Raw genomic sequence first — 72089 nt, 5'->3', positions numbered from 1 at the left:
TGCATTCATCACTGCTCAGCATCATCGCTGGATGGTAAGGAACTCCCCGTCTGACATTACAGCGCTATGGACTCTACTGTCAGGAGGGGCGTTCCTCACAAACTGTCAAACTCTGACCCTGTGTAGTGATGCATTCAGTCATACATTTCCCAGAGGAATGTTCTTAACAGATGTGCAGTCTATGTCCAAAGGTAATATTTCTAGGCATGAGACATGACAGCTCCAACTACAGATTGTGCCTTCCATTGTCATTTGTGATTATATCAAAGCATATAAATTGAAGGTGTACAAACACCTGTCTGAATTGAGCATACACGTCTATGGGGGAGTAGAGAGGAATAGCTATGCATTTCCTTCTCATGCTTTAAGTAGCTGATAGTTATTAAGAAATTTTGGAGGGTTGAAGAAATTTGCACCAATGAATAGCCCATGCTCGATAACGTATGTAGCAGCCATCAATTCTATAAATCCGACCTTTCTTTCTGAGCTATTAGCCTGGATCTCTTTTTAGGAGACACCCTGTAGATCATCAAGTATTAGTAACAAGTATTAGCAAATATGTATCTAAACTAATCTAAATGTTAATTAATAATACATCACCCCCTATGGCCAGACGTTACATGTCCTTGGCGTCTTCTATGAAGTTACTATAAAGGGTTAACCGAGGCAGCAAATTTTCTGTTTTTATTCGGTTGACGGGGCTGTCAAATATCTGATTATTAAAAAGCTGCAAATCATCAATTAATGTCAGACATGCAAATAAGAAGCTGTGAAATCGGCGGCACTAGTTACCATGTCAACTGACACATGAAATGCATTTTTCCTTGTAATATTTTCAATATCCATAGCAGAAAACCTGCATTGGAAAATATTCATTTCAATTCATCTTGATTGATTCTCACTTTGCAATATGAAAATGATTTCTGTTGTTCTGAGTCTCACAAAAAGGGTTAATTAAAACTATAGCAGGGGTGTAGTAATATTTTGTAATGTTTGGCTCTGTCCTCATAGCCATATTTGTATATGTTAAATTGCATAGTCATGTATGGAGTCTGTAAGGAAGTCTATTGCATGTTCAGTATGCCTGTGTTTCCACTGAGAATGCAGCAGAAGCTGTACTGTATCCTAATGGGCATGCACATCTATAAGAGATACATTAGAATGCGGTGCAGAGAACTATACATTTTGGACCCCAGGGGGTGCTGTTACAAAAAGCAGATAGTCACCACATTTCTGCAAGAATTCCGAGTGTACATATTGCTCTTCATATTGATGCCATAGCCCCTATAGATGTAGTTATATCATATTGTAGAATTTATTATTTGTTGATCATGGCGAAAATGATCAACAAAATGGCATGGCAAAATGGCACCTCAGTAGGCTTTGACCGAGGCGCCAGAGGAGTTAATGCCCGTGATTGGTGCGTGCACCGACTCAGGCATTAAAGGTGGGTGTCTGCTGTATAAAACAGCAGACACCTGGTGTCTATGGCGGCTGCCCAGCTCCCAAGTGGCCGCCACCTTTAAACACCCGGCACCCGCCAGGAAAGGGTTAAGAAAGGGACTGCTCCTGCCCTGAAGCCTGTCCTAATCCTGTTCATCAAATGACCTGTAAATAAAATAAATCAAATCTTCTGGTATTGAGAGGGACGTACATCTATAGCAGCACTTGTAAAAAAAACAAAACAAAAAAAAACAAACATTACTTTCCTCTGAATCTTGCAATTTTCTCTAGGCCATGGATTTACCTGGGCCCTATTGGGTGGAATGGATGCAGCCTCTGTATGAAAAGCCCTAACAGGTGCTGCGCCCTGATTATTTAAGTATAAGGTCAGAAACTTCTTTGCTTGGGTTGACACCTTATCAGCTACAGTTTACACTTTTAAAATATCCAATTTTTTTGTAACCCCTTTGTGACTACTGACCTCAGGGGTGACCCCGGACATGTGATGTTGCCCAGCAATGTACTGTACAAGAGGTTCCCGAGGAAGTGCCAGATGCTACAAGAATGCTCAGGAGAGGTGTGGGAAGGTGAGTATAACTGTTATGTTCCCGGACCTCCCCTGAGCCTCCACTCATTATAGACCCCTCCTCAGACCCCACTGTACAATAGTGGTTCATGGCTGATAAACCCCCAAAGTTTCAGGTTGAATCCAAAGCTTTTGGAAAATTTGGGTCAAATCCAGTTTGATACAAAGCTGTTTGCTCATCTCTTGTACTTATAGATACAAAGGCATGGCCATGGTTTAAAAAGATTATAAAAAAAACCCACAATGAGGTGATATACAAAAAGTTATATTTCCCATGATACTGGCAATTTGTTGCATGGAAACGACTGCCGCAGTTACCGCAAACCACCGAGAACATTTGTGAAGCAGGAACACTCATTGTTACATCTCTGGCCGGCTTCACACAAACATAGTCATTTACCGGGATCCTGCTGCTAAAATCTGCAGAGATGTTTTCTTTGTGCATTTTAAGAAAATTAAAGTAAATCTCCGCACAATGCCACTTTCAGACTTGCCTGGTCTTGGCATTTTCGGAAAGTTACTCTTCTGGTCGCATTTGTTTCCTTTAGCCCTGTACTTTTATAGTGATACATGAAGCTTGTGGCGCTATTATCACATATGTCACAATATAAAGAAGAGAGAGTCAATTTAATGGATTTTTTTCAGTGCTTGAAATCAACCTACCAGCTTGACAGCCACCAAATGACATCTTTTGTGTCCCGACCACCTGTCTTTTCCTCTCCGAATAGCTAATGGTCTGTTTGATTTCAGTCAATAAAGGTCTAAATGCCTGTTTGCTGAATGTAAATAACTACCGAGTGCCGATTTCCATTGAAATGTACGTTTTTCCATCTGTAGATCTTCTCATGATGGGTAATATTGTGTATCCGGTTTTCAGCCTTCTATCTGCGGTATGGCACAATGAAAGGGATCCATAGGGGTTCACCAGAATGGCTGGAGCACACATCTGAAGATGTTGTAAATAGAGATGAGCGAACACTGTTCGGATCAGCCGTTCCGAACAGCACGCTCCCATAGAAATGAATGGAAGCACCTGGCACGGCGACCGGCCACCGGCAAAATGTACGTGCCAGGTGCTTCCATTCATTTCTATGGGAGCGCGCTGTTCGGAACGGCTGATCCGAACAGTGTTCGCTCATCTCTAGTTGAAAATTGTTAAGGAATCTTACTTATCTACTCCTTCTACTGTTGTTATAATGGGGTTTAAGGCCGCCCATGTCGTGAAAAATAATATTCCACACAGGTTGTTATAGAGCTAGCTTTACGGTTTCTAAAATATTACACACACTGGTTCATGTTACAATGGTGGCAAGAAATACCCTCTCTAAGTATTTGTATGTATTATGGTATATCTGATCTAAAGGGGTTGGGGGTTGTCCAAAACAGGGTGTGGCACATTTAGTGTCCATGTCACAATAAAGAGGGCATGACTGTCCATATGGGGCATGGCTTGGCTGGAAAATTTCCATTCTCCCAGACAAGGCTAGCAAACAGTTGGCAAATATACCTCTCAACAGTACTTAGACCTGGTTCACATCTGTGCTTGGTATTCCATTCAGTGAGTCCGCATGGGGACCCCCTGAACGGAATACTGATTGCATTGACAAGTGGTGAGCTTATGGAGCACACGGACCCCAGCGCTATAATGGGTTCCATGTGGTTTCCGTGTGGTGTCCCCCAGCGCTATAATGGGTTCCATGTGTTTTCCGTGTGGTGTCTGCACAGAACATGCGAGGGAAAAGTACTTCATGAACTTCTTTCCTCTCCACATGATTTATGCAGACACTGCACGGAAAACACACGGACCCCATTATAGTCTATGGGGTCCATGTGCTTTCATTGCTCACCACTTGTCAATGCGTTCAGTATTCCGTTCAGGGGGTCCCCATGTGGACTCCCCGAACGGAATACCAAATGCAGATGTGAACGAGGCCTTAGCTGGCATTATTTGCCACATAAAGCATGGCATATATTACGTGGCATAACATGTACATAGTAACAACCCAATAATAGTAACCAGACAGTTATTCTGTAGCGCCCCACAGATGTTATACCCAGCCCTGGTTGGGGAGGGTATAACATCTGGCACTGCATCACCACCTATTCCCAGAGGCCCTGTCTACAGTGCCTGACTTCACTCCAAGCCGAAACCCCAACTGGCGTCACGACAAACTTTTATTTTTCTTTATTTTTCTTTAATCCATTTTTGCTTAAAACTTCCCTTTTTCAAGGCGCTGCTGCCCCCGATGTCGAGCCTGCTCGCACCATGAATCCCCAGAGGCCGAGCCAAGGCGACTCATTTCCATCACAACAGGAGTAATAGTGACCCATAGCAACAATAAATGATGCAACAGGAACCAACAGTGAGTTCCATGAAATCTAGTATCCTTTTTGTAAAAAGGTTTTGGTTCTATTTTAACCATTTTCCTCTTGGCTTAATGTATTTTCAATAGAGAAAGGGGAGTAAAGCGCTAGAAGACACCTCTGGATTCAGTGTATCTTCATTAAAGGGATTCTATCATTAGAATCCTGTTTTTAACTAAGCCCACGCTGGAATAGCCTTAAGAAAGACTATTCTTCCCCTACCTTTAGAATTCTTCTCCGCGCCACCGTTTGGTAGATATGCCGGTTTTTGTCATTATGCTAATGAGTCTCCAGACAGCACTGGGAGCGTCCCCTGTGCTGCTTGAAAACTCTCCAGCACCGCCCTCATCATCTTCTCCGCCTCTTCTCCCACGTCACTATCACATCTTCATCCAAAGTGTTGACTGCACGTTTTCCTGTGACTGAACAGAAGCCACAGAAAAATGGCCGATGGACATGCATAGTTGGCGCTTTTGGTGAGGTGGGAGCGCTGGAGAGTTTTCAAGCAGCACAGAGGACAATCCCAGTGCTGTTTGAGCATGGGGGAACGCCCCCAGTGCTGTCTGGAGACTCATTAGTATAACAACAAAAACCGACATATCTACCGAATGGTGGCGCAGAGAAGAATTCGAAAGGTAGGGGAAGAATAGTCTTTCTTAAGGCTATTATGACGTGGGCTTAGTTAAAAACTGGATTCTAATGATAGAATCTCTTTAAGAACTATAGGATAAGACATGATGAAATCCAACATACATGAACTTAACATGGTATTTAATCTTCTGTCAGTGGAGAATTGGGACGCAATACATATTATGGTAAGCTGATCCTACCAAACACTGATCTAATGTGTGCTGCCACTTCTTAGCCAAGGCAGAGAGCCAGTACATTCAGTGCATTACACATACAGCCAAGGATTACAAGAACTACATAATTCTTCACATTTCCCCTACAAATCACTGCTGGGCCTCAGGTAGAAGTGAAACGTAAAGCTTCTGGGCCCTAATGCAGAATATGTAACGGGGCCCCTGCTTACCATTTGTTTTAAAATAGAGGTATATTTTATATGGCAGAGGGACCTTTGACACCCCCCCCCCCTCCCCAGGGAAAGGTGATAGTGACTGCAGCTGCTGCACCCCTAGACCCGGGGGCAGACACCCTATGATCAGCTTATTGCATTATGTATGGATTTTCCAAAGCCTACAACCCTTCTAACCCCACATTTGCACTGAGAATACAATTTGTTAAATCCTGTTTTTCATTCTAAATCAAAGCAAAAAAAATAAGCACAAAATATAAAAACATAAAAACCTTCATAAAATGAACACCTACCGTAATAAACCCATTTCTGTACAATCCCCAGATTTTGTTGGCCATTTCCTGGTAAATGTGTAGCCTGAGAACATCAGGTCTGTAACAGAAAGAACAAATAAATTGTGGAAGAGACGTCTGACAAGTTGACGGGAAGATACAAGGTACAAAAGCTTTGACAATTTATTCTCTTTCCAATCTTTCCCAGAACTCTGGAGAATATCCCCTTATACAAGATAATCCTAATTTAATGACTAGGTTGACATCTTATTTTGTGTCTTTCACTTCGCTTATTAAAGAAAAGTAGTGATTCATCTTCGAGCTGATCAGAAGATACATGATAAATATGTATAGGGAAAAGATGGTTTTATGATGAGACTTGCTGTCATTGTATTACTACAGGATTTACGGGAATTTATATACTGTGGTTTAGGGTATGCCACATAGATAATGCTGCATTACCTAGGAGTATTGATGCACAGTTTTTGAGTTTTTTTTAATATTATTTTTGTGAATAAAGCATATGTTTTTGTTTATATGGCCAAGGCAGAGAGCTGGGTATGGATGCAATGGATGGGTCGATACTAAAGATTCTCTCCTAAAATCTAGAACAAGGAGGCTTTTTGGTGGTCCTTGCACATGACATGGACAAAGCAGCTTCTCTAGGAGAGATCTTGGTGGTGGAATTCCCTATAATTTCGGCATGCTCTGTTTTTCACTCTTAACCCAACAATGTATTGTAGTAACAGATCGCAGCCATTTCCAGAAAACATAATATAAGACCTAAATGATAAGTGTTTAGAAGTACTTGATCAACCAGCAGCATCTTTATGTGAATGAATATAAGGACTTTGAAAAGAATCAATAAGATGATAGGTGAGGACAATGTCTATCTGCACCCAGCTGAGAAATTGATTTTGAGGGCCCACCACTCACTTGTTAGGAACAAGTGGACGTCTATCTATAATTGCTTCAAAGACATTTGTGTAATAATTGCATATACAGGACATGACATCAATAAGGTGTATGAGATCATTTGTGCGTCAACTTATTAGAAATACACCCCAGTGAACCCAACCCAACTGGAATGTCTTCTGCTGGACCCTTGGGGCCTATTATGAATCGGAGCTTGTGCCCACTGGGGGAACCTTTGGTGCTCTGATAAGCCAGTTTGACCCTAGGTGAGTGCAAATAGGGTCTGGGTTTTTTTTTTTTTTTTTTTTTTTTGTATCTACAGGGTACATAAGCTAGTACTGGTACTGTCAACTCCTTATGTATGTTCAACTGAACTAAAGAATAATTTGCCTTGAAGGTCAAGCCGTTCGTTAAGGAAGCAGCTTTCATAAGGTCAATGCAATATCTTTCATGGACTCGTGCTATTCCTGGTAAGGTAAAAAAAAAAATGTCATAAAAATAAAGTACTATGAATCAGTGACAAAAAAAAAGATATTTTTATTTGAAAAACCAGAACGATAAAAAAAAAAAAAAAGTTATAGCCTTTAAAACCATATGTAGCAAAAAGCCCGAAAATGTGTCCAGACAAGAACCCGGGAAAATGGCCTGGTTATAAAGTGGCTATATATGACATGAGTATATACTCGAGTATAAGCCGACCCAAATATAAGCCGAGGCCCCTAATTTTACCACAAAAAACTGGGAAAACCTATTGACTTGAGTATAAGTCGAGGGGGGCTTTTTCAGCACAAACTATTCTGAAAAATTCGGCTTATACTCGAGTATACATGGTAATTCCAGTAATATGTTTGCTTTACAACTGATCCACCACACAAACCCCAAATGGCGACCTGCAGCCCTCAGCACCCGCTAAACACAAATGAGTGGCCCCGGACTGGGGGTGCCATCTGAAAAAAAAATGAAAAGAAAACAATACAAATAAAAAGCACCTTATCCACCTAACCCTTATCCAACCCATCAATTAGATCACACATTACCCAATCCCCATTGAGCAACCTCTGTTATCATTCGTAACCATAGGCGAAACTGCCAGGGTAGCAGCGGTAGCAACTGCTACAGGGCCCCGGGCACAACAGCCGCTACTAATGCAGGTTTTTGGGTTTTTTAATAGGCTGTTACCTGCTGCAGTAACTCCAGTAGGTAAAGGGCTCTATTTACTTACCGATCCTGCTGCGGAGGCCGCTATGAGCAGGAGCCGGTATCAGTAAGTCAGGCCTTGGGCCCCAAAAACACTATTACCATGTCAAAAGTTCTCAATGGGGCCCCGCCATTCCTAATTGCGCCACTGCTCATGACTAATATCCACCCGGACTGCACTAAGCAATGTCACCATAAACTGATAAAAATGTCTGTCGTTTCATTTGCCTCTCCGCTGCAGTACGTGCAGCATCTATCGAGCTCATATACCTGTCTGCAGCTAACTACATGTCACTACAACTGAGTTAATTTTCCTGTCCCATTACATGCCAAGACTACTGGACTGGGGTCCTGCCAATAACTCCCCACTAAGGCGCTAGGCCGCAATTAGGGAACCAGGTGTTCCCACAACTGGATTCCTACTTTGTAAAAACTACAGAAAGGGGTCCTCTGTGCCTCATGATGTTACGGTGTAGATGAACCACTAACCCTGTCCTGTTCGCCAACGCAGGGTGTTCCAAGTTCCATAAATAGCCCTTAATCCTTTATTTCCCAGCAGGACTGTGCTATCCACTGCCAAAGCCAAAAGAAAAAATGTGTTGATGTCATTATATTTCTATTATATCTTCCTTTATACTGGATTATATGAGCATATCTATATGTCTGTACAGAGGATCTGCACGTACTAATAAAGCCTTTACAAACGATATCATATACATAAAACTTCTGATGGAACGTGAAATAACATTGAATGAAGTAAGCATTCATCTGCGGCTGCTGTTTAGTCATTACTATGTGGTTATCTTGGTCGGCCTCAGCTTTTCAGGGACATATTAAAGAGTTTTGGGAAAAGTGAATAAAAGCAAAACTAGCCAAGTAATATAAAATTTCATCTCCGGAGCTCTATGAAGTATGTGTTAAATGTAATACCATTTCCAGTTTTAGGGAAAACGTGATCAATGCTAGTGTATGAAGAAGCCAACTTGGCATCCATCATAGATGTAAAATGTTCCACGGCCCAATTCTGATTTGGCTTCCAACCATCTCTGTAAGTCAAAAACATCCTAACTGCTCAAGTATGTCCATACACATGACACTTGGGAAGGTCTTCTGGTATTGGGGCTTTGCCAGAAGAACTCAAGAAACCCATGTCTGAAATTATCTTTAAGTCAGTTTATGGTCAGACATTGTGAAACCCCAAATCCTCCTTGGGTCACTTTCAGATAATAATAAAATGGATGCATTGTAGTAACTTTGCTATGCTGCAATGCCCAGACCTTCCACTGTTGTTGGGCCAAAATGTGGTCCGAAAGTAGCCCAACTGGGATATCAGGTGGTCAACAAGTCAAAAAGTTCCTTCAGGTTCTTTCAGATGGTTGTAAGGGGCGTTCACACTTGCACCTGGTGTCTGGTGTGTGAATTCTGCCGGGTTTCTGTATTCAGTCCCAGCAAAACTGGACGAGGACGGAAACCCACTTGAATGGGTTTGTAAAGGTGACCGCCGGTGTTCACGGGGAAACCGTTTTTTTTGTTTTTTTTAGCCGGACACAAAGTCCTGTATGTCATCACCTTTACAAACCCATTCAAGTGAATGGGTTTTAAAGCTGTTCACCGTGCTTCCATCCCCTGTCCAGTTTCGCCAGGGCTGAAGACGGAAACCTGGAGGATTGCACACACCAGACACCGAACGAAAGTGTGAACAAACCCTAATATGTATAACTGAGAGCTCATGTAGCCAGATTTGTGGGCTTGGTTCGTCTCTTTTTTTAAAATTTTTAAATTATTTTCTTTATTAGACCTCCAAAGGGTCTGAATGCTAATGTATTGCAAAATACTGTCATTTGTATGACAGGCTGCATAAACCTTCAATAGGCTCCCGGCTGTCATGGTATTGGATTGCTGGCCCTGGATTTTATTCTGTGCACCAGCGATCCTGCCCAAAATGGTGGCACCCATGGCTCTCCGGGAATTAGGCATTAGCACTAGGTCTCTTCTGTATAATATAGCAGAGATTCAGTGGCTATGGAGACCACCATATTTAAATGCCCGACATCCGCTGTACTATTATGGTGGATATTGGGAGGGGATTAAGGAGGACCATTTACTACTTCCACCAACTCCAGTTCTTAGCATCTGTTAATAGTCGTTGCTCCACTGATTCTGGTACAGTTTTAATTTTTTTCTCTAGCCCCCACATTCCTGAGTAATCAGTGCAGATAGTTTTGGTGATTAGGCTCTCTACTGTCAAGTGGGCAGGAACAGGCAAGGATCCAGGGGCGGATCCAGGGCCGGGCGAGCCGGGCAACCGCCCAGGGCCCCGCGCTTAGCGGCCCGGCCCTAACAAAATGGTCCCGGTCAGCTCGGCATAGTCGGGCAAGGGCCGGGCCCACAGAGCCTCTGGGGGCCCCCCGGCACTTGCCTGTCACGATTTCAGCTCATCGGCGGACAGACGCTGATGAGCTGAATCGCGATTAAAGCAGGAGCTGTGAGCTCAGCTCCTGCTTTAAAGCTCCGGCCCGGCTTGCGTGTGTAGGCGCGATGACGTCATCACATCACGCTTACACACGCAAGCCGGGCTGCAGCTAAGCAGGAGCTGAGGTCACAGCTCCTGCATCGCGTATGTGACTGGAGTGAGAGAGGAGCGTCGGGGGAACGATGGAAGGTGAGTGATAGAAGGTGAGTGTGTTTGTTTTGTATTAAATATTAAGGTGGAACATAATGAAGGGGGCCCATGAAACTGGGGGGCAAATGAAGGGGAGGGGGGGAACGGCATGACACTGGGGAAGATGAAGGGGGTGGGGAGAGAACGGCATGAAACTGAGGACAGAGATGGAGGGGGCCCAAAGAAACTGGGGGGCAAATGAAGGGGAGGGGGGAACGGCATGACACTGGGGCAGAGACGGGGGACATTAAACTGTGGGCAGATGAAGGGGGAGAACGTGATGAAACTGGGGACAGAGATGGAGGGGGGGACATGAAACTGGGGGCAGAGGAAGGGTGTATATGAAACTGGGGGAGAGATGGAGGGGGGGCATATAATTTACGGGTGACTGTAGGAGGATTGTACTGTGTGGGAGCACATGATAAATGAATGAGAATGGGTGGAATCAACATAAAAGTGGGTGGAGCCAAATTTGCCACGGCGCGCAGAGCGCGCCGCACATTTTACCCCTCTTTCTACTCTTTAAAAATTGGGAGGTATGGCGTTAGTGACGCCACACTCCTGCATGATGTCACTCGCTTCATCTGCGACGCACAGTGTCTCGACTCCCCCGCCTCCTTTACAAGGGGGCCCACTGAGGCTCTGTCGCCCAAGGGCCCATAAAAACCTGGAGCCGGTCCTGGGTCAGCATGTCCCGATTTCAACTCATCGGCGTCCTACGGACGCCGATGAGCTGAATACATAGGTGTTTAAAGCAGGAGCTGTCACAGCTCAGCTCCTGTTTTAACGCTGAGCTCCGGCATTTGTAGTCGCGATGTGATGACGTCACATCGCGCCTACAATATGTGTATGAGGGAGAGAGCTGCGGGGGAATGAGGAAAGGTGAGTGTGTGTGAGAACAGTATGACGCTGGGGCAGATGGAGGGGGAGAGAACAGTATGACACTGGAGCAGATGAAGGGGGGGAGAACAGCATGACACTGGGGCAGATGAGGGGGGGAACGGCATGACAGTGGGGCAGAGATGGGGGGACATGAAACTGTGGGCAGATAAAGGGGGAGAATGGCATGAAACTGGGGACAGAGATAGAGGGGGGGACATGAAACTAGGGGTAGATGAAGGGTGTATATGAAAATGGGGAGAGATGGAGGGGGGGACATATAATTTACGGGTGACTGTAGGAGGATTATACTGTGTGGAATCACATGAAAAATGAATGAGTGGGCGGAGTCAACATAAAAGTGGACGGGGCCTAATTTGCTGCTGCGCGTAGGGCCCCGCCAAAGTCAATTGCCCAGGGCTCCGCAAACCCTGGATCCGCCACTGCAAGGATCTGCCGGGGGCTAGAAAAAAAATTTAAATTGTCAGATCAGAACTAGATTAAGAACTGGAGCTGGTAGAGGTGGTGAATGGTACATTTATGTCTGTAAATTCTTGTATTCACTATTAAATTCCAACTGTGCCAGATTCGGTAAAGCGGCAGCTATTAAATAATTCAAAGAACTGGACTTGGCACCGCCGGTGAATGGTCATCTTCAAGCTTGACACTGTTGTGAATTTTACTAATATATCTGCTCTCATGGTCACAACCATTTTTTTTTTTTTCTTTTTAAACAAGCTTTTACTTTAGGATTAATACTTGTATTTTAGTGTGTTTTAGGGATTCTACCCATAAACTGACTGTACTGAATTTGCATTAAATTTTGCCATAATTCAGTCTCCAAGAGCAGATCTCAAAGCCCAAGGCTAAGCAGTTTGTTTGTATCCAGCTTGTCCATAGAAAAGCAATGTGAATATACGTCATTACATACTCATGCCTCATCTGGCCTACCTCACTTCCATTTACTATTACTCAGAAATAAATGTTCTCATACACAATATCATTTCATTATGAGAATAAGAACTCGTATATAGAAATGGTTCCTGGATATGTTTGTTATGATGAACCTTCAGTCCCTGGACTCTGGAGCCGGATATAATGTGCCCATTCCATTGAACCCCTTTATAAATTGTATGAAAGGTTGATGACCTGCAAATACTCACTAACAAGTCATCAAGTACTGCACGGCCAGATTTATTTTATTGATCCATCAATACTGAAATTTCCCGCTGTGGGACTAATAAAGGATTATCTTATCTTATCTTATACCAAATTCCTGCTAACATGGCATTTTTTAGTTTACTAATATGATCATTTAACTCCCTTTTGTAAAAACATACCTAAAAAATAGACCCAGTGTTGGGTTTTATGGACGTCCCTATATCCCTAAAGATGGCTAGGGTTCACATTTAGCCTAGACTTAGTTACATTCAAATAAAAGTACCCATTACTATAAGAGTACCCATACAAATATGCCGGCCCCTGATATTAACACACACCCATATGTGGTCCTACATATCTGCTGACTTCTCTTAAAGGGGTACATAGGTAGGCAGTCAATAAAAAAAACTGCTCTTTTGTCATCATCCTTTAATAGTCCCACCATGGGGAAATTTCAGTGTGTTACAGCAGCATGGTAATACAGATACAGGATAATAAACTGTAAAGTAGACACACATAAGCTGAGAAAAGAAAATATTAGGAATCCATAGCAGCTAAGGAAGAAAAGACCCCGATAGACTCCCCTCCCCCCGCATTCCTGCACACAGCATTATGCCCCATAGTGCTCCTGCACACAGTATTATGTTCCATAGTGGCCCCTGCACACAGTATTATGCCCCATAGTGGCCCCTGCACACAGTATTATACCCCATAGTGGCCCCTGCACACAGTATTATGTCCCATAGTGGCCCCTGCACACAGTATTATGTCCCATAGTGGCCCCTGCACTCAGTATTATCCCCCATAGTGGCCCCTGCACACAGTATTATGTCCCTTAGTGGCCCCTGCACACACTGTTATGCCCCATAGTGGCCCCAGCACACACTATTATCCCCCATAATGAGCCCTGCACACAGTATTATCCCCCATAGTATCCCCTGCACACACTATTATACCCCATAGTGGCCCCTGCACACAGTATTATGTCCCATAGGGGCCCCTGCACACAGTATTATGCCCCATTGTGAACATCCATGAACAATTATTATACTCTGGGGTCTGAGAAGACCCCAGAGTATAATAATCAGAGACCGAAAAGGGATACCAACATAAAAAAAACACTGTTACTTACTGCTCCCTGGGTCCTCAATGGTGTCGGCCATCTTCAATGACGTCCGGGACGTCACATGACCTGGGACACAGGCCCTGGTCATGTGACGTCACAGACGTAGGCCCGAAGCCTGTCTGGAACCTGAAGAGTTATAGTTATAGTTATAGTCGGGGGTATATATACTCACGGGCCCCCTCAGTGTTTGTGGGCCCGCGGCATCACTTACCGATCCCGCACCCTGCCAGGATCGGTAAGTAAATAGGGCCCGTTACCAGCTGGAGTAACTGCCTACTAAGGGAAAAAAAAAAACGCAGTGGTAGCGGCTGTCGCCAGGCCCCTAATGTCTTGGGCCCTGTGGCAGCCGCTACTGCTGCTACCTTGGTAGTTACACTCCTGGGCTATCCTAAAGACAGCAAATAAATAAGAAATCGCTAACCATTCTGTGAGCGCAATCTGCTCTAAGTTTCATCGCATCGAACTCCAAATTAATAAATTTATTTTTTTTTAAGCTAACTTTGAGACACACACAAATACACTCGGCTATGGTGTATATTGTGGGTTCTGCTTTAATGGAGGGAAAGAGATAGATAGTTTTAATACATTGTATAGATATAGAACAGGTTGAACTAGTATAATTAGCATAACATGATTGGTGGCAAAGTTGTAAAATAGTTCTGGCACATGGCTATTGGATAAGAAACTGGATAGGAATCATATCTCATTAAGGCTGAAGGGGATGTGAACTCTTTAAACAAAGAGGAGTGTATAATGGCTGCAGGCATGGCACCACATGGCCCTGGAATCCAAAATGGAGGTTACACAAGCTGACAGCCTCCACAAATCCCTGTAAAATTCAGCCGGGGCATACGGTTGGATGAGCTGTAGCAATAGATATGTTTGGACACATCATCAAATGACTGCTTTTATTTTAGGACTTAAAGGGGTTCTCCACTAGACAATCCTGACTTGTTAGAAGGGTTTCTCTGACTATAAGTTGTGCTCCGAGCCATCCGCTATAATCTGTGGGTAGACTCTGCAGTAAGTCTTCAGCTTGTACGCCGTAGCACCACAGGCGATGGTAACCATTACACAGTGCCCATTCATCTCATTGGGTTGTCTGTGTACTGCAGAACATGTCAAGTCCTCCAGAGTGAGAGATGTTCTTTCTGCCCTAGATACTAAGAACTTGAACAAAAGATTGTCAAAGTTCCCGAACAATATACAAATATTTTTTAGAGTTGATATAATGTAAGTAAACAGGAAAATAATAAGAGACTTTACAATAGTTTTTTGGCCTACATCTCCAATTCATTGCCATAGTAACAGCAAAAAATAAAATGACTGTGTAGTCTGACGCTGCAGCCATACTTCCATCTGTAACCTGCCTCCTGCTAATATACAGTGTTGGCCAAAAGTATTGACACCGCTGCAATTCTGTCAGATAATACTCATTTGCTGCCAGAAAATGATTGCAAGCACAAATTCTTTGGTATTATTATCTTCATTTAATTTGTCTTCAATGGAAAACCAAAAAAGGATTGTCAAAAAGGCAAATTGGATATAATTCCACAGCAAACATAAAAAGGGGGTGGACAAAAGTATTGGCACTGTTTGAAAAATCATGTGATACTTCTCTAATTTGTGTAATTAACAGCACCTGTTACTTTCCTGAGGCACCTAACAGGTGGTGGCAATAACTAAATCCCACTTGCAGCCAGTTGAAATGGATTAAAGTTGACTCAACCTCTGTCCTGTGTCCTTGTGTGCACCACATTGAGCATGGAGAAAAGAAAGAAGACCAAAGAACTGTCTGAGGACTTGAGAAGCAAAATTGTGAGGAAGCATGAGCAATCTCAAGGCTACAAGTCCATCTCCAAAGACCTGAATGTTCCTGTGTCTACCGTGCGCAGTGTCATCAAGAAGTGTAAAGCCCATGGCATTGTGGCTAACCTCCCTAGATGTGGACGGAAAAGAAAAATTGACGAGAGATTTCAACGCAAGATTGTGCGGATGGTGGATAAAGAACCTCGACTAACATCCAAACAAGTTCAAGCTGCCCTGCAGTCCGAGGGTACAACAGTGTCACCCCGTACTATCCGTCAGCATCTGAATGAAAAGGGACTGTATGGTAGGAGACCCAGGAAGACCCCACTTCTTACCCAGAGACATAAAAAGCCAGGCTGGAGTTTGCCAAAACTTACCTGAGAAAGCCAAAAACGTTTTGGAAGAATGTTCTCTGATCAGATGAGACAAAAGTAGGAAAAGGCATCAACATAGAGTTTACAGGAAAAAAAAAGAGGCCTTCAAAGAAAAGAACACGCCCCCTACAGTCAGACATGGCGGAGGTTCCCTGATGTTTTGGGGTTGCTTTGCTGCCTCTGGCACTGGACTGCTTGACCGTGTGCATGGCATTATGAAGTCTGAAGACTACCAACACATTTTGCAGCATAATGTAGGGCCCAGTGTGAGAAAGCTGGATCTCCCTCAGAGGTCATGCGTCTTCCAGCAGGACAATGACCCAAAACACACTTCAGGTCAGCACTAGAAAATGGTTTGAGAGAAAGCCCTGGAGACTTGTAAAGTGGCAGCAATGAGTCCAGACCTGAATCCCATAGAACACCTGTGGGGGAGAGATCTCTTGATGGCAGTTTGGAGAAGGCCTCCTTCACATCTCAGGGGGGACCTGGAGCAGTTTGCCAAAGAAGACTGGTCTAAAATTCCAGCAGAGCCTTGTAAGAAACTCATTGATGGTTACCGGAAGCGGTTGTGCGCAGTTATTGTGTCTAAAGGTTGTGCTACCAAGTATTAGGCTGAGGGGGCCAATACTTTTGTCCGGCCCATTTTTGGAATTTTGTGTAAAATAATCAATGATTTGACCTTTTTTTTTTTTTTTTTTCTTCATTCTCTTTTGTGTTTTTTTTCATTGCAAGCAAAATAAATGAAGATATTACCAAAGAGTTTGTGCTTGCAATCATTTTCTGGAAGACAACGAGTATTATCTGACAGAATTGCAGGGGTGCCAATACTTTTGGCCAACACTGTAAATCAATGCAGAGGTTGCCCTGACCATAGTTAAAACCATGATCAAGGCATTGCAAGGCAGCTTTGTTTGTCTTCCATGGCAGTCCGGCGGTCTGACTGCACTTGACGGTTGTCCGTAAATGGTCTTTTTATAGTAAAGAAAAATAAATGAGTTTGACTTAAACTTCAAGGACTTTGAGAAGGATTCATTTTCACCGAGGGCAGATTGGGATAAGACGGACTTGAGAACACCTGACCCGATCTAAAAGATCAAATAAAATTTGCTGCCTAATTAAGTTTGACAAGCCTTTAAAGACGTGGAGTTTGTGCTATTATGATATTATGTAATGGAAGAGTTTACATCAGCATACATTTATATTCCCCAGGATACCTTAACAAAACATTGCGCCTTCTCAAGAAATATGCATGAAATTACAAATCCTTATTTTCTTTTATGTCTGGTAATTATTAATAGTTTTCAAAGCGGAAAAAGTATTCGGAACGACAACAGTGCCCTCTACAGGTGAACTGGGGGAATCACCAGCGAGTCAGCCAAGTTAGTAGAATTCAATCCAGTGACTCAAAGGAAACATGAAAATGACAAAAACCTTTATCATGGGATGCAACCCTACTAGAATTAATGGGAGTCTGTTACCGGGACCAGCCGATCACCCCAGCCTTGCAGATAGGTTAGGGTCACCTGAATCCAACATGGTCTTCCCCTTGTGAATCAGTACATCCAATACCGAGATGTTGCCATTTTAGTCAATATGCAAATGAGCTGTTTGAAGCAATGAGGGCATTGCCGTCTACCTCTGTGGGACAATGGTGACCACATCCTCAAAGTAAACAGCACAACAAACTGTGGAAATAAATGGATATATACGCACACCTGTATATATGTATAGATGACTTGTGTTATCTGTAATAACTTTTGAAGAGCAGATTTCTAAAGACTGCAAAAAGTTGACATTTTTTCGTTCACAGAACTGTATGAGGGCGTATTGTTTGCAAAACTTAAAGGGATCTTATCACTCACACACAATTTTTTTGTAGGTACCACTTCGGAATTACCTTGAGAAAGGCTATTCTTCTCCTACCTTTTGTCGTCTTCTCCGCGCCGCTGTTCGCCTACAATCCTGGTTTTTCTCGGTAGGTAAATTAGCTCTCCCGCAGCACTGGGGGCATCCCCAATGCTGCGAGAGAACTCTCTCCAGCGTCGCCTCCTCTTCTTCAGCAGCGTCATCTTCAGCCTCTTCTTCTGGCGATGGCTTGTAACTTCTAAGGTTTCAGGCAGAGCAGACTGCGCATGCCCACAGGCCACGAGAAAATGGCTGCTTAAAATACTGTGCAAGTGACCATTTTATCGTGGCCTGTGGGCATGCGCAGTCTGCTCTGCTCGAGACCTTAGAAGTTACAAGCCACCGCCGGAAGAAGAGGCTAAAGATGACGAAGAGGAGGCAGTGCTGGAGAGCTTTCTCTCGCAGCATTGGGGATGCCTCCAGTGCTGTCTGAGCGCTGGGGCCCGCCCGCAGTGCTGTGAGAGAGCTAATTCACATACCAAGAAAAACCGGGGATTGTAGGCGAATGGCGGTGCGGAGAAGATGACGAAAAGTAGGAGACACAAAAAATTGTGTCTGACTGATAGGAACCCTTTAAGGCATCATTTACCATTCTCTGCAATGTACTGGGAAGCTGGCGTTATAAAAAAAAAAAAAAAAATCATCAGAATGGGGTGGAAAAAAAAAACAAAAAAACCCTGCAATTCTGCCACTATCTTACAGGTTTTACCATCCAAGTGTATATAGTTCTTGTTATGCTTTAATACCTTTTGGAGGGGGTGGAACAAGATTTAGTTTTTATTGATGGCATTTAGGGACTGACTGGTGTTTTGATCATGTATTATGCATTTGGGGTGGAGCCTGGGTTATCAGATTTGCTTACAGACAGTTGTAAGGGCTCGTTCACACGGGGCAAGAGGGGGCAGATTTTGGCGCTGAATCCACGTCATAACCAGCCCCCTCACGATAGCGATCTTTGTAGACCACTAGATTACTTGCCGCTCACGGAAAAAAGAAGCAAGCTGCCCTTTTTTCAGGCGGATTCCATGGCTGAGTCAGCCCCGACGTTCGCCTCGCAGCAGAACCCTCCGGACTAGGCCCAATCATTTGGACCTACTCCGGAGCGGGAAGCCGCGACAGTAACGGCAGACATATTTTGGTCTTATTCTGAAGCGGCTTCCTGCATCAGAATCAGGACCAAAATCTGCCATTCCGTGCCCCGTGTGAACGGGGCCTAAAGGTTCTGTCCCTTCTCTGCAATCACTGCCCAACGTCTCCCTGTAGGCACTGACTGATAGTTCCAGTTTCTGTCTGCATCATGACTATGTGTAGGTATATCTGGTATATCAGGCCCCTGATGCACTTGCAGGCTGCTTTATATCCATTGCATGATGATTATCTCTGCATTGCTTTATCAGTTTGCTGCCACAATTGTATGTTATTGCCCCCACACCGCACTATTATTTATCATATTTATATTTTAAAAAAACACATTTTTCAGAAGCTAAATGGAGCCTTTATAGACTATACACTGTCTTTAAATGGAGTCTATTAGAGATGAGCGAGTACTATTTGAAACTCCTGTTTCGAATAGCATGCACCCATAGGAATGAATGGATGCAGGGGGTTAAGCAGCCGGCCGCCGGCAAAGTCGGCCGCTTCCATTCAATCCTATGGGTGCGTGCTATTCTAAAAACGGCCGTTTCGAAGAGTACTCGCTCATCTCTAGAGTCTATCTTTAGAAAAACGCCTTTTTAACTAATGCCACATTGACTATTGTACTCCTATCTTCCATTCTTTTCTTTTCTTCACGGTTTCTGATTAAATTAGTTTCTTCTATCTGTGATCTCGGAGCACTGTGTGTGTGTGTGTGTGTGTGGGGGGGGGGCATTCCTCCTGTGCTCCAAGCACCCCCACACCCCTTGCGCATTATAACCTTCCACCGCTCCTTAGCTCTGTGTTCACTGTCCTCTGCCTCTTCTCTGGATCTCCTGCCTTTCACAGGCGTCTGACGCAGCGCTTTACAGATGTCAAATCTTGTGCATGCGCAATTGGCTCTGCCACTTCGAATTTGGGCAGACTCGACTGCGCATGCCTGGGTTGCCATTTTGCGGAGCACCTGTGCAGTATGCTCATGTAGTTCTTTGGTGAACGGTGCATACTGAGCATACCGGTCCATGGCGGTGGAAAGTTATAATGCGGGGGTGCTTGGAGCACAGGGGGAACGCCTCCAACGCTCCGTGATCGTAATTATCTTAACAGAAGAAAAGGATTTTAATCAGAAACAGCGGGAAGAAGAAAATAACAGAAGGTAGGAGTAGAATGGCCTTTTTAAAAGCTATTCCAAGGTGCCATTACATAGTAAAAACCTTTAAAGAGAGTCTATCTAATGCACAGCATTAATAGCAACAGCCCCGAACAGAAAATCTATTCCTAAAGGGCCAGCAGCCCAATGCCTATGACATCAGAATAGCCCACCATAGGTGACCTACCAATGTGGGGTTAGTGAGCAATCCAGGAACAGACTGCACAGAAGTTATACACATTTTATAAATGTATACATCTGTCAGCAGATATAAGAGGAGTTAAAACATGAGTTTAGCTTTTATCTGACATTTGCTATATGAATTCACAAGATAAGAGATGTAGGAAGGAGATAAAGCTATTCAGAGGACACAGTCATTCATCTCAGACATTTAAGCAGTTTTCTTTATAAAATATCTGTATACAAAATGTATCATACAAATATAACTTTAGCGAAGGACGTCAAAGCTGCAAAGGCACACAAGTATATCAGCTACATACATGATAAACACTAGGGTTGTGGAGTCGGGGCCGGTTTTGGGATAACAATTACCAATGCAAATTATTACATATTATACAATTATTGATATTGTATAATACAATGTGTTACATAGTTACTTGCATAGGAATTGAATCAGTTTTATTCCAGAATTCTTCTTTCACTGGTTCGGTCTGACCTTGGCTGTCCGCCATTTATTAAAGGTCAGAGTTGGGCTCAGAGTCCGATTCGGTGGTTTGGCCTACCAACGCCACAGCCCCAAAGTATGCGCAACCATAAAATCACCAAAATGGCCGAGAACATTCTAAAATCAGGGTGGTATATGTTGCTGGATTTTATACTAGGAGACTTCTTTCAGCTCTGACTCATGTGTTGTCAACATGGACATCCCTCTGTGCAAGGCTCAGGTCATGTGTCACAATTTTAATGACATGTCAATCAGTCTTCTAATGGTTTCTCATTTACAAAGAAGCTTTAGAATTTTCTGGATTAGCTCAATTCAGTCCGGGCCAGATATGAATGAAGGCCTCTTAGAAATAGCTCTGCAGCGATTCTCCCAGAATAGTCTCCAGCTGCTTGATTGTTTTCTGGCACTGCTGCTCCACCTCTTCACAGTCATCTAGATACAGGAAGACACGAGATCTGATCAGACACTGACAGGCCATGTACAAAGTGAAGGAGAAGCTAGGAATGGGAAAGCTATACAGTAAGACAACAACTGATGGTACCGATGACTTAGAGGGCGTTCACACTTGCGCCTCTGTCTGCCCGCCAGGTCTCTGGGGAATAAGACGCAGACATGGCGGGCGGATACGGGTGCAAGTGTGAACGCCCCCTAAACGGTTGTGGTGAAAAACTGGACGAAACAATAAATCAACAACAGGTGACCAAAAATGAAAGAAATAACCTGGTAATATCAAGTCATGGCCCAGATAAGACATAGCCTATAGCCTACTAATATTATAAATTTGAAAGTTTGTGTAACGGGACTTGAGACCATAGGATAGGTCAACAACTGAAGATCAGTGAGGGTCTAATACCCGAGATCCCAGTGGATCAGCTGTATGAAGCAGCGCTCCCTGAGTGCTACACTGATCAGTCACATGGCTTGATCGCAGCTCAGTCCCATTCAAATGAATAGACTGAGCTGCGATACCAAGCACATTCATTGTACAAATGTATGACAAATGAAGAGGCCGCAGTATGCACGCACGCACACACGCTACAGAATCTTCAAACAGCGGATTTCCTGGGGGACAGCAAACCCCCTTCCTCCTTCACTTCCGGGTGCAATGTGTCATCATCAGACATGCACAGACCGGAGCTGAGCAGCCATTAGCAGCAGCAGATAGTGAAGCCCATTGATGGAAAGCAAAGCCCCTAAAACACTTTCCTGCTCATCTGCATAGGGAATAAAAGGATGAATGGAGTAGCGATCCTCAATAAGAAATACATTATTTACATTTGTATTTACAATGGAAACTTAATTTACAATGACTTTTCATTGATTTTTTTTGTTGTCTTCTGTTTAACCATTTGCAGGCGTTCAGGATAACTCTGCTACATGTGTATATGTGAGCTTCTATAACAGGGCACAACAACATACCTTCCATAAGTTCTGCCAGGAATGGGATGGACTCTGGCAGTAGGACCATGTAGTTTTCCCTGAGCTTTTCCACTAGGTCGACCAGGACAAGCAGTGCAGCAAAGCGAACCTAAAAACAGATGATACATGTTGCAGTAGTGGTCTCAGCAAAGTCAGGGATCAAGAAAAACGCCTGTGTCCAGGCATTGATAGGCGGAAAAGTCTGGTCAGATCCTTCTTGAAATCCACCCCAAAACCTCATTCAAAAACCTTATGTAAAACTCACAGATGCTACCCGACGCTTCCCATGACATTATACGATTCTCTTCTACCTATTATCACTACTGTGCCGCACATCCCTCCAGCTCTGTGATCCTCCTGGAGCATTTCCATACAGATTTCCATACTAAGTGTTTCTCACCTTAGGAGACGAGTGGCGCATCTTTAGAAGTATCTGGTAGTTGAGTGGTTTCCACAGGGAGTCGTCCGCCATAGCAACTGAGAACTGAGCAATGCAAGGAACCAGGTTCTGGCTCACTCTCGCCTGGTACTTGTCATCTCCTCCAAGTAAATTTTCAATCTAATAAAAGAGAATTATTTAGCTCATCAAACATAAGTCACGGAGTCTGGCACTTGTATTCATTTTCCGCAGAGCAAAACTATCTCGTAGGACAGGAGAGGAGGCGACGTCAGCTTTAGACAGATCTCTAAGGCACCTACCTGATCCACTAAGGGCATCATTAACGCCTCGGCCCTCTCCTTGCTCAGGAAATGCTGGGTGTCATACAGGAAGATTTTCTGCAGACAGTTGAGGACAAACTCCAGGAGAAGACAACTTTTTGCGATATTGTCAGATTCGAAAAATTCTTCATCTGTGGGAAATCACAATAGGTTATGTGAGCAAAAAAAAAAAAAAAAAAAAATACCAAGACATACAGGTACAGTACAGGACTGCTACAGGCTAGCATTTTTTTTTCCTTTGGGTCATTCAAATAATTTGCGGCTTTTCTGGGTTTCTCTTTTTCCATTTTTATCATTTATTATCTGAGAAAATGTAAAATAAAACAATAAAAAAAAGGGAAATTTGTCTTTTTTTTTTTTTTTTTAACTTTTTGTTGATTTATAGCAAAAAGTACTAAAAAAATATTTTTTTCAATTTTTTTTTTTTTTTAATTCGTTCACCCACTCCTGTGTCACTGGGCTAGTAGATAGATAGATATGCTATGTCTTATTTTCAGGGGATGTCTTAATTTATTTTTGTGTGCTGCTGCCACCACTGTGCTACGTTGAGATGTGCTTGCTGCGCAAAGACTGTATGAAGAAAAGCAGTGCAGCCGGCTGAACGCTGTGTGCGGTGCTCCGTGTGCACAGGAAAGCCGGCTGCTGCCACTGCTGTGATGCCACACGTTGTATCCACTGTTTCTGATGCTGTGGGATGAGCTGGGAGAGCAGACCCCCCCCCCCCCCATTGCGCAGAGTGTTCGTCTGCAATGTTTATCTTCATACAATATTTGAGCAGAAAGATTACTATTATTGGGGGATGTCTTACTTTCAGGGGGTGCCTTACATAAGGCAATTCAACAAAACCTCTGCTATGTCTTACTTTCGGGGGATGACTTATTTTCGGGGAAACAGGGTATATATGTATGTATATGTGTTAAGCCTGGACCAGATTAAAAAGTCAATGGGCAGCCTGGAAGCAGTATAAAAAAAAAAAAAAAAAAAAATTGCCCTCCTCTTAAATCCGCTAGCTGCTCCAGGTTGTACCTGCCAATTTTGTAGATGCGGCCTTACGCCATATACACAGGTATCAACACTGGGGCCAGTGGTCACGTGCAGCATACCATCAAAGACAGGAAAGGAATCAAGAAGAGGAGTTTAGGGATGGGCGAGTACAACTTTCTAGTTTAGGGATGGGCGAGTCCAGCTTTCTAGTTTAGGGATGGGCGAGTCCAGCTTTCTAGTTTAGGGATGGGCGAGTCCAGCTTTCTAGTTTAGGGATGGGCGAGTCCAGCTTTCTAGTTTAGGGATGGGCGAGTCCAGCTTTCTAGTTTAGGGATGGGCGAGTCCAGCTTTCTAGTTTTCAGCTCTTAGAATACTTTTAAGAATTCCGACATCCCCTTTAGAGCTACTCCCTGCTCATAGGGCACATTGACAAGAAAATAAGCCATAGCCAGGCTGACAACACCATAACCTACCTGTTTTCATTGAATTTGTCTGATTCAATATGTCGGCAAAAGGCTTAACAAGGTGCCCGGCAAACAAGGTAAAAAGTCCCTTCAGCTTGTCAGCAATACTATCAGCCAAGCGGCAGAAGGTGAGGAGTCGGTCCTTGGAGGATCCCTCTGTTTTGGACCAGTCGAAAAGCTGTGAAAAAACCCAAAAGTAATAGAGCATGAGCAACACATAAAAGGTTATTTGCTATTGTTTGCAGAACGTGAACATATTCTGTAGCACTGTGAAAAGATTATCAGTCACTCCAATTTCTGAAATTTCCAACGGAAGTCACTGGGTACTGAATTCTGCACACAGCTTTCTGGCGGTATATAATACCGCTGATGTCAGACATGACAGATCCTCTTTAACGATGTTTGAGTTACAGGAAGAATCCGAAGCACCCAGACGAAACCAAGTCTTACCTTAAAGAAAAGCGGCCTGAAAGTGGCTTCTGAAAGCTTCATGACCATGATAAGGAAACAGTTAATGATATGGCCTTCCGTGACGCCCACATCTTCTAGATCACTCTGTAAATTACAAGAAAAATAGTGAAAAATTATTCCATATTCCATTCCATTATTGCCATTTGATGATTTTTTTTCCCCAGTATGTGTCAGCTAATATTACATTACCATGTGGGATAAATAATTCATTATCTTTATACTAAGGTTCGTTACGGATGTGTTGATCGCAAATATACCTACTTTTTTTTATTAGAAAAGTGTGTGGCTTTATTTATATTCTTTTTCGAGGATTTTTAAAGTGAAGGTCCATTGGAGTATGGCACTTGGGGCCCCCATAGATCAGTAGACGCACTACCTGAGCGCCTGTTCTGCTTCACAGACCATGCAACCTCATATTCATTGGTCGCCCAACCATGAAGCTGAATGGTGAGAAACGCTCCCCGGTATTAGTCTATGGACGAGAAAACTATCAGGAGTAGGGGAGGCGTTCCTCACCGCTCGGCATCATGGCTGGGTGGTAAGAAATGGCCCCCTCTGACAGTACATCACTATGGACTCTATTATCAGGAGGGGCGTTCCTCACAGACTGTCAGAAACATCCTTCTTACACTGAAGAGCTACGGTACCGGCACCGATAGCTCTTCACCGGGTGCACAGAACGAAAAAGCCGAATTCAGCGCTCTGTCAGCTTTCTAGCAGTATATAATGGGCTTTAAACACTAGGGCCCCTACTGTAAAACTTCCACACTATTCATTGTAAGGCCGACAGTATACCAGTAGACTCAGCCTGTATCAGTACAGTACACCTACTGACTGAGGCATCCAAGGGGTTATCGCTGCTTGCAGTGGCTGTCAGCTGTACGTTGCCATCCTTCTGTTATTATAGTATGGCAGTCTACATGAACAGATACCCACCCCGGACCTAATAGTACATCATAGGCAGAAAGTGGTTAAGCTCTCCATCCCGTACTTACCTCAGTATGTTCTGCTCTGTAATCCAGGGCTTTGAGGAAGAATGTGGTCAGTTCAGACTGATGGGACGACAGTTGCAGTTTATCCATTGTAGGAATATGTTCCCTTAGTATGTCCATTAGGGATCCAATGCATTTTTGCTAAATGTAAAACATATACTCAATAAAAGTTTGGCTTTAAGAAGAAATGTACAGTGAGATGATCTAAGCGCTACCTTGTACTGGGCCATGTTCGAGCAGAATTGGTGAGATGAATGAAATTCTGTGAACTATGGCCAAAAATGATTTGAAATACCATAATACAATCCTATGAAGAGTCATGTGGCAGGTCCCAGACTCCTGTAAAGTCTTGCAGGAGATTGGAGCTGGACACGTGACTCTTTATAGGTATCACACCCTTTATACAGGGGTTTTCAAGTCAAAAGGAGCATCAGTGATCAACCATCAATTGGCTGATATTTTCGAGCATAAAATATTACAGTGATATCCGACAAAAAGCCAGCAGAATTGTGAATACAGCTCTAGTACGATAACAGCGGACTGTAGCTTAAAGCTTAACCTCTAGTTCTAAACAAGATTTCATAAATGAATAGTACAGGCGGATATAAGAAACTTTGTTATATAACTTAAGGAGATCTGTTTCCTTCACTACTCAATAGACTGCTCTTCTCCTCTTTATCTGAAATCCCTCTCCATATCTTCTCTATGAAGAAGAAGGCTGCTGTTTGCCGGTCAAATGATTTATTGCTTTATTCTGTGCACTATTGGCTTCTTATCTACAACCCTAGCAGTATTAAAAAGCATCAAAAAGAGTGCAGCAACTATGTGAAAATCACATGATATAAGTTATTAAGCATTTTCTATTTGGTGACAGATCGTCTTCAAAGCGTATCTCCGATCACAAACAGATTGCATAAGTGACTAGTGCAGGTGAATATAAGAAACTTTGTAATATATCTTATTAAAGGGATTCTACCATTAAAACCTCTTTTTTGTGGATAAGACGTCAGAATAGCCTTTAGAAAGGCCATTTGTCTCTTACCTTTAGACTTGGTCTCCGCCATGCCGTTCCTTAGAAATACCGGTTTTTACTGGTATGCAAATTAGTTCTCTGCGACGCCTCGATCTTCGACTGGATCCTCCCCTTCTTTGTCGTCTTCGTCCTGCGTCACCTCCGACGCCTGCGCAGTTGGGTCTGCCAGTGAGACACTAGTAGAGCCGACTGCGCATGCCGGCCAGCAGGAATTTTTGGGAGGCAGCTCTTGTAGTTCAATGCAGGAGCGGCCTCCCAAAAATGGCTGCCGGACGGCATTCGCACTCGGCTCTGCTGGTGTCTCACTGGCAGAGCCAACTGCGCAGGCATCGGAAGTGACGCAGGAGGAAGACAACAGAGAAGGGGAGGATCCAGCCGAAGATAGAGGCGTCGCAGGATCATGTTCTCGAGCAGCAGTGGGGTCGCCCCCATCGCTGTGAGAGAACTAATTTACATACCGCTAAAAACCAGTATTTCTAAGGAACGGCGCGGCAGAGATCACATCTAAAGGTAAGAGACAAATAGCCTTTCTAAAGGCTATTCCGACGTCTTAGCCACAAAAAAAGAGGTTTTAATGGTAGAATCCCTTTAAGGGAAATAGGTTTCCTTCACTTTTCAATTGGAGTTACTTTCTATGTATTAGTCTATGAAGAGAGTAGGGGGGAGTAAGAAGACATAGATCCATGAACTGTATAATGATCAAAGGTGAATATATCCTAATTGAAGTGATGTTACTTATGACAGGTCATCAAAACAAGGCACCCCCTCCCACCCCAGCATTCGAGGATGCGCACTGCCATTTTTTTCATCTCTATGGGGCGGCTAAAGTGAGTGGCAGCACAGCGCTCAGCTATGTCTGAACAACCACATGTGCAACCATTGCTGCAAATCAACTGAGGATTTGGTCCCTGTACTTGCATGATCAGCAGGGATCCCAGCAGTCAGGATCCCCACCAATCTATAGGAAATATATCATTGGAATACCCTTCTCAGACGCTCTATTCATCCTCATCTCTTCTATTTCTATCCCAGTCTCATTAATCTCACAATCTATACCAAACATTAAGAGTATTTTCGGCAAAAACAATTGCACACAATAACACTCCCATAAATCACGCGCTATTATCTTAGTATTGATGGATTCCTACTAAAGCCAGTGGCAAATTCCTACACAGTCGGCAGTAAACAATCCAGAAGTGCCGAACACTTTATATAGGGCAGACTAAGCCCCGCTATAAAAGAACAGTAAAAGTGCTAAACACAGAACAAATACATGATGATGAATACAGAACGTTGCGAACCCGAGGGCGGCGGCGAGAGCAGAAAATAATTCCATTTCTATCCAGCCCGCTGTTTATGGAGGTAAGTGAAGTATGGATAATAACACAGGGAAAGGGAACAGTCACATTACCTGCTGCGTGTCCAGAAGATGACAATAGCATTTGGTGACAACCGGGAGAAGAACTCTGGCTTCTAGTTTTGTTGCTAAAGTTGTTTTCAGTGCTGTCACCCTGACACAAAGCGGCGACGTGGGTCCGACTTTGACAGCAATCTTATCTAGACGTGTAACCTAGGTAACCACGAAATTCACAAGTCAGGAGCGGCACAAGACTGGGATTTAATAGTCATCTGCAGCATGTATACCATGTACATTTATTTAACTCTTTCACACATTGCCGTGCACAAAGAAAATCTGAACTATTTAATAAAAAAATGTTTTTAAGCAGGTTGTGAAAAAGCCGCTCATTGATTTGTTTCAAAATTAGGGGATTATAACACTCCTTAGGGAGAGTGTGCCCCTTCACAGGTGAATGGAGACTTACAAGTCATTTCTGCCCCACTGGGGGATTATGGGAAAAATATGCAAATCTGTTATCTGAGATTCCTCTCCACATCTACTCTATGAAGAAGGGAGGGGTGGAGAAGAAGGCTGCTGTTTTTCTGTGCACTAGTAGCCTCTTATCTACAAGCCTAACAGTGATAAAAAGCACAGAACAGCATCCTGGAAAACAGATTTGCCTATTTTTCCCATTGTTTCCAAATGTGCAAATTTCTAAATTTAAAATAATAATAATATATAGTTTTCCAAAATCAATTTTGTGGTTTAAAGGGAGTCTCTCACCAGAACCCAGCATATCTCCAGTGTCGGGTAGGTTAGGGTCACCTGGATCCAATGTAGTTTTCCCCTTGTAAATTGGAATCTCCATTGCCAAGTCATTGCTGTTTTTGTTACGATGGAAATGAGCTCTTTAGCTCAAGAAGGACCTTACCTCTTACGAGCAAGAGCAACACCCTCATTGCTCCAAAGAGCTCATTAGCATCTTGACAAAAACAACCATAATGGGGGCATTCACACAGAGCAAAGTGTCTCTGATTCTGGCACTATAACTCACGGCAGAATCAGCGCTGATAAAAAGACTCCCATTCCGCGCGTAAGACGGAACCCATTGAACTCAATTGGAGTCTTTTTATCAGCGCTGATTCTGCCGCGAGTTATCGTGCCAGAATCAGCGCTACTTTACTCCATGTGAATGCCCCCTTACTTAAAGGGGCTCTATCAGCAAAATCATGCTGATCGAGCCCCACATATGCGTGCATAGCCGTAGCAGAAGAAGTAGCCGTAGTAGAAGCAGCATGCTACTGCGCATGCGCCCAGGCCATTTTTTTAGCAATGTCAGTTCGAGAGTTAGATGGGACCCGAGGACATCGCTGGAAGAGGAGGTGTGGCTGAAGAAGACGGCAAACCCTGAATGACCGCCCACCGTGCACGATGGGTAAGTTGATCACATTCTTTTTTAGGGTATTATTTTAAAACTGAGGGGTAGTTTAATATAATTTTAGCGGTGCCTGAATAGCCTTTTTAAAGGCTATTCACGCATATGTGGGGCTCTATCAGCATGATTTTGCTGATAGAGCCCCTTTAACAAATGGAGGCAGTGACTCACAAGGGAAAACCGCCATTTAACTCAGGTGACCCTAACCTATCTATTGGCGGGTTCAGTTGATATGCTGGGTTTTGGTGACAGACTCACAAGAAGAGCACTTATTCCTTATTCACAAGGTAAGGGGATACATTTCTGACTTCAGGGGGCCAACCACAGGGACCACTTCACCCCTTTCCAAAGGAGAAGTGAAAAGTGCTGTTTCCTGGGTCTAACTTTAAAGGGGTATTCCCATGTACATAGATTGTAAGCCCTCGCAGGCAGGGCCCTCTACCCCACTGTGCCAGTCGGTCATTGTTAGTATTATATCTACCTGTACATTCTGTGTACTGTATGTAACCCCCAAATGTAAAGCACCATGGAATTAATGGTGCTATATAAATAAATAATAATAATAATAATAATTAGTTTTAAATTTGTAGATAATTAAAAGTTAAATATTTTTGCAAATATAAGTAATAAACATTTTGCAGAGTTTTAAAGATTTTCTCTAGATCTCTTGTGGTCATAGTTTTTTTTTTTGTCTTCATCGGTTGCCAATGGATATGACCATGAATGCAGGACCTTTCTAAAGTCAGAAAATCAGCCATGATTTCTTTATTGTGACCGGAATATCTTCTGATACATGTAGTCTTCCTGCCTGATAACCCAGGTACAATAAGAAAATCATCAGTTAGAGAAAATCTTTAAAACTTTACAGAATTTTTAATTACCGTATTTTTCGGACTATAAGACGCACTTTTTTTCCTCCCAATATGGGAGGAAAATGTGTGTGCGTCTTATAGTCCGAATGCAGCGTGCGCAGCGTCTGTGTCCCGTCTATGAGGAGCAGCACGGGGAGCAGCACGGTGCCTGCCTGCTCTGCCCCTCCTTCCCTGTCTGTGTCGCGTGTTTGCAGGAGCGAGATATGAGAGGCAGGGAAGTAAGGGCGGGCCAGACAGGTGAAGGAGGCGTGGTTTCAAGCTTGCCGAGAAAACCACGCCTCCTTCTCCCGTCTGGCTCGTCCCTCCTTCACTGCCTCTCAGATCTGGCTCTGGCAATGAAGCCACACAGACAGGGAAGGAGGGGCGGGCCAAACGGGAGGAGGAGGCGTGGTTTTCTCAGCAAGCTTGAAACCACGCCTCCTTCACCCGTCTGGCCCGCCCCTACTTCCCTGTCTGTGTGGCTTCATTGCAGGAGCCAGATCTGAGAGGCAGTGAAGGAGGGACGAGCCAGACGGGTGAAAGAGGCGTGATTTCAAGTTTGCTTAGAAAACCACACCTCCTTCACACCACTGCAGGGTGTCTCTTTCCATCCATGGATGAGATTAGATAGATAGATAGATAGATAGATAGATAGATAGATAGATAGATAGAATAGATAGATAGAATAGATAGATAGATAGAATAGATAGATAGATTGAATAGATAGATAGAATAGATAGATAGATAGAATAGATAGATAGAATAGATAGATAGACAGACAGACAGACAGACATAGATAGATTAGATAGATATGTTCAAATCACCCCCATATCCCTAGAATACATGTAAAACAAAAACATTACTGTGAAACACATACACATTTGGTATCCCTGTGTCCGAAAGCCCCCGGTTCTATTTACATTGGTGAAATATTATATTATTAGGTTATTAAATATTTCACCAATTTTTTTTTCCTTAAAATTTTTTTTCCCCTATTTTCCTCCTCTAAAACCTTAGTGCGTCTTATGGTCCGGTGCGTCTTATAGTCCGAAAAATACGGTACTTATAAATTGGAAAAATGTTTAACTTTTAATTATCTATAAATATAGATATGATTATGTGCATGGGAATACCCCTTTAAGGCTAAGGCCGCATGTTGTAGAAACGCAGCATTTTTGGCAGCAAAGGGAAAAGAAAACCGGTCCCAGCTAAGTGAACTCTATTTAATCTTATCCCCAAACTGCGAAAATGAATCTGCAGTCTTGAAAAACGCACCACGTTAATTCTACCTAGAAGACATGCAAAAACGTATACGTGCCATACATATATTGATCCTATAGACTAAACACAACATATGGAAAGCCATACAGGCAGTCTAGTAGTCATACATTTAAATGAAAGACAACTGCACTAACCTGGAGCAATGACTCTTGTAGGTAAGGACTTAGGAAGTGCGGGAGAGTCTCCACCACTTTCTCCAGCGCAGTGACTGTGCTCAGGAGATGGATCTCACTAGTGAGCAGCTCCTTCCGATGCTTGAGGGTAGTGAGGAGCGCTGGCATAAGCCTAAAAGTAAAAACACGCCAAAAATGCCATCAGCGCCTATCTCCTAATTCTTACATGGTCTGCAAAGAAAAACTGTATTTGAAAGATGAACACATGGCATAACTGTATACCTGGGCAGCTGTGCGATGGCATGGGCCTTGATAGTGCTGGTAATTTCAGCGATGCACAGTAAAGCGCTGCCTACAACGTTCTTCTCTTCTGGCTCTTCTGCAGATATAAGATCAACCGCTGCTTTGAGAACAGGAACAAAGACCTGCTGCCTATGAGCCCCAAAGCACTTGCAGAGCAGCTTTAAGCTGTAGAGGGCCGTCTGTCTGTTAATGGCTTGTTCATCTCCTTCCAGGTTCCCTTTCTTTTGAACGACAGAAAGAAGGTCTTTAACAAGTCCCAAAAGTAACTCAATCTGGGGAAAAAATAGAAAGAAAGAAAAGATCTTGGGTTAACATTTCAGAATGAAAAAAAGCACAAACGCAAAAAAAAAATCATCTATATAATATACTATGGATTACAAGAGCGCTTATTTGCGGAAATGCAATTACTTGAATGGGATAATAATAAATTATACCAGTTTTTAAAGAGGACCTTTCATCAGATTGGGCACAGGCAGTTCCATATACTACTGGAAAGCTGAGAGTGCACTGAATTCAGCGCACTGTCGGCTTTCCCGATCTGTGCCCGGTGTAAAGCGCTATCGGTCCCGGTAACATAGGGCTTTACAGTCAGAAGGGCGTTTCTGACAGTTAGCCAGGGACGTCCTTCTGCCTCGCGGCGCCTATCGCGCTGTACTGTGGAGCGGGGAGGAACTCCCCCCCCCCCCTCCTGCTCCTTTAACACTCGTCTATGGACGAGCTGTGTGAGCAGAGGGAGGGGACGTTCCTCTCCGCTCACACAGTACAGCGCGATAGGCGCTGCTGGGCAGAAGGACGTTCCTGGCTAAGTGTCAGAAACGCCCTTCTGACACTAAAGCGCTACGGGACCGGGACCGATAGCGCTCTACACCGGGCACAGATCGGGAAAGCCGACAGTGCGCTGAATTCAGCGCACTGTCAGCTTTCCAGCAGTATATGGAACTGCCTGTGCCCAATCTGATGAAAGGTCCTCTTTAATAGTAATATAAGACATTTTATTTATATAGCGCCAATGTATTCTGCAGCATTGTACAAATTGTGCAGGGGGTCAAAATTCAACGCATGCGCAAGTCAGCTCTGCCAGTGGGAGGCGGGCAGAGTCGACTTCACATGCGGGTGGCCATTTTTTTTGTGGCTGCTTACGTGAGCATGCGCAGTACGCACCTGTAGTTCTATAGAGTACTGAGCGTACTGCGCCTGCTCGCGGAAGCAGCCACAAAAAAATGGCCGCCCGCATGTGAAGTCGGCTCTGCCTGTGGCCTGACTTGCGCATGCGTTGAATTTTGACCTTCGTGCGCGCTGGAAGAAGACACGTGAAGAGGCCGTTGTTGAAGAAGATGAAGGCGGCGCTAGAGAAAGTTCTCTCGCAGCATTGGGGACGGCCCCAGTGCTGTTTGAGCGCTGAGGTACGCCACCAGTGCTGCGAGAGAACTCATTTGCATACCGACAAAAAACGAACGGTGGTGTGGAGAACACATCGAAAGGTAGGAGAAAAATAGCCTTTCGAAAGGCTGATTCCGACGTGTTAGGGACAAAAAAATGAGTTTGAATGATAGGATCCCTTTGAAAGGAAATGTGCATGCTTACAAGGGAACCTGCCAAGCCCATATGGGACAATAAAGCACACACAAGGGGTTTAGTGTCCAATGTAGACCTGTAGCTACGCCACCCATGCCCAGTTTTATATACTTAGACTCATCTCTGGTGCTGTTGGCACCTGCACAGTTCCCCAGTAACTGCACATTCTTTCTCCAGCTTTACTGCGCATGCGCCCAAGTTCTAGCGCATGCTCACTACAGCTGGGGTGTACTCCTCCAGATTCAATGAACAATCACTTTCCTATTAGCTCCATGTAGCTATATAACTAAGAACGTATAATGAAAGAAGAATATTTCTATGTTATTAGGCTGTGTTGCAGTTAAAGATATTATACAAGGGCTTTACGACGCATGCCCCATCCTTAGAATTTTTCAATAAATTTAGATTTTAAGAACCAACTCTCAGCATCCTGCCGATCAGCTATTTAACAATGGAGTGCAGAGTTCGTAGAAGAAAGCACAATCTTTTCAACCAGGGACAGCTCCATCCTTTCAGTAGTGGATGTGCCTGGTATTACAATTTATGAAAGGGTCGTTCCACTCAAATGAATGGGACTGAGCTGCAATAGCAGACACTGTTGCTAGTCAGCTAAAAGAATGGAGACCTGGGGTGATAGGGAACTTCCTAGAGCACCAGCCCCTGTAAGCAGCTGACCAGCAGGGATACAGAGAGTCAGATCTCCCCTGAAATAATACTTGTAGCCTGAGGCCACACTATAAGCCCTTTAATAAGGCAAATCATATAACTAGGATGTCATGCAGTTCTCGTATTAAGTTGATACCTGTTGTTCATCCCACTGTGTCCGATGCTGTAACTTGTTGTTAAGGAGATCCATTGCTTTACGTCGCACGGATGGCAGATTATTAAACATGAGCCCACGGATGACCGGGATAAAGGTTTCAGTAGGTAATAGAGCATTGACCTTAAACACAAGAAAAGGTAAATTACACATTACACAAGAGAGAGGGGGCCATTCATTTCATTGAAAAGGCGGTTGGATTTTACAGGCTACAATGCACTTCAAGCAAAGATACTTTAAAGTATTGAAATTTGTTAGCAATGAATATACTATAAAAAACAGAGTATATAACTAGAGATGAGCGAACACTGTTCAAATCAGCTGATCCGAACAGCACGCTCCCATAGAAATGAATGGAAGCACCTGTGACGCCGGCAAAGTCAGCATGCCAGGTGCTTCCATTCATTTCTATGGGTGCGTGCTGTTCGGATCAGCTGATCTGAACAGTGTTCGCTCATCTCTAGTTATAAACTCTGTTTTTTTTTTATTGTGTTCGCTCATCTCTATATATAACATTAAACACCCCCCACTTTCCCCAAACAGGTGCTTTTACACCTTTAACACCTATTCCTTCTGATTCCCCCACAAACACATTAGGTTTGGCCAAGTGTGTTCAGGTGGATTGAGCCCCGAACCAAGCATGCATCATAACTAGTCTTAACCCATTATGCCGGAGGTTGAATTTTTTGAGTTCTAATAATGGAAATCTAGGCATAAATGGGTTAAGGAGAACTTACCTTGTCCAGCAGTTCATAGGACTTGTTGAGAAGAGCTCTCCAGAACTTTGCTGTTGGTTTATCTGCATTTGCTTCCACGGAGCCAGCTACCACTTTGATATAGCAAAGAACGTCTTCTAATACCCTGTAGGCATACCAATTGTATACATGATACTATTCCAGGAATAGCATAAAGAAGCTGCAACCTACTTGTGGACAGCATTACTATGACAAATAGACAAATAGGTGTTACTAGTGCTCTTGTCAAATGGGTGTGTCCCTACAGAATCTGGTAACAGAAGCACTGATTGAACCCTGTGTGTATGCACTCACACCCAAATGGTAACACCTAATTGGTAATTTATTTATAAATTTCTAGGAGGAATAGCAGAGGAACAACAAAAAGCAGAATAAAGAAAATAAAAACATATAAAAATAGTAATTTCATGGAAATTTAAAGTATTTACAATAAAGTAGATGTCAGGAATGATGACTGGTCTTCTGTAGAAGAGGACTGTTCCATCAGGACAACTCTTGTCCATATGACCTATCAGGGCCTACACCTCTACGAGCAAGAATGGATAGGTGTTATGTAAGATCGGCTCCCGCTCCGGTGGACCAGATGTGTCTATTTATTACCAGACTGGCCATTCATTTGAATAGTTTTTTTGCACTGCGATATTGACCCTAGAGAGACATCTGCGGATAAAAACACTATATGGGCAGAAGTGACTTTGCTATCAATTACAGCTAGGAGAAGGATTAAAGACGAGCAGAACCGATAGTGACCGGCTTCTATTCGAGAGACAAGCCCTTTAAGGCTTCTGCTCAGCAAACAATGTAACTGGAAGGTTATTCAATAGGAAAAACTTAAAGACTCCCTACAAAATCGATACCATGTCCATTACATAACGTACCTTTGTTCCAGTTCTTGTAATTCCTCATGAGCTTCACACTCGGCCACCTGAGAGAAATAAACAAGACAGTCAATACTGTTCTGTAATACAGACAAGACATGAAGACATTCTTCTATAACAGAAAACAAGAGATCGATACGATGAAATACCTTGCCGACAAATGTGTGAGAAGCCAAGAGGTTGGCCATGACAGACACGGACAAAAACTTGAAGTGACGCAGTTGTTTTGCAGAATGGTTTGCGACATTAAAGAGTTCTGTGTCTTCGTTCTGAGCCGGTAACTTCCGCACCTTACTTTTCTTCTGTCCAGAATTATCTAGAAAGAGAATAACCAGAAATACATGAAGTGAAGAGAATCTAATATACAAGTGTGTCTCCTCCACTAGCAGAGAGGTGGCGCTGGACGCAATGGTGAGACGTTTTCTCATTACCTTCTTCCTTATTTTCTGGAAGGTTGCTGAGGAATTTTAGAAGACTGATCAAACTCTCCAGTTGGTTCTGGACACTGAATTCACAGCAGATCGATATCCAAAATTCAGTGTCTTGCTCCAACACTGTATCCTGGGGAAAGGGAAAAAGATGAAGATGAGTATATTATATATAAGAACATTGTTATGTTATGGGGGGAATATGGAAGTATACTACACATGATTAGAAATGAGCGAGTACTATTTGAAACTCCCGTTTCAAATATCACGCACCCATAGGAATGAATGGATGCAGCCGGCACACAGGGGGTTAAGCGGCCGGCCACCGGCAAAGTCTGCGTGACAGCTGCTTCCATTCATTCCTATGGGTGTGTGCTATTCGAAACGGCCGTTTCGAATAGTACTGGCTCATCTCTAATGATGATGCAATGATAACATGCTAGTACAATGAATTTTAGTTTGTATAGTATGTATTTTTCAGACCATAACATGAACACATTATTTTTTTTTTTTTTGCTAAAAATAGCCTCAGTCCAGTTCATTTCCAGGCAGAAAGCACCTGCCACTTGCTACGCAGATCAGAGAACGATCTGAGCCTTCTTCAGCCCCAATCTGAAGGCTGTGGCCGACTGCAAATCTCATACCCAAGCTTCTTCCTAAAGGACTAGACGGACAACAGGGTCAGCACAGCTCCAGCATACTTCTGCACCCTGGAGGATAAGACAAGTCTGGGGCCTGAAAGAGTGGTGTGAACTAAGAAGAGAAGAGAGAGCTGGCTATGCTATACTTTAAGCATACAGTTTCCAGGGTATAGATATACAGGATGTGAAGGTAGCAATCATTACTGGGCTCTGGAACCTCGGGCCTCTCTAGAAGACGTCACAGATATTACAAAGCACATGGCATGACAAATCTTGCATTGAGGCTTTGGGGAGCTTCAAATTAGGCCTCTGTACAGTGCAGCTATCAATAACAAGACATATGGGTGTATACTTTGTATACAGCGATAACCATCTTACAACACAAAGCTATACATAGACCAAGCTTCAGTGTATACCTATAGTATATACACGTACAACAGGCCATACATGTATGGAGCCTATGGTCTAAACCTAGGTGCATCTTATAGTCTTATAGCCAGTCTTATCTTTCTACAGCCATCATGCCATAAATTACACTTGTTACGCCAGGCAGAATATTCTGGATATACACAGATAACACAACATATCTCCTGTACACTTTCCCAGAAGAATGACTTGTCTTACTTTTTCTCCATTGGTTGCTACAGTGACTGTTTTCGTAACATGTTGCTGGAACAGAAGAACTAAGAGCACCCAGAGGAATCGCTGCACTCCCACAATGTCCAGTAGCTGGGACAAGATGGGCAGACGCCGGTGTTCTGGGACATGAGGCAGGGCGTCCACAAACACACGAATGATCTTTTCAACCACCTTCTCCACATCTTCTTTAGTCTCCTTGGAGTTTTGCTCTCCTGCCTGTATTAGAGATAAAATAGAAAATGAAAAGATTTAAGATAAGTAACAATATACAAAGAGAATTCAATCCCTTTAACCCCCAAAAAAATCATTACCCCAAATAAAATGGGTGGGCGCCAGCTTTCAACTGATCAAACTTCTGGTCAAGTAAATATTGAGGTTCGTAGGATTAGTAGCATTTCCCTATCCTTTCTAGGAATATGATATTGATGACAAGATCAATATCAGATCGATAGGATTACATATCCGGGCACCACCACCGATCAGCAGACACTAGTGCCAGAACATATACAGAGGAACACACGGGAGGCAGACAGCTCTAGTCTTAGTGTAGAGGTCAGGCCTGGTGACGGCAGATCAGATCTTATTCACTTGGGAGAAAGAAGAAGTCCAACAGGTCTTATGGGTGACTGTAATGTTATGGCTGCAGTAACTTGCAGTTGAGCAGGCAGAGCGATTCTGCAATCTCTGGACGTGTGGCTTGTGTCATGGCTAGAGCTGGTGCGTAGTCCTAGCCTTACGGAGGATAAAAAGGTGACCCTGAATTTTCTCCTTCTTTAAGATGGGCAAACATATGGTGTCTGTAACAAGTCACAAAGGATAAACCCAGGCTGCAGCGTTGCAGTTCCATATTAATACACGTTACCTGTATTAGCGCCGGGATCACGGTCTGCACAGTCTTACTGATCACTTGGAAGCTATAGCTATCATCCAATCGCATAACACTGGCTCCCATGAAGGTGAAGATGGGCATGATGTTGTGAAGTACTTTATCCTTGAAAATTATGAATAAAACAGGACATATTAGTTTGACAATAAGATTTGAAGACACTGAGAAGGCTAGGGAAGATTTGTTAGTAGTGTCTTAATGGGGTATTCCCATTGGGTGTTTATGACTAGATCCCAGGATATGCCATACATGCCTTACAGATAAGGGCTCCACTTCTGGGTCCCCTGATACCCGCTTGCATTAAGGGAAAGATCGCAGTGCACACACAAGTCTCTCCCTTCACTTATATAGGACTTCCTAAAACCGCAGAGGCTGCCTGCATATCTATTGGGTATTCATGGTATATCCCAACTGAACTAGACTAGGTCATGCTGAATGATACATCTGGCACCCGTTGACACTTTTTCCTAATTTTATACCATGTTATGCATCTTAAGCCAAGCTCCTTTTCTGCTACACCATACTCCCTGTGTAAGTCCTGGCATAAAAAGCAATTCCAAACTTCACATACATAACAAAAGCAAATTCTGACTCAATATGTTTAGCAAATCTGCCCCAGCTTTTCTGTACCCAGAGTCTCTAAGGGGCATTCCCATCTCTAAGATCATGTTTAGGCTTATAGCTTAGGCTAACGAAAGGGCTCGTTCACACGTGAGCCCAGGGAAGGTTTTTGACAGCGGATTTCGCGTCAAAAATCTCCCCTTACAATGGTGGTCTATGCAGACCGCCAGGCTTCTTTTTTCCGCTAGCGGCGGGCTGCTGCTAGTGGAGAAAAGAAGCGACCTGCCCTATCTTCAGGCGGAAGCTGCGCGGGTTGAGCCGCGTGGCTTCCGCCCCCCTAGCAGCACCCTCCTATGTCGGCTCATTCATTTGAGCCGACAGCAGAGGGGAAAGCCGCGACCGCGATGGTCGCGGCAGGCGGGTTTTGACTCGCCGCATCTCTCTCGGTGTCAAAACCCACGCGGGCAGTTCACATGTGAACTAGCCCAAAGGGTTTTACCCAATACAGTGCTTTATCTTGCTCCATTTGTCAGATTCTGCTGAATAAGTCTCCTCATTGTTTATCGCTCTTTGCCTAGGTTTCGGACCACCTTTGTCATCTATAGGCATCTATATTCATTTGAATGGGTGAGAAAGATGTCCGGCCGTGAGCGTTTTACGCTCTCCGCCGCGAAACCGGGTTTTTTAATCCGGACACAGAGTTGGACATGCAATACTCTGTGTCTGGATTTTAAAAAAAACGGTTTCGCAGCAGAGAGCATAAAACGCTCACCGGCGCTCATGGCCGGACCCGGTCTGTACTTTCCGACTTCTTGCATGTAGAAGACGGAAAGCACAGAACGGAGTGCTAAACGCAGGTGTGAACCGAGCGACACAGGCTAAGACAACCAACTGAAACAGGGAAGTGGTGGGGAGAGGAGACAGGAGAGCAAGTGAAACCCTGAGATGGTAAAACCACTGTAACAAACAGTCATAATCACAGATAGTCATGGTTGATTCCCAAACTGAAGGCTCTCAAACCACAGAAAATAACGGTCATTCTCCTACAGGTCAATGTAACAGCTGTATATCCTTACAGGGAAGATTTCAGCAGCAGTTCCCAGGAGAAGAAGAGCATGATGATGAGTCTGTGGCATCTCGGAGGTCCTGACACACTGCACAATAAGCTCCACGTTGAACTTTTCTTCATCCAGAATTTCTAGAAAATAGTGCGAATGTTCAAAATGACGTATTCTGCCCCTTTACATTGGCAGCAACTTATATCCCCTCCAAATAGAACATTCATGTATGGCTGATTCAAGAATGCATGTTATGGGGTAAACAAGCACCCTGCTTACAGTTCCATACATGGGTGGCTTTAACCCCATTAAGAAACCCTCTGTCTATTTGTGCTCTTACCTTTAGCCCCCTCCTGATTATCGAGGGAAACCTTCTGACAGATATGTAGGAGACAACTAAGGATCAGCTGCTTGGTGTACTCCATGTTTCCTTGCTCAGGATTTGCAGGCTCGAGACACCTAGAATTAGAGTGCAAAGATCAGGGAGGGTGCATGAGATGTATGACACTGCGGACTCACATTTGGTTAACCTACACAAATACACCAAATCATTGGATAAAGTGAACTGGATGTCTTTACAGCACACAGAAACCACTAAGCCAATGGAATGAGCCAGTAATGTAGTAGAGACAACCAACAACAATTTCCTCTCCATCCAGCATAGATGCTCCGTCAGTTTCCACCAGTCACTCATTGGCTACCATGTCTATGAGTGGCCCCAGCCTCATGACGCTAACAGTACATCCCCTGACATCTGGGGTCACTGACTGGGTGGAATGGTCACATTCTAGCCCCTTGTACATAAACACTAGAGGGACCTCCAAATTGTCAGTACTGGACCAGTTGGGGACTAAAGAGGTGAATACATTTTTGGGTTATGTAATGATGTATTTTACATATTTTAAAAGTGACCTGGTTGTGCCGAAATTTGTCCCCCAACGCTGGTTATTACCCAGTAGACTTCGTTATTCCTATATACATTACTATTCACCCAGATCTCTACTTTCTCCCCAATCCCACCTTCTTACCTCGACAACAGGTAGAAGAGAGTAGGCACCAAGTGTTGTGGTTCCTTAAGTTTCTTCTTGTGTTGAAGCAGTTCCAGGATAAGAGTCGTTCGAGACCAGTTCACACTTCCTTCTTCTACTACATCAGCCTGTGGTTTCCTGAAAGCAAAAACAAAAAAAGACAAAGTATTATAAGATGAATCCAGGGTTTTTATACTGACTGCCAGATTGGACTCGGGAAGGGATGTTTCCCCCTGAAATGGGGCAATTGGCATGAGCCTCATGGGGTTTTTTGCCTTCCCCGAATCAACACTGCAGGGATTGTAGGGTTATAGGTTGGATTTGATGGACTTCATCCAACCTCATCTACTATGTGTAACCTTACAACACAATATCAGGCCAAATGAATACAAAAACATGACAATAAGTGAAGGCTGTAGAGTGGAGTCTATCTAAAGCTAGAACATGGCCCCGCTCTGACAGACTTGGCACAATGTATTACACAGCTGCCTATTCATCTAGATGAGTTTAAGACTGGGGTATATAAAAGCCAGACCTACACGTCTCAAAGAACTTTTCCTATAAGAACTTTATGGTACCTTGGGGTCTGCATTTTCGTTCTTCTGGTTTGCCGCACTGAAGAAACAGTTTTCTCTTTTCCAGGAGGCTCAAGCTCCGCACAGATGTTTATGGCATTTACAGAGATCTGTAAGGAAGATGGATATGTAAGGCCATACGTTACACAACTTTTTACTGAACTGCTTCCATCGTAAGTCAAAAAAATGTCGCTGTCTTTATTAGGTCTTAAAAACTTTGTGTGCCTCCGCTAGACAGGAAAGCTACACAGAGGTAGTCAGTCAATGAGAATTATAAGAAAAAAGAACAAAACTAAAAGAAAAAAATTTTTTTTTATATATATATATATATATATATATATATATATATATATATATATACACACACCGTATATACTCGAGTATAAGCTGACCCGAATATAAGCCGAGGCCAGTAATTTTACCATAAAAAACTGAGAAAACTTATTGACTCGAGTATAAGCCGAGGGGGGGAAATGCAGCGGCTACTGGAAAATTTCAAAAATTAAAATGGTCAGAGTTTTTGGGTGCAGTAGTTGCTGGGTGCTGGGGAGGGGGTGTTTTGGTTGTCTGTCTGCCCCTTCCCTGAGATTGGGGACTGGGTTTTTTTTCCCCCCATTTGGAATTCAGCCTGGCTGAATATAGGGGATCTGCAGTGCTCCTATTAACCCCTTCCCGACGGAACAGGAGCACTGCAGATCCCCTATATTCAGTAGACCGGGCACTGTCAGACACAGGGATACCTAATGTGTTTGTGTTTCATAGTAATTTTCTACGTTTGTATGTATTCTAGGGAAAGGAGTCATTTACAATTTTTTTTTTTATTTTTTTTTTTAAAGCTTCTTTTTTTTCCCCCACTATTTTATGGGAGATTCTGTACATTGAGATTGCGGCTGGTCAAAAATTTTTAAATTTTTTATTTGTTTGGCTGACTCGAGTATAAGCCGAGGGGGGCTTTTTCAGCACAAACACTGTGCTGAAAAATTCGGCTTATACTCGAGTATATACGGTATATACACACACATTTTATTATATACATGCATATAGTATACACATATCTGTAGCTACCTGCCTATTTGGTATAGATGTAATACAGTAGGCAGTACACAATAAGAACTTGAAGGTAATGCGTAAAAGGTCTATTGATGAATAGCTTATAACCACATAAAAGATGAAGTTTTCATTGCAAGATGATCTCACACTACAACTGCTGACTTACCCCTTTAAATGCGCTATTGACAGCCTGGACACATGCAGGGTTCTTGCTCTCTACTAGCAAGTCAAAAAGGACACCAAGGATCTTTTGCTGGACGGTCCCATTGAGAGCGGAAAAGAAACCCTTAGTAATCTGATATAAAAAGAAACGCACAAAAAAGAGGGAGAAATATAAGTAAGCATAATTGCCAGACATGGTGTCATGTCAAATCTGCAAGTGTTACGTCTAGTGCAAGCAACATGATGAGCATCTACATGTTCGATAATCCCCAGCAACATACCTGCCCAATAGCAGTAATCTGGAAGGAAGGAATCTTATCCAAGATGATCTTGGGAGTCTTGAGAGCTTGTATAAAGAGATCTAGACAAAGAGGGTTCTTGGATAAGAGGTCACCCGAATGCTCATTAAACTTGCCCAGGATAAGATGCAGCAGCATGGCCTCATCTGGTAGGACGGCACTTGTAGACTGGGTTACTTTCACCAGTAGTCTTTCCAGGACAGAAAGTAACTGCGCCAGAACATCCTGCAAGACAGAAAAGATCATTTTCCACAATGTTATAGCTTTGACCATTACCAAATATGTTGTAAATGTATAACTGTAAGGGTTTGGTTTTTTTTTACATCATTACTGGCATAGCCATCTTGTGTGATTTGCAGCAAAGATCTGCTTTCTACAGTACAAATCCTATGTTGCTGTGATCCTGCTCCGTGTTCCAGACATTGGAATGAATTTATCAAGGTCGTGAAATTTTAATCAATCAAAAAGGCTTGCATGATAAATCTTGCACAAGTTGTCAATTTCTCCTTGCACAGCACTCTTACAATAAATTGTCTGACAACTCGTGTGCTGCTGAGCAATAAATAGGAGACCTTCCAAAAAGTAGAACGTCATGAATTGGAAGTTTTTGCCAAAAACGGAAGATAAATGTGAATACTCTAAAATAGATCAAAAATGATCATGGATGACCTTGGTAACCAATTGTAAATGGCGGATCCTGTGTTATCTGCCTCCATCTTAAAAGGAAGCAGTCATCAAAATGTAACCCTTGCAAGAGTTACAATTGGTATTCAATAGATTATACACCTTTAAAGGTGTTTGCGGGCAGAATTTTTTTTATTTTTATAAAGGTGTGTTAGTGCTAGTAATGGGTTATGAAGTACACCCATATACCATTAGCAGGGTTTGGAGTGATTTCTGGGTGTCTCTGGTTGCTGCTGCATCCTCTGTTTTTGTTTACATGGTGTAACTTCCTGCTGTCCAGCTTCCTGTGTAGCTGCTGCACTACTTCCCTTTCACTCAGCCCCCCTCCTCTCTCACTCCAACACTCCCCCTCCCAGTCTCTCTTTAGAATAGCAATCCCTCCCATTACTAGTCCCTCTCTCCTGTCCTCATCTTCCTAGCTAACCTATTCCACCCACTACCAGAAGACAGGAAGACGGCGAGGAGCCGTCCCGGACACAGGAGGGTTGGGTAAGTATTGCAGGGGATAGGGGAGGGGGAAGAGTAATGGTGACATTCCGTTTAAGAAGTGGTGAAACAGAATATCACCGGATTATTATTATAAGTCTTTTTTTTTTTTTTTAAATGAAGTAAATTAGAAGTTAGGCAGGGGGAGGGGGTTAAGTTTAGAGGTTAACTTTTTAGTTTATCCTAGACAATCCCTTAAAAAAAAAAAAAAAAAACCCTGTCAAATTGTATACAATAAAAACAAAAAAACAAAACAAAACAGGAGAGCTGTACTTGTGCCTTGCCCCCCCCCCCTTCCTGGAATCCATCTCACCCTCTCTGCTGCTAGAGACGGACCTCACATGACAATAGGTAGCTTTATATCAGTAAAGTACTGTAGTGGTCAGGCCGTACTATAATGTGGAGAGTTCAATTCACACAGCTGAAGAAATACAGGCCACACATAGACTATGGTTGTGTGAATACGGCCTTGCACTTTTGATGGTGATCCCATTGAATATCATATCAGCACAAGTTAGTTGAAATAACAGTATCTTAAGTATACAGACCTCGCCATTCACATTATGGAGCACGTTCAGCAAAGTTTTGCCCACATATGATGGACAACTTGGGTTCTCAAGGAGGCTCAGAAGTTCCTTCAATGTGTTGAGCTTACAATTAGCCTTGGCGGAGCTTGATGTTTCCATCTCTTCAAACACACTTTCTAATACCTGAACAGTCAGAACAATCCAGTAAGAGCAATGGTTATACACACACCATCACAGTCTTTGGAGTAGTCTCTCTTAAGTGTAGTCTCCAACAATGACATGACCTACCTGAACCACGTAGTTTGGATCAGCAATGATCTCTTCAGTTCTTCGCAATGTTCCATGTATGAGTGGGTACAGCCGCGACTGCTTTGCAGAAGTATCAAGAACACTTAAGCAATCGATGGCTGCTCTGCGTAACTCTCGACTAGGATTAGCTAGGTTAATGAGCAATGACACGGCCACTGTGGAACAGAACCATGAAACGAATAAAGGTTAAGTGTGAACAGTAGCAGCCCGCAGCCAAACTGCATCACTAAATTCAATAGCTGATACATCACAGGGGTTTGCTAGGACGTCTATACTGATGATCTATCCATAGATTAGGTTATCAGTATTGATTGGTGGGGGTTCCACAGCTGAAATCAGACACCCACAGATCAACTAGGTGAAAAGGCCAAAGTTTTGGGTGAGAAGAAGGCCTCTTCACTGTATACCAAGCTCGGAGCCAACAGCTCAGGCCCATTCAATTAAATGGTACAGAGCCACTTTAGAACTATGTGACATCAAAGAAAAGAACCACGTGGGTACCACAGCCTACTTAAACCAATTATAGGGTCCCAGGTATCCATTTATAAGTTTTGCAACTAGTGTCTCTCTCCAGTTTGTCATTTGCATTGGCAGCAGCTATGTGCAGGATCCCTGGCTGATATCAGCAGGTACGTCCTGTTTGTGTGAGGTGTCCGCTTCATCCAATTACAGGCCTCACTGGTGACCTTTGCAAACGACATGTGACTACTGAGAGCAGTTAGTCAGGTGCAGTTGGCTAGCACAAAGGGTCTGTACAAAAAAAGACGCTGCTAGAAATTGGGGAGAAAATAAAAAGTTCATATTTGTTTTTAATTTACACTTCCCAAGGACTACGACAACCCCTTTAAAGGGGTTAAAAGGTGATCCCGCTAGGACTCTCTTCTATGTGCCAAAAAGCTAGTCTATCTTGCCACGGCTCATCAAGTCTGCACACTATATGGTTAAAGTTTAATGGTTAAAGTCCTTTATGGATGTGCTGCAGTATGTCCACTTGCTGCCCACTCCGACAAAGGTTCCATCTGATCACTGGTGGTAAGTGGGATACCCTGTGACAACCCTATCAAGATGCCACATGGCTATAAATGTTAAAATGCTAATTACCTGGCGATGACTTAAAATCAAACTCTGTTCTTGTCTTGTTAGAAGGTAGCTTCAGTAAAGATTGACCAACACAGAAGGCTCGTGTTTGTAACGCCGCATTCACTGCACAGCCCAAAGGACTCGAGAGACTGTAGCGATAGGTCCAAAGAAGACAGAGCAAACTGAACATTTTGTTCGGCCCTTGTAGAAAGGTCTAAATGGGGAAAGAGAAAATAAGTTGTGAGAATTAACTTTTAAACAACTTTTGTTTAATTTAATAGACCACGTGATTCTGGATCAAAAACTAATACACACTATTTAAAAACGTTCTTTTTTTCTGCCTGAAAAACCTCTGTAATGTTGCTATTACTAAGCGTCTTCTTTCAGTTAACTTGCTGTTCATTCCCAGTTACTAGGGAAGTTCCATCCTTAGTTACTTTCAAAATCAAGATGGGTTCACAATGAGTGGAGGGAGGAGCGACTGGTTTTGTTCACAAAGTTATTGAGGGGGAGAGGCTGGCCTTTCCTCACAGCCTGTATATGTCTGTGCTCAGTTTTCTCTGTATACTTCACAGAAAAGATACTGCAGCATGTCACAGCTTACAATGTTAGAAATATTTACTATGTACTTGGCAGCTTGTATCATTGCTGATAGGATGTTAGTCACAGACTGTAAGCGACTGTCATTATTGTGCTCATATTTTTTTTTTCCCTCCGTTATTTTTTAGCTGCTTCATACCCTATATATTCAGTCCAGTAACCCTGTATCCCAGAATTACATATGAAGTAACCAGTAATAGCAAAAATGGATGTGGAAGCGAGTAGTACACTTTCCCTGCCTCAGAGACAAATACAAAATGTGTTGCAGCCATAATAGGGCTATTAGAAGCAGAACAACAAAGGAATCCATGTAGGAAAACTTATACACCCAGACTGTTCAGCAAAACACTGCACATATTTCAAAAGCACACTGCCCCTCAATTCACAAGGAGGATTTAGGAGGACTTTTGGTCCCCCGTCCTCCTGATCCTGAGATACTCGGCGTTCAAGACCCCAGTGATCGGATACGTATCCTCTGTCCATAACCGCACAACCCCTTTTTAGGTTTGCCAAACATGAATTACAAAAGTAGTTTCTGTTGGCTGATCAGTCATTGTGCAGATTACTTACATTAATATTTCATATGAAGTCTGAAATGGTCAAAATAGGCCATTTTATCCAACTTTTATTTCATGTATGGGCACCATTACTGGAGAACTGATATAAGCAGAACTCTCAAATTATACATATGTCTAATAGAAAGTGTAGATAAACTGATATTAACATACCGAAAATAAGATGTTAAAGATAACTCGGAAGTTGGCCTGGTGAGTTCCTTCACTGGCACCAAAGACAATCACATCAAAGAGGCCCATAAGAATCTGCAGGTAGGTTTTGCTCACGTCATCCATGGTCTCAGGATTCCACCAAGTGTCACCTAGAGCAAAGAAAAATCAGTCAGTCAGTCAGTGCCAATCCAACTGCTCCTTATTACACAATCAGGGGAATTGATCGTTCCTTCTAGGTTGGATAAAATAGCCATTTTTCAGCTTTTTGATGGAATCAGAAACTAAGGCACTTGATGAAGCCTACAAAACAATTCTGTACACTTCGGGCAGAAAACCCGCAGACTCCATTATAGGCTATGGGGTTCGTGGGTATCTGAATATTTAAGCGGATTAGGTTTCCTCAAGTGGACCCCACGAATGGAAACCCGAACGCAGGTGTGAACCTAGCATAACACGGTGAGAACATACAAACTCCATGCAGATGCTTAAACTCCACTGACTATAAGAGGTTGGCTGGCCATCACTTTACCATATAAAATGCCATTTTTTCCAGCTTTTTTGATGGAATGAAAAACTAAAAAAAAAACTCTTGGCAAAACCTCCAAAGCAATAGTGAACACATTATAATGGGTACACCATAGTCAACAACACTGGATATAATGTAGTTCTTTTCTCACCGTTAGGGAAGGATCGTGGACATTTTAGGCTGTTCAAAAAGTTCTTCAAACTAAGCATCAGCAAAGCAACCTCCACCATGTCCGCGTTCTCTTTAGCATTCAGCTTCTCCATATACTCGGTCAGCACAATTCTATACATCTGCTCTCCGCTTGAGGTATCCAGCAGCCACTTATCTGCGACATCCTGTATAAACATATTCATACCACAAGTGAAAACTGTATCATATATACAGAGTACACGAGTCACGCCATGACATGTCTGCTGTCTTTCCCAATTTCAGGGGTTGGTTATATGGTTTCTATATGCCCATCAGAGAGCAGTACTGACCGCACGGATAACTTACCTTACGTATCGCCATCACAATCCTCAGCCGCTTGTCAAGCAACTGAAAGATCTTCAAAGAGACCTGCAGCTCAGGGTTAAGGCAGCTAAAGGATCCTCTCACCAGGGCATTGAGGAGGACATGTAATGTCACCTTCTGCCTCACCAAGGCCGTATCCTTGTCAGCTACACGTACCAAATCGTCAACCTAAAAAGAAAGAATGAAAAATTTAATAATCCAATAATGTAATATAAGCAACATTAGAATACAACTAAATTAGATGGACATGAAAGGTCCTCTTTAAGATAAAATGTTGCAACAAGTTGAGGTTTGCAACCTTCATTCCTGCTCAGATTTTTAGAAGCTGCTCCTAGATTCATGTCTTTCATGTCCCTCCTAGTAACACATACTGATGTGAGGTCTCTGTCTATCAATGATGCTGCCTTCACAACTCCTAATGTATCAGTACAGACTGACTTCTCTTTCTACAGTCATGAACTTTGTGCTGACAGACACTGCTGCTGAGGATTGTGCGTCCCCCTCCCCCTCATGTTGCAGACTGCCATGGGTGCTATGCTTTCTTTCCATACTTGTACACATCCTACGGTTGGATCACTCTCCTGCCCCTGCAAACTGCCTTGTGAGCACTCTCCTCTCTGTCTACAGCCAGTGATCTGCCCACCTTGATGACTTGGATGCCTTCCCTCTCCACGGTGCACATACCCTACTTCTCCCTGCTGCTCTCTCTACAACTGAGCAAAGAGGGGAGCAGAGCAGAGGCAGTCAGGGGCATCCCCCACAATATCATACAAACCTACGTACCATCTTGACAACTGTAGCGGAGCCCAAGACAGCCAAGTTTTGAGACAACAGTTGAGAAAAGTTGCAGTTTCCGAGTATAGCAAGATTTCCATCCTTTGACTTTTCTAAGCTTGCATTAAGTGCTGTAGGTAATAGAGATACAAGTGGTGTTATTCTGGGGTATAACATAAGGAAGGCATCACCTTTACTAAAAACCATGAACTAATACCTGTATGCAAACTTACTTTTAGTTATTAATAATTTATATTTATTATGTCATAATAATAATAATAATAATAATAATAAATAATAATATGTAGACGGATTACACATGAGCATAGATACCTTCAGGCCAGCCTTTTAGTAATGGGTGCATGTGACAAAGTTCACTACTTCCCAAGTACACGGCCATGGTGCTCTCCGCTGAGTTGACATTACTGTCGGTGAAAACCATGTGTGGTATCACAGTCATCACCACCTTGTTACAAAGCTCAGGCTGATCTTTGATTGAGTTTTCTTGGACAATAAGTTCTGTAGCTTCTTTAATAGCTTGAAACCTGTAAAAGAAGATAAATCTCACTGTATAGGGTCTAAAAAGCCAAAAAAATTGTATTCTCACTGCTCCCCGAACAGCCATTAAAGTATGAACAGCTTCCAATCTTAGGGGATGATGCATGGAAAAATTCCCAGGGGATGTATATCTGAAGGAAAACTTGAAATAAAACTCAGGCATCAAAGAAAATTAAAATGTAACTTTTTATCCAAATCATAAAGTAAAAAAACATAAAAAGTCCAAATTCATAGCTATGAGTAAGGGCCTGCACATGCCCTGAAACGCGTAGGATACTTACCTGTATTTATTCATGGATTCATGAATTTGGACTTTGTTTGCTTTTTACTTTATGAGTTGGATTAAAAGTTACATTTTATTTTTCTTTGATAATGGAATTTTATTTCAAGTTTTCATATGATCTAAGAAGGACCAAAGACAAAAAAAGCACTGAGTTTAGTAGAGGGTATGTTAAAGAATATTCTTCAGCTTGGTCAGAAATCACCCGGGAGGTAAGCATCCAATGAGCAGCATGGGTGCTACATGAGAGCCATACAGAATGATATTGTGTGCCTCCATGCTGAATGTGGAAGGTGACCATGTATGCCTGGACATTAGAGATGAGCGAGTAGTAGTCGATCAAATATCTCCCCGCCATAGGTATTCATGTAAGCAACCGAACACCAAGGGGCTAAACGCATCGAATATTCAATGCACTTAACCCCTTGGTGTTCGGCCGCTTACACAAATACCTATGGCGGGGAAGTATTTGATCAAATACTACTCTCATCTCTACTGGACATGTCCTTCAAGAAGGAGTTTCCACGCTAGAAACATATACTATAAATCTGGTACCAACATTTATCTGTAGAATAGTGGATCTGGACACTATCTAACCTGGGACGCCAGCTACTGGCCACCGCATCCAAGTAGGGAATGGACAAGTGGTCACAAATGTGAAAGGCTCTCTCTATCCCCTTTTTTGGGAGTTGTGGAAACACCTGAGCAAGTAGGGACATGCATATATCAGACAATTCCCCAATAGAGATGAGCGAGTAGTATTCGATCAAGTAGGTATTCGATCGAATACTACAGTATTCGAAATACTCTTACTCGGTCGAATACCACGTGGTAAACGCAGTAAAGATTCGATTCCCCTCTCACTTCTTTTTACACCAATAACTATGCAGGGGAGGTGGGACAGGAACTAGGACAATGTAGGCATTAAAAAAAACGTATACAATAGAGATGAGCGAGTAGTGAAATATTCGAAAATTCGATTCGAGTAGACCTCAATATTCGACTATTCCATCGAATACCACTCACTCATCTCTATTCCCCATATAACCACTCACTATATGTAATACTCTTTATGCGATAAAGCTGCCCCAATTTTGCCCTAGCTACATAGGCTGTAGAACTCCTAGAGATTTTGTAAAGACAAAGCAGTGAGCGTAGTCTGGGCATGAGCGCAATGAATAAAACTGCTTACCAGTCACCAGTATGCGATAGATCTGCGCGATCAAACAGGGAGAGTAGAACGGAGACCATCTCTTCTGTAGTGAAGTGGCCGAGATAGAGCTGAAAATAACAGGACTGTTAGAAAGGAGGCAACATACCGCTCTATGAATAAATGAGGATAAAAATCCACAATTCTATCAGATTCGCCCATTCATTAAATAAGCCAGGTAGAGGGCTTCTCAGCATCCGCTGTGTGACTAAGGCCTAGTAGCAAAGCAGACATTACAGCGGACATCCTTAGAGAACTGATAACTGTTATCTCCAACTCTCTCACCGGTAACATAATGCTGGAGGAGTTTTCCCATCTGATCCACATGAAAGGCTATACGTATTGGATTGTTAGGGTTCCAGTTATCAGCAGAACAGCCCTCAAGTGCCCCATGTGAATAAAATGGTGCTAGGCCGGGCCGCCGCTTCATTTCCTTCTACGGAACTTCAGGTACAGCTTTCTAAAGCAGGCTCACAATGTCATAACCAAAATGGCCCCAGTTATAAGTCACTGGGTCCATCAGATGACATTGGGATCTTCTGTAAATGTTAGTGTTATGGCCTTCATATGAAAGAAAGCCATGATGTAGAAGCTCCAAACTTTATAAAACAGGCTGATATTGTAAAAATATATTGTAAGACTTGACAGTGCTGACAAAGATGTAAAATATAAGTGACTGACCTTAAATGAGTGCAAGGCCGACAACAGAACCTCAATGTTGTCATCCATGAGACGAGTCAAAATGGCTTCTTTAATAAAGGATTCATCAAAACCAGCCTGGTGTGAGAAAGGAAGCAGAAGAATAAGCTTATATCATGTGAGTGTGGACAAGTCTGAAAGTATGGGAATGACTACATCATTGATCTTATTTCGTTTCCAGTAACAGTATGGCCATCCTGGATGTCAGCCACTCACACCATTACCACCAACTATAGCTCCAGAAGTGAACACCGAGCTTACCCCAGGTTCCTCATTGGTAACTTCATTCTCTGCACTATATATTACACATTTGTGTATCAATCCCTCATGGTTTTGAAGATTGAATCTTATTGTATCACCAGTCCTGGTTGTTTGATAATCATAAAGTTGCCTTTTAGGGGCATTACAGCAGATTTGATACAGTAATTTGTCTGAATGTCCCATTTCTCTCAAATAGATTTTTAGTGCAAGCCATAAATTCATTTAGATGTATGGAACGGCTGTCACGCAAACATTTCTGCTGCAAATCTTCCATATGTGAACATACCGTAAAGAATTCTGCACCCATATGAGCATAAGACAAGGAAATGGAGAGAGGGGTTACATTCTATAAGGATGGATAGGTGGTACAAGAGGTTAAAAAGGGGTCCAAAAAAACAAACAAAAAAACAAGGTAACAAGGTAAAGAAAACGGGTGTTGAGGAATAACGTAGAAAGTAGTGGAGGATAAAATATTCAGATTAGGGAAACTGAAATATTTAAGAGCATGCTTAGGACTTTGAATGTTGAGAATTAATCTAGGTAGTGCAATCCAGAGAATTGGTGCAGCACAAAAAAATTCTTGCAGACAAAAGTGGCAGGTAGGCCTTATGGAGCATGTTCATCTCAGATCATTGGCAGAATGTAGAACATGAACAGATAATGAGTAGATATGGGGTGGGGCAGAATAATGGACGGCTTCATTGCTGAGTGAATGTACAACCAGTAACTGGCACACAGTAGAGGCAATGAGCTAGATGGCTACAACATTCGGGAGAGACTGTAAAGGGGAGATATTTTTGAAAGAATAGGACTTAATATTGAGACAACTGAGAAATAATCAATAAAAAAAAAAAAATGTACATGGGCTGGGGAATTGAATTTACAGAAGTCACTTGTATATCTGGTGCTGCACTATAAAGGACTTCGGTCAATCTAGATAAATTGCACGTCTTTAAAGATGACAGTGTGGCAGTTATATGTCTGCAATTACCTTTTTTTTTACCTTTCACATAAAGAGGACATTTCACCACCTCCAACAAGTGGTGCCTGATATGCTATTTAGGTTCTGTACTGTCAGGAGGGCGGGGTCAGGCAGGAGCAGACAAGGGGTGTGACTCTGAGCTCTGACACTGGCGTCTTCTGATTGGAGCTCTGAGTCACGCCCCCTGCCTGACACCGCCCACCTGACATTACAGAGCTTACATAGCACAGATACTATGAACATGAACTGGTGGAGGTGGTGAAGTGTCCTCTTTAAGGGCTCGTTCACATCTGCGCCTGGTCTCCGTTCTGCAGGTTTCCGTTTCCTGCACAAAACAGAGGCAGGAGACGGAAACCTGCAGGACTCTTTCATACCCATTCATTTGAATGGGTTTGAAAGATGTCTGGCCGTGAGCGGTGGTGAGCGTTTTATGCTCTCTGCCGCGAAACCGTTTTTTAAAAATCAGTCACAGAGTCGGACATGCAGTACTTTGTGTCCGGTTTTAAAAAAACGGTTTTGCGGCGGAGAGCATAAAACTCTCACGGCCGGACCCGGTCTGACGGGTTTCTGTCTTCTGCATGCAGAAAACTGAAACCACAGAACGGAGCTCGAACTCTAGTGTGAACCCAGCGTTAGCAGTCTGAGCAACAAAAAGCTAAAAATTTAATTTCGAAACAATTCTGTCCTAAAACACCAATATTTAAAGCAATAACTCACCTTAGACTTCAAAATGATGTCGTTCAGATGCAGTAAAGCGAGATGTCTTACCGCAGCCTGGGGGTGATTCAAGCCAAGCACGAGTGATGTATCACAGTCTGCCAATAACTGTAAGAGTTTGGGAATCACAATGAGCTTTCAGAACAGACTAATAAAAGAGTATAAACCAACTACAAACAATACACCCCAATAACTATGGAGTATAATGGAGGCTCATACCTCATGCTTGCCACCACTGGTAGAAAGCGCAATGAACTTCTGGAACAAGTCTTGTCTCTCCTGATCTTTAATATCTTTCAGTTTGCTTTCCAATACAAAATCCAGAGCTTCGGGATACCTGCAGGCAGAGAAAGGTGTTGTAGTAAATATGTCATTTGTCCATCACATGTCCAAGACAGATTCGTAGACCCCAGTGATGGTTCTAATTGGACACGAGGTCTTGAAAACCATAAAAACTGATACAGGAAAAAAAGAAAGGTAACAACTGCTGCAGAATCTACGCAATGCCAAAAAGGTGAGAATGAGTTATAACTAGGAATTATGGACTTTCCTACATACTAATACCATGAAAGCAATATCAGTACAATCTGCTGGAAAACGCAATTGGGTGCACATACTTGTTTTCCAACAGCCTGATGAGCGGGAGGAAACATTGGTTTAGTTCAGACATTTTGTCATCATCACCCTCATGCTCTTCACCATAAGTCAGGAATTTGTCCAGGAAAGAGCTGCAGAGAAATCAGAATGGCAAGAGTTAAAATTTTCATGGAATATATCACTAATCATATCGACAAATAAAACGTGCGAACAATGGGCAACAGGGATGTGCGGAGATTAAAATAACAAAGAATAGGGTCACATAGGGGGTGTGAATTTTTATGCACTCCTCCAAAAATTACTGACCCCAAAGACGCTCTAAGGGTGCATTCACACTACGGATACGGTGACTAATTCTGAACATTAAAACGCGTTCAGAATCAGCGTGTATAAAGCAGATCCCACTCATTTCAATGGGAGCCGGCATACGAGTGCTCCCCATAGAAATGAATGGGCTGCTTTTTACTCTACGAGCGCTCCCATTGAAGTGAATGGGAAGCGCTCGCGGGTACGGCTCGCCGTGTATAGGGGCCCGGCAAGCGCTTCCCATTCACTTCAATAGGAGTGCTCGTAGAGTAAAAAGCAGCCCATTCATTTCTATGGGGAGCACTCGTATGCCGGCTCCCATTGAAATGAATGGGATCTGCTTTATACGCGCTGATTCTGAACGTGTTTTAACGTTCAGAATCAGTCACCGTATCCGTAGTGTGAATGCACCCTAAGGTGGGCAACATTTTCACAATGTGCCACAAGTTTAATATAACTTTATATCAGAATTCACATTTTATCTGTGTTGAGGGATAAACAAATTATGTTTGAGAAAAAAAAAATGAAGTTGAACAAAATGAAGCCGACTTACCGAGCCAAGAGCTTAGCCAAATCTTTCCCCAGTGGTATGTTATTCAGGATTGCTTCCAGATTACTTTTACACAACTCTGGGCTTGGATCATCTTCACTGCGTTCTGAAGAATAAAACGAAGACACGGGTACTTAAAAAAAAAATGAAATAACATGGGAAAGGCAAATATAACATGGTGAAACGTATATATGCAGACAAAGAATAGAAGAAAAAAGACAGACTACCTGTAGATGAAGGGACAATGGCGTGCACCAAGTTTGGGAGGAGGTATTCTATCAATGAACTTGTGTCGTAGGAGGAGGCTGAGATCTTCTGAAGTACATCGACTAATTCAGGAACCTTACACAGATTTAAAAATGGTCTGGAGAAACAGGGTAGATAATTAAAATGTAAAGAAGTCAATGGTAGAAAAACAATGCTTGCTTGCTTTACTTCCCTATTTCAAATACAAGCCTCACTTTTTCTTAGGGCTAGTTCACACGGGGGCAAGCAGGCGGATTTCGCCTCAAAATCCGCCTCCATATAATGGTGGTCTATGGAGACCACTAGCTTTCTTTTTTCCCCGCTATCGACAACAGGGAGCTGCCCTCTCTTCAGGCAGAAACCTCCGTTGTCGACTCATTCATTTGAGCTGACTCCGGACGGGAAAGCCGTGATGGTCGTGACAGGCGGATTTTGACCCGAGAGTGATGCGGCTCCCCACGTCACTCTCGGTGCCAAAATCCGTCCCACCTTCCCCCGTGTGAACGAGCCCTTACTTTTCTTAAAGGGGTTGTCCAGTCTCTTGAAAGTGATGGCCAATCCTTGGGATAGGTTATGAATAGAGATAAGTGAACACTATTCGAAACAGCCATGTCGAATAGCACGCTCCCATAGAAATGAATGGACGTAGCCGGCACGCGGGGGGTTAAGCGGCCGGCCGCCGGCAAAGTCAGCGTTCCAGCGGCTTCCATTCATTTCAATGGGAGCGTGCTATTCGAAACGGCTGTTTCAAATAGTGTTCGCTCATCTCTAGTTATGAATATCAGCTTGGTGGGAGTCTGATACATAGCACCCCCACCGATCAGCTGTCCACCACACTCACCAGCCACGGATGGATGCAGGCAGCTCTGTCTATATGTAGTGGCATGGTTGGGCTATAGTACTGCTCACAACCCATTTAAGACAGAGATCAAACCCTTTGAAAAGAAGCAGTCAGCTCTCCTGACATGTGTGTCTTACTAAATACTTGTATTCCCCTTTGAAATAATTCTGGAGCATTTTATTTAGAACTCTCTTGTTCCTCTGTTACTCCTACTAGAAACATATGAACAAACTGACAATTTCAAGGTATCTCTCCATATTCTCAAATACTCACTTCTTCCCCACTTCTTTGGCCTGCTGACGCTGTAGAAGAATTATTATAGATCCCACTCCTTCCCGCATCAGAGATGGTGTTTTTCGCAGGTGGCGGCTGAGCTGTGATGCTAGGGCTTTCACCAACGATTGCTCCATGACGGTCTTCGCAGCCAGTTGGCAGATTATCATGTATGTGGCAGCTTTGTAATCCACCACTGAAGACTTCAACCCCTACAGAATAAAGTAATACATCAAATAGAAAGAAATTATAGTGATTATACGATGCTGGGAATGTATGAGGAGTAACCCTGCTGATGGCAGGGGGTTAGGAGGACCCTGAAGGTAAAACTGTCCACATTATGGCTGCCTAACCCTCAGCTCTCAATGTGTAAGACATGGAAACCCAGTAACTTATCCAATCCTATAAGGGCTGGTTCACACTGACTTCTTTTGCAAGCGGATTTTGATGCAGAATCCGCCTGCAAAAATGGCTCCCATTGACTTCAATGGAAGCCGCTCACTTTTTTTTCCGCTAGCTAGTAGCAGACAAAAGAAGTGAGACGATCTATCTTGCCATGGATTCTGTAGATGAATCAACTGCGGCCTCTGCGGCTCGAGACACGCTCCTGTGTAGGCTCATTCATTTGGGCCTAATCAGGAGCGGCTAGCCGCGCAGAATGTTCACAAAGCGGAAAAGGTTTCCGCGACCTTTTCCTCCGCGACATACCCTAAGATTGAGCTACACGGTCTTAACACTGAGTCATGTGACATGAAGCTACTAAGGAATGACGACCTAAAGCTGGGTTCACATTGGCGGAGTGAAAAGTCCTGTATAGCGGACCCCATTATAGTCAATGTATACCCACCCGCCTTTGGCTGTAACTGTGGGTTTGGGTAAGGACAAATGGGGTCTGGGGAAGGGAGATGGTCATTTCTAGAGATGGGTGCAGATTTCAGAAATGGGAACGGCACCTATAGATGTTTATGTACAACATATATGAAAGTTGTGGGAAAACTGTTTTATACCTGATAGGAGATAAAAGCCCCAGGATATTAGTCCTATTGGATAGGCTTTGGAAAGGACTGATAGAGAGTATATACAACCCTAATCTAAGCATGGTCCCTACTGGTGGTCAGAGGATGATAGGAGGTCGCAATGCTGAACCCAACATCAGTTACATAACATCGCTACGGAAAGAAGCCAAAGCCTGAACATTACACTACAAGTATTACCCATGGAATCCATGTTCTAGCCAAGTACTATCTAGGAGGTGGCAGATACTAAGTCTTCCAATACCTTCCCACATCTATGGCATCCACATAGCCTATCATATATGTAATACGTTACAGGCCTACAATAGCCTACAGCTGATACTGTAGCATGCAGATAACATATAGTCAGACTGGCATTACCTTCTGTATATAGGGAAGGAGTTTGGCCACGAATGTGTGAGAGATCCAGTCAGCAGCATCCAACGCAGCCAATACGGTTATGTAATAAAAGTTTATCAAGACCCTCAGCTTAGCCGCACTTTGTGGATCATCTGAAAATGCCTATTGAAAGAATCAGAAAATCGTAAATGACATACAAATGAAAAAAGCAAAATTTGGCAATATCAACCCCAAAGTGATGTATACGTCAGCATGGTTCTAGATACAGAAGGGGATATTTATCATGCAAACATAGAAGCTTTCTAAGGAAGGTTTTGGAACAAACACCACAGTAAAGCCAATGAAGAAGAACAAACGTGACAATACCAAATATAAGTGAATACAAACCTTCAAAGACTTTGTGACCAAATTGCAAATAAACTCCAGAAAGTCCATGTCCTTGTAACAATGTGTTATTAAAGTGCTTCGGGCAAGGGGGACCCCCGGTTTCTGGAACACAAGAATAGACAAAGACATTACAGTATAACAGTCTGCAGGGTGAGACCTCCTGAGATACTAATATGGGCTGTAGATGTTAAAGAATGAATTAAATACAACCCAGGCCAGGAATACAGATCACTCAAACACGGGTTTGGAAAGTCTTTACTGTATCCATCATTCACCTAGTCACATATCAAGGAGAGCAGATGTGCAGTTTGCAAAATGTGGTCCTATAAAAAGGCTGCCCAAACTAATAACTGGCAATGTGGCGAGGGAATCTATCGCTCTAAGAGGGAGCAGAACTAGCAAAAATATTTTTTTGATCTATCACACGCCGTATGCTAACAGGATGCCAAGTATCAGACAAGCACTCAAGTATCTAGGGTGTGAACTCTGCCCAACTTCTTCCTGAGTGATAGTCACACAACACTGGATCCTTACCCCTGACAGCTAAGGCCTGGTTCACATCTGTGTTTGGCGAGTTCGCTTGAGGACCCCCTAAACGGAATACCGAACGCATTAAAAAGCGGTTAGCTAAGAAACCACACGGACCCCATAGACTATAATGGGGTCTGTGTGTTTTCCGCACAAATAATGCAGAGAGAAAAGTGGCGCTTGCAGTATTTTTCACTCAGCATGATTTGTGCAGACACCGTACGGAAAACCCACGGACCCCATTACAGTCTATGGGGTCCGTGTGGTTTCTTAGCTAACTTTTAATGCGTTTGGTATTCTGTTCGGGGCAAGCGGACTCCCCAAACAGAATACCAAACGCAGATGTGAACCGGGCCTAAGGCTAGAGCGCTTGGCAATTTATCAAAAACTCAAATTCCAACTTTTCCAACCATATGGACAATTTTCAATTTGAATATCAATTTTCTTATTTTTGAAAACTTTGATAAATTCTAAATAAAATTGCTTTAGTTGCCAAATTCTGACACCCAGAGCCCCAATGGCCCAATAAGCATTCAATGTCCGACATCAGAGAGGACTCTGGAACTCACTCTGCTAATGTGCGGGTGCCATACTCAAAGACCCACCCGAAGGGGCAGGCATCAATTTGGCTGTTCTGTTAAAAAAAACAGAATAGTCAAATTCCTTAAGGGCAAATTAATTTGCTAAATCACCAGGCCATTGATTGCTATCAGCGGTCATACGTGGCATAAGACTTCTGGCATCCAAGCCTTGACAATAGACCAAATTTTCGTTTTTAACCCATCCTTGGCCTCCACAGGGGTTGGTCCAGTTCCTGGACAACCCCTTTAAAGAGATGGAGGAGCGCTGATACATCTGTGAGATAAGAAATATGATTTCATCAGTCAGCACCCAGTTGTGACCTTGTTATCATATTCTTAACATAGTATGCTCATCTATTTCCACAGAGGGCACTGTCAATCCATGTAATCCAGTTAGGAACATTCACTACTTGTTCTTCAAAATGTAACCTATGAAGAAACCGTATACTGTTCCAGATAGGACAGTACGTTACACCTATATCAAAATAATGTTATTGCTAATATAGAAACAAGTACAAAGCAGGTAAGCATTTGAAAATGAAGCTAAGCCAAGATTCACGGATATGGAGAGAGGAGTGAATATATGTAAGTACAGGTTGAGTGACAGGGTGACCAAAGACTTATCTATAGTCTTCAAAATGGTAGCCAGCTAGGTCCATTCAGACGTATACAATACATCTGTACATTACACATACATCTTTGATCCCTATGATGGGGTAAGTTCAGGTCAAGAGAACATTTACGGTCAAAATTCAGACATATTGCGGTCCTCTGAAAGCGGCCTTATACTGTTGTAGACCAAGAACTTTCAAAGCCACTAGTAAATTTTATTAAGGAAGAGAAATATCCTTAAAGGGGATAACCAAACTTAAAATAAATATTATTGGCATCCACTGAGCATACAGGATTCATTTGAGATCAGCCACAGGATGAATCAGTTTTTCATAGCGTATAGAGACTGAAGGAGATACCTCCGTACACTTTGTTGTGGCCCAGCTGCATTACTGCAACTCAGCAACCACTGAAATGAACAGGATCTGAGCTGTAAGGCTGTGTTCACACGGAGGAATTTGCTGCGGATTTCACTCCCAAATCTGGAACAGATTACTCCCGGAATCCGCCTCCCATCTCTGGGAGGTAGAGATGGCAGCAGAACGCGCTAAAAAGAAGCGTCCTGTTCGATCTTGCAGCTAATTCAGCCACGGGGTCCGCGGCTCGAGACTCCCTCCTCATTAGGCCCCTTCATGCAGGGCTAATCTGCAGCGGGATGGCACGACAGAATGCTGATGCACTGCATCGGCATCCCGTCGCGGCTAAACTGCAGCAAAAACCTCCTCATTTTCCGCTGTACAAACATACCCTTAGGGCCCGTTCACACGGGGCAAGAGGGGGCGGATTTTGATGCGGAATCGACTGATTCAGTGGCAGCATCCGCCTCGTAACAGCAACCTCCGGACTAGGCCCATTCATTTGGGTCTACTACGGAGGGGAAGCCGCGACAGGTGCATTTTGGTCCTATTCTAACACAGCTTCCCACGTCAAAATCAGGACCAGAATATGCCATCCCTAGCCCCGTGTGAACTAGCACTAATAGTGTGTGTCTGCCATCTGCTTGCAGCTCCATAGACTATGCTCAGAACAGCTGTTTGGTGCGGGGCTGGGTGTCGGAAACACATAATTCTCAAATGACTGACATATCCTGGAGATGGAACGTTACGTTTTAGTCAAGGAAAACAGCTTCAAATACTTTTCTGAAATGGGATTTACCCCGCACTTAGACAATTACCTGAATTGGATGTAACCAGTTCCACTTGTGAGTGGGGTCGTCAATCTTTAAAAGCTGAATGACCCGGACAAATATTTTAGTGTCGTAATATGGCAGGACGCAGCCTATGAGACTGTCTTGATTGTAGAGATGTATGTGAAACCTGGAGAACACAAACATTGTATTACTATATATTATACACTGAGGAGCAAAATAAACTGCAAATTACCGGGGCTGTAAATATGCAAAACTATACAATATTAATAATTCTGTAATATAAGTAAAAATAATTAATATTTTTGCTATAGAAGCCTGACTTGGTAAAAAAAAATTCATCTGGCTCCACCAAAACTAGCCGCAACGTCATAGTCGTGGAAATTACTCTCATTTACACCTGTAGTACTATATTTGTGTGAGGGTACGTAAATTCATCCCATTGGTTTCCAGGGAGGGGTAACAAAAAACAAAACGCACATTGTCAAAATGAAGCGCTCTTAAACAGAAACATTGCAAAGGCAATAACCTATAAAAAATATGGATTACATCCTTTGAAAAGAAAGCGCACCCCAATATCCCTTATATTTCCCTACAGTTGTTGCTGAAAGCCATGTCCAACTTCAAGTCACTTACAAAATGTATATTTGCACCAAAAACACACCCAAGCTCAAGTTTACACAAAAGAAGAGAAACTAATGCACAGTTTCTATACACCACAAGGGTCTCCCATAACGCGAGCTTGCTCTCCTGAAAACGGTTAAACAGTGGCCATGCAATAGCCATAATATAATTATTATATATTAATAATATATTGCTAATATATTGCAATGGCCATAATATACAAATGGGTTAAAAATAAAAACCGCACACCACAAACAACTAGATCACAAAAATTTACATTTTTTGACGGCGCAGAGCACACTATGTATCGTGATTAGAGATGAGCGAGTACTATTCGAAACTCCCGTTTCGAATAGCACGCACCCATAGGAATGAATGGACGCAGCCGGCACGCAGGGGGTTAAGCGGCTGGCTGCCGTCAAAGTCAGCATGCCAGCTGCTTCCATTCATTCCTATGGGTGCGTGCTATTCGAAACGGGAGTTTCGAATAGTACTCGCTCATCTGTAATCATAATACAATTTACACATACCCAAGCAGATCAAACAAAATGATCTTAAAGGGGATGTCTGGGATAAAATTAAAGATACCCACCTGTCCCAGTGTCTCCCAGAACGGTCCGGTCCTATTGCTCCAAAGTATTGTTTTGGAGGAAGTTCCCACCGCACGTGACTACTGAGGCCAATCAGAGGCCTAAGGCCTAAAGTAATGTCACAGCAGCGGGGGGGGCTTCGGCTGGGAGATGACACTGGAGGAACAGGACCAGGCTGTGCTCGGAGACACCAGAGCAAGTTTATCCTGGACAACCCTTTAAAATGTAAGAATTTGTGCTACAGGTTGGGTAGGGACAATGTAACATACAAACTTAGGCCTGGTTCACATCTGCGTTCGGTATTCCGTTTGAGAAGTCCACATGGGGACCCCCTGAACAGGAATACCGATGGCATTGACAAGTGGAAAGAAGGAAACCACAGAGAGCACATAGAGTATAATGGGGTCCATGTGTTTTCCATGCGGTGTCTGCACAAGTCATGTGGAAAAGAAAGTAGTTGATGAAGTACTTTTCTCTCTGCATGTTCCGTGCGGCCACCGCGCGAAAAACACACGTACAGCATTATAGTCTATGGGGTCTGTGTGCTTTCATATGCTCACCACTTGTCAATACTGAACGCAAATGTGAACCAGGCCTTAATCAACGTTTGCATTACTTCCTTGATGTCACGAGCCAGATGTTGGATGATGTCTGTGCTGTGGCATCAACAAATGGTCTAATTTGGTGAAGAGGAGTGATCAGATGAGCAGTCCATGCTCCACCTATCAGCCATTTATCCCCTAATTCTACTCTCGGTACAACCCCTGTAACCACAGTAATATTTCTTAATTATGGTGTCAATTTGCTGCTGCTAAAACTAAAAGAACATTTTCTACCATGTAAATAAAAAGTAATCCATTCACCTGATTCTACAGGATAGGCCATAAATGCCTGATAGGTGGGAGATGAGTGTGTGTGTGTGTGTGTGTGTGTGTGTGTGTGTGTGTGTGTGTGTGGGGTCTCAAGAAATGGGATGTGCATGTATTAGGTATTAAGTGATCATGATCTTTGTTACTATACCTGTGAATAAGCCATTCCAAGCACTTATGAGCTGGCCTCATCATGAAGTAAGGCGAGAGGTGTGTAAGAAACAAGGAGATGTTTTCATCCAGCTGTTGGTTCACGGCTTTGGTTTGCACACTGCGCTCCAAGTTTTTAGAAGTGGTACTGAACAAAGTCTCTTCAAAGATTGCAAATGACGCGTCGATCCCCATAAGTTGTTCTAGTCCTGTGCATCCTACAAAAAGACAGAGGAATGTATTAAAGGGGTATTCCCATGTCGCATACTCACCAGTCTTCATTGCTGTAAATTCTTCTTTCTTCCGGCTTTGTTGCGTCATTGGTGGGCGGGGGTTACATATGCAAAGCCAGCGGCGAGATGCCGCTGGCCCTGCGTGCACGCTCATAGACCAGTCTAGCCTTCACAATGCGAATACAGACCCGGCATCCGCCTCTCTCTATTACAGTGGATGTCGGGTCTGTATTCGCATTGTGAAGGCTAGACTGGTCTCACCATCTATGAGCGTGCACGCAGGGCCAGAGGCATCTCGCCGCTGGCTTTGCATATGTGAATACAGGGGAGTGTAGACGCCGGCACAGATGCCTGCAACATCGCTATGCTCCTGCCCTGCATGAAGCCCCCCCCCCCAGGAGCATAGCGATGTTGCAGGCATCTGTGCTGGTATCTAACCGTCCCCGGCATCCGCCTCTCTATTACAGCGGATGCTGGGTCTGTATTGGCGGCCCCTTCCCCCCCAAAGGGGTAAACTACCCCCCTCTAGGCTTGCTCCCGTGCACTTAGCCCCTCCTCCCTCCCCCCTCAGAGCAGCAGATACATCCCTTGACTTATGACCAGATAAGTCAAGGGATGTGTCAAAAAAAAAAATGAATAAAGTAAGATAGTGGACAAACAAAGAAGTTTTGCTGAAGCAGTGTATTTAGGAAAAGTCTTACATTCACATTAACAAGCAGTATAGATAGGATCCTTGTGATGAGACAACCCCTTTAATATATACTAATAGCAAAAGAGGATCAAATATTGTACCGTGACATTCATGAATATTAAGAAGAGGCGACAACTGTCCATGAAGACTTCCTTGTTCTTTGTGGATTTTGTATGTATTGTATTACATTGGTTTGTATTTACAGTCTCTACTAGCATGTAATGCACTGCGTGTTAACGTTGCTATATAAAGGATAAAAATATATTAATTGTGCATCAGTCCAACTCGCTATATAGAGAAAACGTACAGACTACTTACACGTCGGGGTCCTGATGCTCTCCAACTAATAGAATAAAAGGGCTATAGTATTTTGTAGACTATCTTTCCTGCACAGCTTTCAGCAGAGATGAATAGATGATATACACTGTAAACCTATGCCACATCTGTACCTCTCTTGAAGGAAGAGGAATGCTGCAGCCCCTTCGTTCTAGCCTTAGAAGTACCAATATTCCTACAGAAGGGGATTTCTGACATGTAAAAAAATTTCAGGTACTGAAGGAACACTGTGTTTTCTGGGATTCTCCTATTGGTGACCTATCCTTAGTACATTTTCAATGTCAGATCGGTAGGGGTCCAACACCTGGCACCCACACAATCATGATAAGGAGAACCATACAGTCTATGGGGTCCGTGTGCTTTCATAAGCTCACCCCTTGTCAATGCGTTCAGTATTCCATTCGGGGGTCTCCATGCGGAATACCAAACGCAGACATGAACCAGGCCTCACATATACAAAAGAAGATCAAAACTTTAAACACTTCTGATAGAGTTGGACTAAAAAGCCTGCACTGTTTGTTTGCAACAGTGCAGAAATTTCACATCCAAGAGAACAAGATGCCCCCAGTTTAATAGCAAAGATTGACAACAATGTAGACAAAAAGGGTCAAGGGTCAGCAACCTTCGGCACTCCAGCAACTCCCAACATGCTGTATTCACTTCCATGGGAGTTTCAAGAACAGCAGGGCAAGGATGCATGCTGGGAGTTGTAGTTTTACAACAACTGGAGTGCCGAAGGTTGCCGACCCCCTTGTGCTTGCTGATGAATTCTATTATAGAAAAATCCCACAAAAAAATAAATGGGAATGTTAAAAAGGTTTCATACTGGTAATATTACAGGCATATAGTTAGGATATCATATCAAAAGTGCGATAGGACCGATGATGAGAACAGCTCAGACATACCACAACACTCATTCAGAAACAAGACAATATACGGAGCAACACTCATGTGCACAGAGCCCAACTTTCATCTAATGTCTGTTATACCAAAGGAAACTGCTACTTACCCAGAGCATAAAACGTTTCTCTGTCAATAGTTGCAGCTTCCTTAGGATCAAAAAGAAGCGACGCAACATGGTGCCGGCCAAGCAGGCTGGGGTCATTTTGTGGCAGCGCAAGACGCTTCAGTTGATGCGCTAAAGAAGTCATTTTGGCTGCTTGCTGTGTGTGCTGTCTTCAAAACTGAAAAGCAAAAATAGAAAAAGGTAAGAATAGCAATAATGTTATTAAAGGGAGTCTATCATTGGCTATAGGGATTTGTAACTATAGTTGCATAGCCATTACATAGGCTATTGTAGACAGTCCTTGGGTTATAACAACCCCATCTTTCTTCTACCTCTGTGTTGTACTGCTCCTATGTTACTCCTGATAGTAATGTACGAATAAACTGAACACTGGGTATTGCCATTCCCCTTATCACATAGGTGTGACACTAGCAGCACTTATATAACAGTACGCTCTAGCCACATATTCCTGTATACAAGGATGTCTCTGCCCCACAGATGATCCCCAATGACACTGCGAGCCATAAGTCCCCCTGGAAAGGTGCGTGTCTGCCATACCGATCACACTGCCATCCACAGGAGAGAGGATACATGTTGGAGGGGCTGTGCCCAGTTTACAACCCATCACCTACCTACAGGATAAGTGTCTGATCAGTGGGAGTCCAAGCACCAGCTCCCCCACCAGTCAGCCCACCTGTAAGGATCAGGGGATTGTACGGACCAGATATGCGCCATTAGACTCCACAGGATTGCCGAGCTTATTTGGCAGTACCACAGACATGAAATGAGCGGCAATGGGAGACCGCTGCTTCATAAAGACAAGAATATATGTTTGATGATTGCTGGTAGGGTGAGAAGATGTAAATCTGGTGCATCCCCTTCAGGTACCCCTAGACATTAGGTGACAGTCAGCTAAATCTGCCAAAGAGTGCGCAATGTCTCCTTCAATGATGCCGATGGAGGAAATTTAATATGTCCAATATTTTGTCCTTATAGGAGACTGCTGGTTGTCAGGGGAGTCCTGCAATGGCTTATATCTCTCTTACTATTGAGAGTACCTGCACCCTTGGCCGAGATGATCGTGCATGGGGGGGGGGGGGGGGGCAGAATAAACAGCTGTTGCCAAACTGCTATCTAAGATCTACAACCAGCCTTACAGGGGGGGCCCCCGCGGTCACGAGGAACGTCAACAGGACTACATGAAGGTGGAGGTGTCAGGAACATGATACAGCGTGCATGACACTATCCCATCCGAGGGGACATTGCACAACAATAACATTACAGCCCCCCTATCACTGATACATGACGGACCCGCAGCCTGATATAACAGATCAGACCTCCTCCCATACACCCCTAAAATAAGGATCCCACCCCCTGTGATGTCAATGCAGTGTGCACCCCACATTATTACAGTGCTGAAGGAAGTTACACAGAGCCACGTGTCATGTTATGGACTGAACCCCATATAAAGTCCCTACAAGTCCACAATGCAGGTAGTGCAGACAGTGTATTCCTGTGCAGAGCAGCCTGGCACACAAAGTGTTAACTCCTAATCTACCAGAAGAGGAGAGATCAGAGGTCACCGCCATATACAGGAGGAGCGGGGCTGCTGTGTGTATACAGTCACTTACCTTTACACGGGTCTATGATCAGCCACGCACCGGGTAGCTCACTGCTGCGCTCCACATGGAAGCATGGGCGACCCCTAACCCGGAAACACTACGGTCAGCTCTGGCCCGCACTTCCGCTCTACTCTATGGTAGTACTGGAGGAACGCGCTGCGCGTAGTGACTAGAGACTGTGGGCCGGGCGTTGTAGTACTCGCAGTCATGCACTAGTGGGAGCCTCTGAGCTTGTCTGTAATAATCCCTGTTATTGTATATGTAACATAACGAATACAATATCTACAGGCTGAATATGGGGAGCTGCAGCTGACTTCTGTAACCAGCAGAGGGAGTATGTGTGTGTGTGTCTATACACACTGCACCCCAAATCTCTCCTCCTGCACCTCACATCTCTCCCCCCACACCCTGCACCCCACATCTCTCCCCCCACATCTCTCCTCCCACACCCTGCACCCCACATCTCTCCCCCCACATCTCTCCCCCCACACCCTGCACCCCACATCTCTCCCCCCACACCCTGCACCCCACATCTCTCCCCCCACACCCTGCACCCCACATCTCTCCCCCCACACCCTGCACCCCACATCTCTCCCCCCACACCCTGCACCCCACATCTCTCCCCCCACACCCTGCACCCCACATCTCTCCTCCCACACCCTGCACCCCACATCTCTCCCCCCACACCTCTCCTCCCACACCCTGCACCCCACATCTCTCCCCCCACACCCTGCACCCCACATCTCTCCCCCCACACCCTGCACCCCACATCTCTCCCCCCACACCCTGCACCCCACATCTCTCCCCCCACACCCTGCACCCCACATCTCTCCTCCCACACCCTGCGCCCCACATCTCTCCCCCCACACCCTGCGCCCCACATCTCTCCTCCCACACCCTGCGCCCCACATCTCTCCCCCCACACCCTGTGCCCCACATCTCTCCTCCCACACCCTGCACCCCACATCTCTCACCCCACATCTCTCCCCCCACACCCTGCACCCCACATCTCTCCCCCCACACCCTGCACCCCACATCTCTCCTCCCACACCCTGCACCTCACATCTCTCCTCCCACACCCTGCACCCCACATCTCTCCCCCCACACCCTGCACCCCACATCTCTCCCCCCACACCCTGCACCTCACATCTCTCCTCCCACACCCTGCACCCCACATCTCTCCCCCCACACCCTGCACCCCACATCTCTCCCCCCACACCCTGCACCCCACATCTCTCCCCCCACACCCTGCACCCCACATCTCTCCCCAGCAACACAGATAAGCCAGGCTCACCTGAATATAACAGCTTTTTCTCCCGTGAAAATATGTGCCGCCATTGCAAGATATTTATTTATCACTATTCAAATGAGAAGTCTGGATCACTGAGAGTGGCTTCTTTACTCCAAACTACTAGGCCGCACAATGCTCTATTATGACGGCACAAATATGAGAACTCCGGGCCAGGTGAGCGTTCCGCATAGCTCAAAGAAAGGAGAGGGAAGAGGGCGTAATAAAGCAAGGTGGAGCAAGAGAGCCGCCCTCAGGGGTCCAGACTGCTCATTAGAATATTGTGATGTAAATGAATAGCTTGGCAATGGAGACGCACATTTTTATAGGGATAAAAATATTACATCCAATCGCTTCTCGGCCTTATGGCTAAGATCAAGTGTAGTCCTGGTTCTGTTCAGTGGGTCAGGACTGCCAGATCTTAGCCGGAGGTGCCCCGGGTACCCTCTGCTTGGCCTTGTTGGTTTGGCCAGGTTTATTGCCTGGTTGGCTGACTTGCAGCTATTGGGTAAGAGGCTTAGTCCCGGGGCAATGAGGAGCGATCACCTGGATAATCTATTGATTCTTGCAGGTTTGGCTGGTACCGTGTTGGTCGAGTTGCTGACTACTATGGAGCTAAAAAGGAAGAGATTCTGCTTGCGGTTTTTCCCCAAGAAAGAGGCTTCCATGGACGTTTGGGATGAGATGGTTGTGGCCGGAATCCTGAAAGACTACTTGCTGATGACCAAAGATGACGTCCTTGCCATGCAGTGGAACTCCGCCAAAGGGTCTTGCGATGTCACATTCAGGTCAGAACATCTGTGCACGGAGGCCTTCCGGAGGTGGAACGAAGGAGGGACCGCTGGGATCAGAGACCGAGTGATTTGCCTGACCTCCTTGCACAGCGGATGGAGGACACTGGTGGTGTCGATGGATGACCCATTTGTGACTACTTTGGAGATTTTGGACTTCATAAAATTATGTGCAGCGGTATGCAGATTCAAGAAAGACTTGCTAAACAGGGCCGGTTTTTGGACTGGTAAGAAAAGGTTTTCTATCTGGATCAAAAAATGAGGACCTTAGCCGGTTTGATGGGGACATTGAATTCAGTGGAAATACTGGATTTTGTTATTGGGAGGGTCTTGGAAAGAGATCTCCCGGTAAGGAGGAAACAAAGACTGATACGGGGGACATTTCTTTTTTTCCAGAGACTAAAAAGGTCATAACAGAGACTGTGATTGAAAAGGCTCTAGTGATAGAGTCCGTTTCTAATGTTTCTTTTGCAGGTTCATCTTCAACGCTGGGGGCAGCGGAAGCCTTGTCCTTTGGTGTGCTGTGTGAGCCTGATGTGAAAATGAGTCTTGAGGAGGCTGTACCTTTGCGTGGAGTGAGTATGGTGAATGCGAAGGTGACTGAAGTTAAAATGGTTGCAAAAGTGGAAGTGCTGGAGGGCTTAGAAGCAGAGTTTAAGAAACCTAGTAAGGAATTGCTGGATAAATTGATGTATGAAACTATCAAAGATATTGGTGACTTAAAAATAGAGATAGCCAATTATAAGAGTGTAAGATATTGCTTAGTCAGTAGGTTTCATAGGGATCATGTGGAATTCTTTGATGAATTTTTAATCAATGATCCTATGGCAAGGGAGATATTAGATATAAGGTATTTGAATGAAAATCAGATGGATATGTTATTAATACTTGCTATGCAGGGAGGTTACCCAACAAGTGTTAGGAAAAAGTTTAAAAAAGGGAAATATAAGAAAAGTGCGGAAGCATATGAAAAATTAGATGAATTGTATAAAATTTAGTGTAAAACATGGTTTGTAATGATGTATAATCAGTGTTTATATGTGTTATATATGTAATTTAGCCACTATGTGGCATTGTAAATGTTTTTAATGACGTTCGATTGTTGTTTAATAAAAAAAAGGCCACCCTTTGAGGTGGACGTCAACATAAAAAAAATCTTTTCTTATCAGTTTAATATCTGATACGTCCCTTATCTGGGGACCATATATTAAATGGATTTTTGGAACAGGGAGATGGAAATAGAGCTTGCTCTGTCCACTCCATGCATTGACCTGGTATTGCACTATCTCCAGGACCGATGCACAAAAAAAGAAAAAAAAATGTTGAGCCTGATCTATCTAAATGTGTTTGTTTACCATACTGTCTGATGACAGACTCCCTTTCATTGTAGGGCTATATCATTGTATTACGCTGGGTGTACACTACTGTATTACGCTAGCGTTACACAGTTTTATTGTGCTGATGTACAAGATTGGGCTATCTCTGGCACTCCCATTGAAATGGATGGAGCAATGCGCATCTTGCCCGACCACCACTTCATTCAGAACTGGAGAGAAGAGTCTCCCATCCGTGGGATCTGATCTTTTGGACCCCCCAACAATCTGCAAGTTATCCCCTATCCCATGGATAAAAGCTTGCTTTGATAATTTGAAATATCCCTATTTTACAAACGTGGCCGATCGAAAACGGTATTAGTAGATAGATATTAGTATATACACATATCATTAAAATAGGTAATGTAGTGGCTCAGTGGTTAGCCTTGCAGCACTGGAGTCCTGGGTTCGAACCCCGCCAGGAACAACAGCAAGGAGTTTATATGTTCTCCCCGTGTTTGTGTGGATTTCCTCCCATTCTACAAGGACATACTGATAGGGGAAAAAAAATGTACATTGTGATCCCAATATGGGGCTCACAATCTACATTGAAAAAGAAAATTTAAAAAAAAAAAAATATATATATATATATATATATATATATATATATATATATATATATAATTAAAATAATTACAAAACCTTTCAGAACATTACTGAACAGACACCTCTTTCTATTTAAA

At 43.6% G+C, this 72089-nt stretch overlaps 1 protein-coding gene and 1 non-coding gene across 2 annotated transcripts; one reads left to right on the top strand and one right to left on the bottom strand.

Moving 5' to 3' along the window:
- Positions 1 to 20403: 20403 nt before the first annotated feature.
- Positions 20404 to 66503, bottom strand: HEATR1 (HEAT repeat containing 1). Its single transcript, XM_075267456.1, has 44 exons — positions 66336 to 66503; positions 64068 to 64284; positions 61861 to 62002; positions 58966 to 59067; positions 58600 to 58740; positions 57206 to 57417; positions 56073 to 56209; positions 55849 to 55951; positions 55010 to 55120; positions 54612 to 54729; positions 54393 to 54500; positions 52415 to 52510; positions 51716 to 51804; positions 50019 to 50230; positions 49695 to 49816; positions 48894 to 49079; positions 48550 to 48733; positions 47873 to 48021; positions 46566 to 46758; positions 45444 to 45619; positions 45177 to 45338; positions 43441 to 43683; positions 43164 to 43292; positions 41951 to 42057; positions 41373 to 41510; positions 40685 to 40803; positions 40363 to 40484; positions 38702 to 38830; positions 37825 to 38055; positions 36563 to 36692; positions 36281 to 36447; positions 36132 to 36178; positions 35236 to 35359; positions 34481 to 34621; positions 32083 to 32375; positions 31822 to 31972; positions 28193 to 28351; positions 25752 to 25889; positions 24736 to 24840; positions 24295 to 24463; positions 22817 to 22968; positions 22518 to 22676; positions 22118 to 22226; positions 20404 to 21130 (listed from the first exon to the last, which is right to left on the bottom strand). Exons 1-44 carry the CDS (start codon positions 66475 to 66477, stop codon positions 21042 to 21044), a joined length of 6453 nt encoding a protein of 2150 aa, XP_075123557.1. The 5' UTR covers positions 66478 to 66503; the 3' UTR covers positions 20404 to 21041.
- A 4653-nt stretch (positions 66504 to 71156) lies between these two features.
- On the top strand, positions 71157 to 71341 carry LOC142198729 (U2 spliceosomal RNA). Its single transcript, XR_012715387.1, has one exon. It is a non-coding gene; the product is annotated as a U2 spliceosomal RNA (small nuclear RNA).
- The last annotated feature ends 748 nt before the right edge of the window (positions 71342 to 72089 follow it).

This window comes from Leptodactylus fuscus, chromosome 3 (genome assembly GCF_031893055.1).
Source record: "Leptodactylus fuscus isolate aLepFus1 chromosome 3, aLepFus1.hap2, whole genome shotgun sequence".
Taxonomy (NCBI): domain Eukaryota; kingdom Metazoa; phylum Chordata; class Amphibia; order Anura; family Leptodactylidae; genus Leptodactylus; species Leptodactylus fuscus.
The sequence above is the reverse complement of the archived record's forward strand: the minus strand, read 5'-3'. Positions and strand labels throughout refer to the sequence as shown.

Excerpts from the sequence above, each read along its gene's own strand:
- HEATR1 (XM_075267456.1), bottom strand. The coding sequence starts at position 66,477 with ATGACTTCTTTAGCGCATCAACTGAAGCGTCTTGCGCTGCCACAAAAT. Across the intron at positions 45,620-46,565 it reads TGATTTTAAGTCATCGCCAG|TGGCCGTGTCATTGCTCATT; the intron begins GTAATTAGCATT and ends TCTGTTCCACAG. Across the intron at positions 45,339-45,443 it reads ATCCAAACTACGTGGTTCAG|GTATTAGAAAGTGTGTTTGA; the intron begins GTAGGTCATGTC and ends CTGACTGTTCAG.